The sequence below is a fragment of the Diceros bicornis genome, chromosome 34 (assembly GCF_020826845.1).
Source record: "Diceros bicornis minor isolate mBicDic1 chromosome 34, mDicBic1.mat.cur, whole genome shotgun sequence".
Lineage (NCBI taxonomy): Eukaryota > Metazoa > Chordata > Mammalia > Perissodactyla > Rhinocerotidae > Diceros > Diceros bicornis.
The window spans coordinates 32,291,824-32,363,912 of NC_080773.1; the positions used below are offsets into that span (position 1 = coordinate 32,291,824).

The 72,089-nt window shown below is 41.8% G+C and overlaps 1 long non-coding RNA gene and 2 pseudogenes across 1 annotated transcript; all 3 read left to right on the forward strand.

Moving 5' to 3' along the window:
• The first annotated feature begins 24,814 nt into the window (after positions 1-24,814).
• LOC131397419 (uncharacterized) lies at positions 24,815-37,020 on the forward strand. The gene is made up of 3 exons (XR_009216763.1): positions 24,815-25,405; positions 27,288-27,336; positions 36,560-37,020. It is a non-coding gene; the product is annotated as an uncharacterized LOC131397419 (long non-coding RNA).
• A 1,013-nt stretch (positions 37,021-38,033) lies between these two features.
• Positions 38,034-45,634, forward strand: LOC131397414 (leukocyte immunoglobulin-like receptor subfamily A member 5; annotated as a pseudogene).
• A 19,167-nt stretch (positions 45,635-64,801) lies between these two features.
• On the forward strand, positions 64,802-69,867 carry LOC131397415 (leukocyte immunoglobulin-like receptor subfamily B member 4; annotated as a pseudogene).
• Positions 69,868-72,089: the final 2,222 nt, after the last annotated feature.

Genomic DNA, 72,089 nt, shown 5'->3' on the forward strand with positions numbered 1-72,089 from the left:
TACTGCAATAAACAAATAAATAAATAAATAATTCAAAAAAAAAAAAGAAAGGATCTCAACAGAAGAAAAGCTCCACTGACAGTCCCAGAAATAACTGAAACCCCACAAATAGTAGGTCCTTCTCTTACACAATACTCCTGGAAAAGAGAAGAAAGTGAAGCCCCTTGGGGAGAGACTCCCATTTCCTACAGGGCTCTGCCTGGACCAAGATCCCAGATTTTCCAGCCTTGTTTCCACAGCAATGAGCATGTGGCCATCCATGCCTGGAGAAAGAGGACACTCTGAGCTCCAGGATAACCAAGCATATTGAGATCCTAGAACAAGACAGCAGCCCCCTATCACTGCATGTGCACAATGACTGCAGGCTTTGCAAATGCTCCCAATAGAAAGTGCCTCTTGAGGTAGTGGTGACAGGGCAGGGGCCTCCATAGCCCAATCCTTCACCCTCTGCTTCTGTTCTCAGGCTGGACACAGTGTGCGTCCCCACGGATCCTATCTGTACCCAGCCCCCTCAGTACTGTAAGGACAGATATGGATCACAGTGTTGCTAATCTCATGGTATCTCCATAGAAATAGCTCTATAATGATGTTCAAAACCTTCAGATAACAAGGTGACTTGCAGTTTTGTTATGTTTTCAGTGTAACAAATAATTTGATCCTCATATAAACGTCATGAGGAAATTACTAATCTCCTTTACATTTACATGATGAGACAGCTGAGGTTCAGAGACCCTGCAGCACGTTCAGAGTCACAGAACCAAAGAAGGGAAGATCCAGGAATGAGGCTGGGATGCCGGATATCAGAGCTCAGTCTTGTAAACACTCTGCATTTGCACCTTTTATTAGTTTCCTTGAACTATGATAACATTACCACAAACCAGACGGATGAAAACAGACTAATTCTCGAGACTAGAAATCCATAATCAAGGTGTCAGCAAGGCCATGCTTGCTATGCAAGCTCTATGGAAAACTCCTTCCTTGCCTCTAAGCTCTTGCTGGCCACAGGCACTCCTAGACTTGCAGCAGCCTGACTCCAATCTCTGCCTCCATCTTCACACAGCTGACATCTCCTCATGTATCCCTGTCGTCAATGACTTTCTCCTTATGTCCCTATTCTCTGCTTTTGATAAGGACAACAGAAACCCTGGATTAGGGCCCTTTCTAATCATTAGGGTCTTAACTTAACCTGATTACATCTGCAAAGGCCCTGTTTCCAAAAATGTCACATTCACAGGTAGTGGCCATGAGGACTTCAATATATCATTTCAGGCGGCACAATTCAACTCATATGAGCATCCAAAGGAAAATATACATAGGAATGAATTTATCAAAGAAAGTACAACACTTATACGCTATATTTCTTTTAATATGCTAAGAAAATTTGAAAAGATCTAAATCGATGGAAAGACATTCCAAGATCATGGCTTGGAAGATTTAACGTTGTAAAGATGACAATACTCTCCAAGGCAATCTATCAAATCAATTCAATCCCTTTGGAAGTCGGAAGGGCCATTTCTGCAGAAATGAAAAAGCCTTTTCTGTAATTCAAGGTAATTGCTAAAGACCCAAAATAGCCAAAAAATCTTAAAAAGGAAGAACGTAGTTGGATAACTCACACTTTCTGATTTCAAATTTACTACAAAGCCCCAGTAAGCAAAACAGTGTGATGTGGGTATGAAGACAGACACATAGCTGCATGAAATAAAATTGGAGGGCAAGGTATAAAATCATACATATGAGCTGTTGACTTTTGACAAAGGTGGCAAGACAACTCAATGGGGAAAGAATCATCTCTTCAACAAATTGTGTGGGAAAAACTGGATATCCACATGCAAAAGAAGGAAGCTAGGAGGAAGTCAAGATGGCAGCATAGGCAGACTCTGAACTCGCCTCCTCCTGTGGACACAGCCAATTTACAACTACTCGCAGAAAAATTACCCCTGAGACAGAACTGAAAACTGAATAAGAGGAACTCCTGCAACAACGGACAATCCTAATTGAGGTGGAAGAGGCAGAAATTCCCTTCTGGAGAGGAAAAACACCGCCTTCACAAGCTGCAGTGCCTCACGGCCGCCCAGGAGCAGCCCACAGGCATGCAGCCCTCCCTGGAGGCGTGGGGTCCTGAGCTGGGGAGCACCCCCGCTGTGGGCATTTTGTGTACCCAGCACAATCGAGACGAGTGGCAGAATATCTGACTTCACCTGATACTAAAACATTGGGGAGTACCCCAAGAAAAGCTGGTTCACAAAGAAATTAAAACTGGCTCTTAAAGGGCCCACACGCAAACTCACCCGGTTCAGAAAGCAAGTGAAAATCACCAGAAAGAAAGGTGCACAGTGCTTTGGTGAAAAGAGACTCACCTAACAGGCTCTGAGTGCATTTCGGTGAGGGGTGAGACCTCTCCAGGGACTGGGACATTGGCAGCGGCCATTGTTGTGGCCTGGTGTGGGTGTGCTGACACAGACGCCATTGGAGATCTCCCTGAGGCCAGCTAGCCCAGGTCTGCCCCACCCACTAGAGCAGCGATTTAATCCAGCTCAGCCAGGGCAGGCAGCCCACCCTAGAGACTGTTGGGCCCCACCCAACAACAAGCCCTCAGGCAACGTGTGGGCCTGCCTAGATTGGTGACTGGATTCTCTGCAGCCTGGCAACTGAGCTGACTTCAGCATGGCAGGGGGCAGGGCATGCACAAGGAGAGGGTGGAGAGTGTGGGGCAGTGGTGGAGTGTGTGGAGCTCCCACCGTGGAGAGATTGGGTGCGCTTCGGGAGGTCGGGGCATGGACAAGGGGCAGGACTGTGTTGACTGTGTGTGTGGACCTGTGGGCAGCGGGGCTTGTAGCTGCAGAAGACTTGTGCTTCTCAAAGACCCACATAGGGGGTTTGCCCCACCTTCCAAAGCCTGAAACAATTGGGTGCTCCTGTGCCTGAGGCCAGCCCCACCCAGCTGCAATCCTCAGAGAGCTGACAAGAGACCTAAAGGCTGGAGGCTTATAGCAACTGTAAGGCCCTGAGCATAACAACCTGCCACGCTGGGGGCCTACTCACTTAAAAGAAATACTGCAACACAAATGTGGTATTAGAACTTGCAGCCAACTGTGCTGGGGCTCCCCATACCTGATAAAGAGACTGAAGGGCCCACAACAACTACAAGCAGCTGAGCATTATAACAGCTGTCCAGGAGCATAACTCAGCCTCCCTGAGCGCCTACAGGGAGAGCAAACAGGCCACAACAGAAGGACACACGTAGCCCACATAGGGGTCACCCCTGGAACATTGAGAACTGAGGGAAGCACACTGCAGGCCTCCTAAGCCATCACTTACAAAAGGTCACCTATCCAAGAGCAGGAGATGTAGCTGACCTACCTAATACGCAGACACAAGCACAGGGAAAGAGGCAAAATGAGGAGGCAAAAGAATGCATTCCAAGTAAGGGAACAAGACAAAACCCCAGAAAAGGAACTAAGTGAAACAGAGAGCAACCTACCCGACAGAGTTCAAACAAAGAGTGTTAAGGATGCTCACTGATCTGGGGAGAAGAATAGATGAACTCAGTGAGAATGTCAACAAAGAAATGGAAGATATAAAAAAGAACCAATCAGAAATGAAGAATACAATACTGGAAATTAAAAATTCACTAGAGGGACTCAAAAGCAGAGTAGAGGATACAGAAGAACGGATCTGCGAGCCAGATGAAAGACTAGAAGAAATTACCCAAGCTGAACAGGTAAAAGAGAAAAGAATTAAAAAGAATGAAGACAGTCTAAGGGACCTGTGGGAGAACATCAAGTGCGGTAACATCCATGTTATAGGTGTCCCAGAAGGAGAAGAGTGAGACAAAGGGGCAGAGAATCTATTTCAAGAAATAATAGATGAAAACTTCCCTAACCTAAGGAAGGAAACAGACATCCAGGTACAGGAAGCACAGAGAACCCCAGACAAGATAAACCCAAAGAGGCCCACACCAAGACACATCATAATCAAAATGTCCAGAATTAAAGATAAAGAGAGAATCCTAAAAGCTGCAAGAGAAAGTCAACTTACATACAAAGGAAACCCCATAAGGCTATCAGCTGACTTCTCAGCAGAAACCTTACAGGCTAGAAGAGAGTGGCACGATGTATTTAAAGTGCTAAAAGGAAAAAACTTACAGCCAAGAATACTCTACCCAGCAAGGTTATCATTCAAAATGGAAGGAGAGATCAAAAATTTCCCAGACAAGCAAAAATTAAAGGTGTTCATCAACAAGAAACCAGTGCTACAAGAAATGTTAAAGGGACTGATTTAAGGGAAAAAGAGAAGACCACAAATAGGAAAAATTAACGTGTCCATGATAGGAATGTAATGGATACAAATGTACAAAAAAGAAGTTAGATATGATATCAAAAACATAAAAGGAGGGATGAGGGCAGTAAAAGAGTAGAGTTTTCAGACAGAGGTAAAACTAAAGAGACCATCAATTCTGTATAGAAGAAGAAAGGAACAGAGAAGAACTACTAAAACACTGAGGAAAAAAAAAGTTAAAAAATGGCAGTAAGTACATACTTATCAATAGCTACATTAAAGGTCAATGGACTAAATGCTCCAATTAAAAGGCATAGGGTGGCTGATTGGATAAAAAAACAAGACCCATATATATGCTGCATACAAGAGACACACATCAGACCTAAAGACACTCACAAACTGAAAGTGAACGGATGGAAAAAGATACTCCACGCAAACGGCAATGAAAAGAAAGCCGGGGTAGCAGTAGTCATATCAGACAAAATAGACATTTTTATTTATTTATTTATTTATTTATTTATTTATTTATTTGTTTATTTTTTTGTGAGGAGATCAGCCCTGAGCTAACATCCGCCAATCCTCCTCTTTTTTTGCTGAGGAAGACGGCCCTGGGCTAACATCTGTGCCCATCTTCCTCCACTTTATATGGGACGCCGCCACAGCATGGCTTGCCAAGCAGTGCGTCGGTGCGCGCCCGGGATCCGAACCAGCGAACCCCGGGCTGCCGCAGCGGAGCGCGCGCATTTAACCGCTTGCGCCACCAGGCCGGCCCCACAAAATAGACTTTAAAACAAAAACTGTAAAAAGTGACAAAGAAGGGCATTACATAGTGATCAAGGGAACTATCCAACAAGAGGACATAACACTTGTAAATATCTACACAGCCAGTGTAGGTGCATCTAAATATATAAAGCAATTATTAACAGACACAAAAACAGAAATAGACAGTAACACAATAATAGTAGGGGACTTTAGCACTCCACTTACACCAACGGATAGATCATCCAAACACAAGATCAATAAGGAAACATTGGCCTTAAACGACACACTAGAACAGAGGGACCTAGTAGATATATACAGAGCATTCCATCCAAAAACCGAAGAATACATGTTCTTTTCAAATGCACATTGAACGTTCTCCAAGATTGATCACCTATTAGGCCACAAAACAAGTCTCCATAAACTTAAGAAGATTGAAATTATACCAAGTATCTTTTTTGACCACAACGATATGAAACTAGAAATCAACTATAGGAAGAAAATCAGAAAAGCCACAAATACGTGGAGATTAAACAAAATGCTACTGAACAATGACTGGGTCAACGAAGAAATCAAAGAAGAAATAAAAAAATACCTGGAGACAAATGAAAATGAAAATACGACATGTCAGAATTTATGGGATACGGCAAAAGCAGTTCTAAGAGGGAAGTTTACAGCAATACAGGCCTATCTCAACAAACAAGAAAAACCTCAAATAAACAATCTAACAATGCACCTAAAGGAACTGGAAAAAGAAGAACAAACCAAGCCCAAAATCAGTAGAAGAAGGAAAATCCTAAAAATCAGAGTAGAAATAAATGAAATAGAGAACAAAAAAAAAAAAAGAAAACAACAGAAAAAATTAATAAAACCAAGAGCTGGTTCTTTGAAAAGATCAACAAAATTGACAAACCTTTAGCTAGACTCACCAAGAAAAAAAGAGAGAAGGCACAAATAAGTAAAATCAGAAATGAAAGAGGAGAAATTACAACAGACATCGCAGAAATACAAAAGATTATAAAGAATACTGTGAAAAGCTATATGCCAACCAATTCGACAATCTGGAAGAAATGGATAAATTCTTAGAATCATACAACCTTCCAAAACTGGATCAAAAAGAGGTAGAGAATTTGAATAGACCAATCACCAGTAAGGAGATCGAAACAGTAATCACAAACCTCCCCAAAAATAAAAGTCCAGGACCAGACGGCTTCCCTGGTGAATTCTACCAAACATTCAAAGAAGACTTAATACCTATCCTTCTCAAACTTTTCCAAAAATTTGAGGAGGGGGGAAAGCTCCCTAACTCATTCTATGAAGCGAACATTACCCTGATACCAAAACCAGACAAGGACAACACAAAAAAAGAAAATTACAGGCCAATATCACTGATGAGCATCGATGCAAAAATCCTCAACAAAATACTAGCAAATGGCATACAACAATACGTTAAAAAGATTATACACCATGATCAAGTGGGATTTATTCCAGGGATGCAGGGATGGTTTAAAATTCGCAAATCAATCAACGTGATACACCACATTAATAAAATGAAGAATAAAAATCACATGATCATCTCAACAGATGCAGAGAAAGCATTTGACAAGATACAGCATCCATTTATGATAAAAACTATGAATAAAATGGGTATAGAAGGAAAGTACCTCAAGATAATAAAGACCATATGTGAGAAACCCACAGCTAATATCATCCTCAATGGTGAAAAACTGAAAGCTATGCCTCTAAGGACAGGAATCAGACAAGGATGCCCACTGTCACCACTCCTATTTAACATAGTACTGGAAGTCCTAGCCAGAGCAATCAGGCAAGAGAAAGAAATAAAAGGGATCAAAATTGGAAAGGAAGAAGTGAAACTCTCACTATTTGCAGATGACATGATATTATATATAGAAAACCCTAAAGAGTCCACCAGAAAACTTTTAGAGGTCATAAACGAATATGGTAAAGTTGCAGGATACAAAATCAACATACAAAAATCAGTTGCATTTCTATACACTAACAACGAAGTAGCAGAAAGAGAAATTAAGAATACCATCCCATTTACAATTGCAACAAAAAGAATAAAATACCTAGGATTAAACTTAACCAAAGAGGTGAAATATCTGTACACCAAAAACTATAAAACATTGCTGAAAAAAATTGAAGAAGACACAAAGAAATGGAAAGATATTCCATGCTCTTGGATTGGAAGAATTAACATAGTTAAGATGTCCATAGTTCCTAAAGCAATCTATAGATTCAATGCAATCCCTATCAAAGTTCCAACAACATTTTTGACAGAAATAGAACAAAGAATCCTAAAATTTATATGGAACAACAAAAGACCCCAAATAGCTAAGGGAATCCTGAAACAAAAGAACAAAGCTGGAGGTATCACACTCCCTGATATCAAAGTATACTACAAAGCTATAGTAACCAAAACAGCATGTTACTGGCACAAAAACAGACACACAGATCAATGGAATAGAGTCGAAAGCCCAGAAAGAAACCCACACATCTATGGACAGCTAATCTTTGATAAAGGAGCCAAAAACATACAATGGAGAAAAGAAAGTCTCTTCAACAAATGGTGTTGGGAAAACTGGATAGCCACATGCAAAAAAATGAAAATAGTCCCATACCTTAAACCATACACAAAAATTAACTCCAAATGGATTAAAGACTTGAATGTAATACCTGAAACTATGAAACTTCTAGAAGCAAACATAGGCAGTACGTTCTTCGACATCGGTCTTAGCAACATATTTTCATGTCTGACCGGGCAAGAGAAACAATAGAAAAAATAAACAAATGGGACTACATCAAACTAAGAATTTCTGCACAGCAAAGGAAACCATCAACAAAATGAACAGACAACCTAACAATTGGGAGAAGATATTTGCAAGCCATACGTCTGATAAGGGGTTAATCTCCAAAATATATAAAGAACCCATGCATCTCAACAACAAAAAAACTACCAAACCAATTAAAAAATGGGCAAAAGACATGAACAGATATTTCTCCAAAGAAAATATACAGATGGACAACAGACACATGAAAAGATGTTCAAAATCATTAACTATTAGGGAAATGCAAATCAAATCTACAATGAGATATCACCTCACACCCATCAGAATGGCTATGATTAACAAGACAGGAAACAACATGTGTTGGAGAGGATGTGGAGAGAAGGTAACTCTCATACACTGCTGGTGGGAGTGCAAACTGGTGCAGCCACTATGGAAAATAGTATGGAGATTCCTCAAAAAATCAAGGATAGAACTACCATATGATCCAGCTATTCCACTGCTGGGTATTTATCCAAAGAACTTGAAGACACCATTGCATAAAGATACATGCACCCCTGTGTTCACTGCAGCGTTATTCACAATAGCCAAGAATTGGAAGCAACCTAAGTGCCCATCAAGGGACGAATGGATAAAGAAGCTGTGGTATATATACACAATGGAATACTACTCAGCCATAAGAAACGATGAAATCCAGGCATTTGTGACAACATGGATGGGCATTTTGGGTATTATGCAAAGCGAAATAAGTCAGAGGGAGAAAGTCAAATACCGTATGATTTCCTTCATTAAGTAGTACCTAATAACAACAATAAACAAACACATAGAGGCAGAGATTTGATTGGTGGTTACCAGAGGGGAAGGGGGGAGGGGGGAAGGTGAAAGGGGTAATTCGGCACATGTGAGTGGTGATGGGTTGTAATTAGTATTTGAGTGGTGAACATGATGTAATCTATGCAGAAATAGAAGTATAATGATGTACACCTGAAATTTATACAATGTTATAAACCAATGTTACTGCAATAAACAAAAAATTAAAAAAAAGGAAGCTAGACCGTTATACACATTTTATGTGAAAATTATATCAAAATTGATCAATATAAGAGCTAAAATTATAAAACCCTTAGAGAAAAACATACAATCAATCTTAATAATCCTGGACTTCACAATAGTTTTTTAGATATAACATTAAAGGACAAATAGCAAATAAAAGAATAGATTAACTGAACATCATCAAATTTTAACACATATATATCAAATGTAAAACACAACCTACAAAACTGGAAAAGATATTTTCAATCATACATCTAATAAGGTTCTAGTATCCACAATATATAAAGAAAACCTTTAACATAACAACCAAAAAAATGACCCAATTAAAAAACAGTTCAAAGGCTTAAATACATATTTCTACAAAGAAGATATACAAATGCACAGCAAACATATGAAAGATGGTCAACTCATTAGTAACTAGAGAAATGCAAATAAAACCACTATGAGTTGCCACTTCACACCCACTAGATTGAACATAATTTAAAAAAATATAACAAGTTTTGATGAGGATGTGGAGAAATCTGAATCCACATACATTGTTGGTAGGATTGTAAAATGGTTTACCCATTGTGGAAATCAGTATGGCAGTTCCTTAAAAAGTTAAACCTGGAACTACCATATGACCTAGAAACTCCCCTTCTAGATCTAAGGTTCAGTTATTCAAGGTTAATAAGTTGTAGACATCTGCTGTACAACTATGTGCCTATTGTTAAGAATACTGTACTGTGTATGAAAATTTGTAAAGAGTGTAGATATCATGTTAATTGCTCTTACCACAATAAATAAAAGAAAACAAATAAGAATTACAAACATGTATTTGAACAAACACTTATGCAAGTGTGTTGATAGAAGGACTATTCACAATAGACAAAATGTGACACAGGCCAAATATCCATCAACTGATGAATAGAAAAACAACAAAAACAAACCTGTGAATTCTCTCCAACTAGTTCTTTTGCTCAAAGCACAGAGATAGAGTTCTCAGTATCAGATGAAGAGTTATTGTCCTTGGTACAAGAGGTGGTGAGGGAACAGAAGTGACTGAGGGGTTTTGGTGGAGGATGATGAAGAGAATGCACTGTTGCTTATAGAAACAAGGAAGTCAGAGACAGGAAGTGTTTGTGAGACACAAAACCACAGACCCAGGCCAGGAGGGAGGTGGTGGTTCCCTCAGTGAGGCAGCTGACAGTATTATAAACATCTCCACAGGCCTCCTTTTCATCTTGGGCTCATTCATCCTGTGATGGCCCCATTGGTACCTTTAGTTAACCAAGGCCAGAGTGGAAGAGCCGTCAATTCTTCACTCTCTTCTACTTCATATACAGTAAGCAAATCCACAGTTCTCTCCCTGAGCCCTTCTTTCCTTGACCCTGGTCCATCACCACAGACTAGTTCAGTTGAAGACTCCAAGTGTCCTGTTGGTACCATCCCATCAGCTTCCCTCCTGCCACCTACTCCAGACCCTCACTCCCTGATGAAGTGTTTTATTCTCATGGCCCCAAACTTGTCTTTCACTGACCCTACTCTGCACAAAACCACTCCACAGGTTTCCTCCTTCCTTCTAGTAACTTCCAATTATCTCTACCTAACAGTCAATGAACTTGATGATCAGGCTGAGGTGAACCCTCCAGCCCCAGCAAAACTGGCTCCTCCCTACAAAACAAATTCATCCCAGGTGATCACCTCTCCTCCCCAGACACACACACAACCTGAGAAATTACTACATTTGTCTCTTCTCATGGGCGGCTCCCTGAACCAATTTGAACATTATAGACTCCTTTCCAATTCTTCTAATGTGTTTTTTTTAAATCTATATTTTTATTGCAGTGACATTGGTTTGCAACATTGTATAAATTTCAGTCATATGTCATTGTACTTCTATTTCTGCATTGAATACATCATGTTCGCCACCCAAATACTAACTACAGTCCATCACCACACACATGCGCCTAATCATCCCTCTCACCCTCTTTCCTGCCCTCCTCTGTCTGGTAACCACTAATCCAACCTCTGTCTCTATGTGTTTGTTTGTTGTTGTTTTTATCTTCTACTTATGAGTGAGATCATGCGGTATTTGACCTTCTCCCTCTGACTTTTCACTTTGCATAATACCTTGAAGGTCCATCCATGTTGTCACAAATGGCTGGATTTCATCATTTCTTATGGCTGAGTAGTATTCCATTGTGTATATATACCACATCTTCTTTATCCATTCGTCCCTTGATGGGCACTTAGGCTGCTTCCAAGTCTTGGCTATAGTGAATAATGCTGCAACGAACACAGGGGTGCCTGTATCTTTATGCATTTGGTGTTTTAATTTTCTTTGGATAAATAGCCAGCCGTGGAATAGCTGGATCATCTGGTAGATCTATCTCTAATTTTTTGAGGAATCTCCATACTGTTTTCCGTAGTGGCTGTACCAGTTTACACTCCCACCAGCAGTGTGTGAGAGTTCCCTTCTCTCTATGTCCTCTCCAACACTTGTTGTTTCCTGTCTTGTTAATTATAGCCGTTCTGACGGGCATGAGGTGATATCTCGTTGTAGGTTAGATTTACATTTCCCTGATAGTTAATGATGTTGAACATCTTTTCATGTGCCTGTTGTCCATCTGTATATCTTCTTTGGAGAAATGTCTGTTCAGGTCTTTTGCCCATTTTTTAATTTTCTTAGTTTTTTTGTTGTTGAGATCTATAATTTCTTTATATATTTTTTAGATTAACCCCTTATCAAATATATGGTTTGCAAATATCTTCTCCCAATTGTTAGGTTGTCTTTTCCTTTTGTTGATTGTTTCCTTCACTGTGCATAAGGTTTTCAGTGTTTTTTTTTTTTTGTGAAGAGACTTCAATAACAGCTTGCATTTGTTTAAACTTTTTTTATTGATGTTTTAATAGTTTTTAACATTGTGAAATTTTGGGTTGTACATTTTTGTTTGTCCATCACCATATATATGTCTCTCTTCACCCCTTGTGCCCACCTCCCACACCCATAGCCCCTGGTAACCACAATACAGTTTTCTCTGTCCATGTGTTTGTTTATATTCCACATATGAGTGAGATCATACAGTGTTTGTCTTTCTCCTTCTGGCTTACTACCTAACATAATACCCTCCAGGCCCATCCATGTTGTTGCAAATGGGACAATTTTGTCTTTTTTTATGGCTGAGTAGTATTCCATTGTGTATATATACCACATCTTCTTGATCCAATCGTCAGTCGAGGGACACTTAAGTTGCTTCCACTTCTTGGCTATGGTGAATAATGCTGCAGTGAACATAGAGGTGCCTAATTTGGATTGTTGATTTCAGGTTCATTGGATAGATTCCCAGTAGTGGGATGGCTGGGTTATAGGGCATCTCTATTTTTAATTCTTTGAGGAATCTCCATACTGTTTTCCATAGAGGCTGCACCAGTTTGCATTCCCACCAGCTGTGTATGAGGGTTCCTGTTTCTCCACATCCTCTCCAACATTTGTTGTTTTTTGTCTTCGTGATTATAGCCATTCTAACGGGCATGAGGTGAAATCTTAGTGTTGTTTGGATTTGTACTTCCCTGATGATTAGTGATGTTGAGCATCTTTTCATGTGCCTATTGGCCATCTGTATATCTTCTTTGGAGAAGTGTCTGTTCATTTCCTGTGCCCATTTTTTGATCGGGTTGTTTGTTTTTTTGTTGTTCAGTTGTGTGAGTTCTTTATATATTATGGAGATCAACCCCTTGTCAGATGTATGTTTTGAAAATATTCTCTCCCAGCTGGTGTGTTGTCTGTTCATCTTCATTCTGGTTTTGTTTGTCTTGTAGAAGCTCTTTAATCTGATAAAGTCCCACTTGCTTATTTTTTCTTTAGTTTCTCTACTCTGGGTAGGCATGTCATCCAAAAAGATTCCTTTATGACCAATGTCAGATAGTATGTTGCCTATATTTTCTTCTATGAGTTTTATAGTTTCAGGTCTCATCTTCAGGTCTTTGATCCATTTTGAGTTAATTTTTGTGAATGGTGATGGCAGATGGTCTACTTTCATTCTTTTGCATGTGGCTGTCCAGTTTTCCCAACACCATTTATTGAAGAGACTTTCCTTTCTCCATTGTATGTTCTTAGCTCCTTTATCGAAAATTTGCTGTCCGTATATGTGTGGTTTTATTTCTGGGCTTTCAATTCTGTTCCATTGATCTGTGTGTCTGTTTTTGTTCCAGTACCATGCTGTTTTGATTACTATTGCTTTGTAGTATGTTTTGAAGTCAGGGATTGTGATGTCTCCTGCTTTGTTCTTTTTTCTTAGGATTGCTTTAGCTATTCGGGGTCTTTTGTTGCCCCATATGAATTTTAGTGTTCTTTTTTCTATTTCCGGGAAGAATGTCATTGGGATTCTGATTGGGATTGCATTGAATCTGTAGATTGCTCTAGGTAATATATATATTTTAACTATGTTTATTTTTCCAATCCACATGCATGGGATATCTTTCCATTTCTTTATGTCATCATGGATTTCTTTCAATGATGTCTTGTAGTTCTCATTGTATAGGTCCCTCACCTTCTAGGTAAGATTTATTCCTAGGTATTTTATCCTTTTTGATGCAATTGTAAATGGTATTATCTTTCTGAGCTCTCTTTCTGTTGGTTCATTGTTAGCATACAGAAATGCAACTGATTTTTGTAGATTGATTTTGTACCCTGCAACTTTGCTGTAGTTGTTGATTATTTCTAATAGTTTTCCAACAGATTCTTTAGGGCTTTCTGTATATAAAATCATGCCATCTGCAAATAGTGAGAGTTTCACTTCTTTGTTACCTATTTGAATTCTTTTTATTCCTTTTTCTTGCCTAATTGCTCTGGCCAAAACCTCCAGTACTATGTTGAACAGAAGTGGTGAGAGTGGGCAGCCCTGCCTTGTTTTTGTTCTCAGAGGAATGGCTTTCAATCTTTCCCCGTTGAGTATGATGTTGGCTGTGGGTTTGTCATAAATAGCCTTTATTATGTTGAGGTACTTTCCTTCTATTCCCATTTTGTTGAGAGTTTTTATCATAAATGGATGTTGTATCTTGTCAAATGCCTTCTCTGCATCTATTGAGATGACCATGTGTTTTTTATTCTTTGTTTTGTTGATGTGATGTATCACGTTGATTGGTTTGTGGATGTTGAACCATCCCTGCATCCCTGGTATAAATCCCACTTGATCATGGTGTATGATCTTTTTATTGTATTGCTGTATTCAGTTTGCCAAAATTTTGTTGAGGATTTTTGCATCTGTGTTCATCAGCGATATTGGCCTGTAATTTCTTTCTTTGTATTGTCTTTGTCTGGCTTTGGTATCAGGGGGATTTTGGCCTCATAGAATGATTTAGGAAGTGTTTCATCTTCCTCTATTTTTTGGAATAGTTTGAGAAGGATGGGTAGTAAATATTCCTTGAATGTTTGGTAAAATTCACCGGAGAAACCATCTGGTCATGGACTTTTATTTTTTGGGAGGTTTTTGATTACTATTTCAATCTCTCTACTTGTGATTGGTCTATTCAGATTCTCTATTTCTTCTTGGTTCAGTTTTGGAAGGTTGTATGAGTCTAAGAATTTATCCATTTCTTCTAGATTATCCAATTTGTTGGCATATAATTTCTTATAGTATTCTCTTATAATCTTCTGTATTTCCATGGTATCCATTGTAATTTCTCCTCTTTCATTTCTAAGTTTATTTCCTTGAGTCTTTTCTCTCTTTTTTTAGTAAGCCTGGTTAAGGGTTTGTCGATTTTGTTTATCTTCCCAAAGAACCAACTCTTTGTTTCATTAATCCTTTCTACTGTTTTTTTGGTCTCAATTTCATTTATTTCTGCTCTGATTTTTATTATTTCTCTCCTTCTGATGACTTTGGGCTTTATTTGTTCTTTTTCTAGTTCTGTTAGGTGTAATTTAAAGTTGCTTATTTGGGCTTTTTCTTGTTTGTTAAGGTGGGCTTGTATTGCTATGAGTTTCCCTCTCAGGACCGCTTTTGCTTCATCCCATATGGTTTGGTATGGCATATTTTCATTTTAGTTTGTTTCCAGATAGTTTTTGATTTCTCCTTTAATTTCATCAACTATCCATTGGTTGTTCAGTAACATGTTGTTTAATCTCCACATTTTTGTCACATTCCCAGTTTTTTTCCATGGTTAATTTCCAGTTTCCTAACATTATGGTCTGAAAAGATGCTTGTTATGATTTCAATCTTCTTAAATTTATTGAGGCTTGCTTTGTTTCCCAACATATGGTCTATCCTTGAGAATGTTCCATGTGTGCTTGAGAAAAATGTGTAGTCAGCTGTTTTTGGATGGGGTGCTCTGTATATGTCTGTTAGGTCCATCTCGTCCAGTTTTTCATTTAAGGCTACTATTTATTTATTGACTTTTTGTCTGGATGATCTATCCATTGATGTAGGTGGGGTATTAAGATCCCTTACTATTATTGTGTTGCTGTTAATGTCTCCTTTTAGATTTGTTAATAGTTGTCTTATGTACATTGCTGCTCCTATGTTGGGTGCATATATATTTAAAAGTGATATGTCTTCTTGGTGGAGTGTCCCTTTTATCATTATTTATTTCCCTTCTTGGTCTTTCTTCACCTGTTTTATCTTGAAGTCTACTTTGTCTGATATGAGTATGGCAACACCTGCTTTCTTTTGTTTGCCATTAGCTTGGAGTATTGTCTTCCATCCTTTCACTCTGAGCCTGTGCTTGTCTTTAGAGCTGAGATGTGTTTCCTGGAGGCAGTATATTTTTGGGTCCTGCTTTTTAATCCACCCTGCCACTCTGTATCTTTTGATTTGAGAGTTCAATCCATTTACATTTAGGGTAATTATTGATATATGAGGGCTTAATGTTGCTGTTTTGTCACTTATTTTCTGGTTCTTTTGCGTTTCCATTGTTTCTTTTCCCATTTGTTTCAGACTGCCAATTCAGTTTGGTTATTCTCTCTTACTTATTCTGACTCTTCTAGTTTTCTCTTTGTTTATCATATGTGGTTTTGTTTTGATTATTTGTTTAGTGGTTACCTTGCTGTTTGTGTAAACAATCTTGTGTATGAGATAGTCCATTATCTGATGGCCTCCTATTTCCTTATACTAAGTCAATTCAATCACTTTCCTCTTCCCCTTCGAAGTCGTTCTTGTTATACCTTATTCTATCTTGTGTTGTGGCTGTCTGTTTACAGTGATGAGGTTAAATTTGTTTTTGGTGAATTCCTTCCTTTATCTTTGATTTTGGTATTTAAGTGGTTGTTAACCTATTCCGGTAAAGATCTACTATTTTTCTGAGTTTATCTACCTATTTTTCTCCTTGCTACGAGCTTTGTATTCCCTTTCTCTTCTTTTTTTCAGGCCCGAGGGCCTTCTTGAGTATTTCTTGTAGTGGGGGTCTCGTGGCCATGAACTCTCTTAGCTTTTGATTATCTGGGAGAGTTACTATTTCTCCATCATATTTGAAGGATATTTTTGCTGGATAGAGTATTCTTGGCTGAAAATTTTTGTCTTTCAGTATTTTGAATATATCATTGCAGTCTCTCCTAGCCTGTAAAGTTTTTGTTGAGAAATCCATTGAGAGCCTGATGGGAGTTCCTTTGTACGTTATGTTTTGTTTTTGTCTAGCTTCCCTTAATATTGTTTCTTTGTCATTGACTTTGGCTAGCCTTACCGCTAGGTGTCGTCATGTGGGCCTTTGTCTGTGGACATGTTTAGGTGACCTGTTGGCTTCGCTCACTGGTTATTTCCTGCTCCTTCCCCAGATTTGGGAAATTCTCAGCTATTGTTTCCTTGAATAGGCTCTCTGTTCCTCTTTTCCTCTCTTCTCCCTCAGGAATATCTATGATTCTTATGTTACATTTCCTAATAGAGTCAGCTATTTCTCGGAGACTTTCTTCATTTCTTTTTAGTCTTAGCTCTCTCTCCTCTTCTATCTGGAGCATATCTGTATTCCTATCCTCTAAAATGCTAATTCTTTCCTCCATATTGTCAGCTCTGTTCTTTAAAGATTCTAGATTCTCCTTTATCTCCTCCATTGTGTTCTTCATCTCCATCAGCACTGATTGGCTTTTCTTTTTGATTTCAATCTCTTTTGCGAAGAAACTCCTAATCTCATTGAATTGTTTGTCTGTGTTGTCTCGTATTTTGTTGAGTGTTTTTATGATAGCTATTTTGAAATCTCTGTCATTTAGGTTATGGATTTCTGTGTCTTCAGGGTTGGTTTCTGGGTGCTTGTCATTTTCCTTCTGGTTTGGTGATTTCACGTATCTTTGCATTGTGGTTCCTGTGTTGGCTTTGTTTTTCCTCATCCTGGAAATCTCTGGTTGTAATTTCCACCTGCCGCCACTGTGTGGGGGTAAAGGGCTGTGTAATCTGAGCCCCCTGCGCTCTGCCCTGGCTGTTCGCTGGGATCCGCAGGTCGCTTGGTCTGGTCTGGTCTGGTTGGCTGAGCTGCAGGGTCTGGTTTGCGGGGAGGGGAGGGCTCTCTCTTTTGCCCACTGGATCCCTGGCATTGGGGGCTTCTCATTCGTCCCTCATTATCTGCTCTCTGGGGTGCTCAGATGTTGATGGTACCCTGCAGCAATTCTGAGTCCTCTATGTGGGAGTTCCCCACTGGCTGAGAGAGCCCGAAGAGCTACGGTTTCCCCACAGAGGGCCACCCCTCCCCTGCTCTGGGAGCACGGACCAGGATCCCTGATCTGATAGGGAGGGAGAGGAGTTCTTACCTCTCCCCACTTCCTCCCAGGGCCCAGCACATTCCATTCTCAGATGTGTGGCAGTGTGGATCTTTCCAATCCTGCTTTTCACTCTCTAGGATTCCGTTGTTGGTCTGTGGCTGTTCCTTTTGTTGTATCTTATCGGAGGATGAGTTTACAGGAAAGCTCACTCTGCCATGACCCTGACATCATCTAAGGTTTTCAGTTTTATGTAGTCCCATTTGTTTATTTTTTCTATTGTTTCTCTCTCCTGGTCTGACATGGTGCTTGGAAATATGTTGTTGACACCAATGTCAAAGAACGTACTTCCTATGTTTTCTTCTAGACGTTTCATGGTTTCAGGTCTTACATTCAAATCTTTAATCCATTTCGAGTTAATTTTTGTGTATGGTGTAAGATTATGGTCTACTTTCATTTTTTTGCGTGTAGTTGTCCAGTTTTCCCAACACCATTTGTTGAAGAGACTCTCCTTTCTCCATTGTATGTTCTTGGCTCCTTTGTCAAAGATTAGCTGTCGATAGATGTGTGGGTTTATTTCTGGGGTCTAAATTCTGTTCCATTGATCTGTGTGTCTGTTTTTGTGCCAGTACCATGATGTTTTGGTTACTATAGCTTTGTACTATACTATATTTTGAAATCAGGGAGTGTGATACCTCCAGCTTTGTTCTTTTTTTTCAGGATTCCTTTGGCTATTCGGGGTCTTTTGTTGTTCCCTATATATGTTAGGATTCTTTGCTCTATTTCTGTGAAAAGTGTTGTTGGAACTTTGATAGGGATTGCATTGAATCTATAGATTGCTTTAGGAAGCACAAACATCTTAACTATGTTAATTCTTCCAATCCAAGAGCATGGAATATCTTTCCATTTCTTTGTGTCTTCTTCAATTCCTTTCAGCAATGTTTTATAGTTTTCAGTGTACTGATCTTTCACCTCTTTGGTTAAGTTTAATCCTAGGTATTTTATTCTTTTTGTTGCAATTGTAAATGGGATTGTATTCTTAATTTCTCATTCTGCCTCTTCGTTCTTAGTGTACAGAAATGCAACTGATTTTTGTATGTTGATTTTGTGTCCTGCAACTTTACCATATTCATTTATTAATCCTAAAAGTTTTTTTGGTGGATTCTTTATGATTTTCTTTTTTTTTTTATAATTTTATTTATGTATTTATTTATTTTTCCCCAAAGCCCCTGTAGATAGTTGTATGTTGTAGTTGCACATCCTTCTAGTTGCTGTATGTGGGACATGGCCTCAGCATGGCCGGAGAAGTGGTGCGTTGGTGCACGTCTGGGATCCCAACCCGGGCCACCAGGAGCGGAGCGTGCGCACTTAACTGCTAAGCCACAGGGCCGGCCCGTAGTATTTTCTATATATAAAATGATGTCATCTGCAAATAACGACTGTTTCTCTTCTTCCTTTCCAATTTGGATCCCTTTTATTTCTTTTTCTTGCATGATTGCTCTGGCTAGGACTTCCAACACTATGTTAAACAGGCGTGGTCAGAGTGGGCACCCTTGTCTGGTTCCTGTTCTTAGAGGGATAGCTCTCAATTTTTCACCATTGAGGACGATATTAACTGTGGGTTTGTCATATATGGCCTTTATTATGTTGCGGTACTTTCCTTCTATACTCATTTTATTCAGAGTTGTTATCATAAATGGATGCGTATCTTGTCAAATGCTTTCTCTGCATCTATTGAGATGATGAAGTGATTTTTATTCTTCATTTTATTAATGTGGTGTATCACATTGATTGATTTGCAGATATTGAACCATCCCTGCATCCCTGGAATAAATCACACCTGTTCATGGTGTATAATTTTTTTCATGTATTGTTGTATGTGATTTGCTAGTATTTGGTTGAGGATTTTTGCATCTATGTTCATCAGTGATATTGGCCTGTATTTTTCTTTTTTTGTGTTGTACTTGTCTGGTTTTGGTATCAGGGTAATGTCGGCTTCGTAGAATGAGTTAGGGAGCTTCCCTACCTTTTCAATTTTTTGGAGGAGTTTGAGAAAGATACCTATTAAGTCTTCTTTGGATGTTTGGTAGAATTCACCAGGGAAGCCATCTGGTCCTGGACTTTAATTTTTGGGGAGGTTTTCGATTACTGTTTCAATTTCCTTATTAGTGATTGGTCTATTCAAATTCTCTCTTTCTTCTTGATTCAGTTTCAGAAGGTTGCATGATTCTAAGCATTTGTCCATTTCTTCTAGGTTATCGAATTTGTTGGCATATAGCTTTTCATAGTATTTTCTAATAATCTTTTGTATTTCTGAGGTGTCCGTTGGAATTTCTCCTCTTTCATTTCTGATTTTACTTATTTAAGCCTTCTCTCTTTTTTTTCTTGGTGAGTCTAGCTAAAGGTTTGTCAATTTTGTCTATCTTCACAAAGAACCAGCTCTCGGTTTTATTAATTTTTCTATTATTTTTTAGCCTCTATTTCATTTATTTCTGCTCACTGGTTATTTCCTGCTCCTTCCCCAGATTTGGGAAATTCTCAGCTATTATTTCCTTGAATAGGCTCTCTGTTCCTCTTTTCCTCTCTTCTCCCTCAGGAATACCTATAATTCTTATGTTACATTTCCTAATAGAGTCAGATATTTCTCGGAGACTTTCTTCATTTCTTTTTAGTCTTAGCTCTCTCTCCTCTTCTATCTGGAGCATATCTATATTCCTATCCTCTAAAATGCTGATTCTTTCCTCCATATTGTCAGCTTTGTTCTTTAAAGATTCCAGATTCTCCTTTATCTCCTCCATTGTGTTCTTCATCTCCATCAGCACTGATTGGTTTTTCTTTATGATTTCAATCTCTTTTGTGAAGAAACTCCTAATCTCCTACAGTTCTGTAGGAGACAATGTTTATTATTTAGAGAGGCAAATTTAAGTTTAATTCTATAAATAAATGAAGGAAAAGAATTCCATAAGAATTCCATAATGGTGGTAAACTACCAGTCAATTTGGAAGGTTTTGTTCAAGATGGAAGCCACCATCTGGAATACTGACAATGTTCTTCTTGACTTTCATTTGTTGACTTGTAAGTCCATTTGTTATTACCGGTAAATAACACATTTCTATTCATAACCTATTCTTAACTTAAATACAATCTAGTGAGGTGGAATTGAAGTAGGACGGAGAAAGCTGTAGGCTTCATTTCACACTGAATATCAATCAAAGTTGCTATTGATCAGTTACAGCAAATACTTTACATGTTGGCATTGAGGTTCCCTCAAAATATAGTCACCATGTGCGTGTTCATCCTAATTTGAGTCAAATCAATGAGCTACTTCCAAGGTAAGAAACTGGTGACTGAACAAACACTTTGCCCAATATCACGGGATATGGAATTAGTGGTTTAGATTAGGTTCATGTGAGTTTTAGAACCCTTCATGTCCCCTGAATCTGAATTGAGATGGAGGCCACCAGTGCAGGCATGGGGGTGATTTCAGAGACATAAGACATTAGTGTGGAGATCACACAAGGTCTTGGTTCCAGGTTGAACCATAATTAGGAATCCCGGTCTCACCTTGGTCCCCAATGAGGGGGAATTGGAGAAAGTGCACAAGGGAAAAGTGGCTCCTTTTTTCCTGTGTAGTTTCTACGTCAGAAGTTCTCATAGATGACATTCTGTGAATCTGCTCTCTCTGACCCTGTTATCCTCTCATGTGAGTAAGAAAGGAACAAAAAACTACAAAACAGTCAGAAAACAACTAATAAAATGACAGTAGTAAGTCCTTACACATCAATAATCACTTTCAATGTAAATGGATTATCAGAAGACATAGAGTGGCTGAAAGGCTTCTTCTATTGCATAACCCATCTTCTTGCCTCAAAAATTCAATTTCCTCCTTTAATTTTCAGATATGTAAAGACATGCTTAATTTAAAACGAGTCTCATATATGCATACCATTCTGTTTCCATGGATATGATAATCCACATTAATGAGTCTACAGATTGTCTTTGAAGCAGTGTCCATCATTATTAGGATTCCTCTTTGCTGCCCACACTTGTTGGAAGGCTTTACACACACCTGATTTTCCATAGAGATTTTCTCCCAGGGCTGTGCTGGGAGTCAGGCATGGTGAGAGGTATTACTGCAGTGGCTTCTGCCCCATGGCACCCTCTTTCCCAAACTCAGGGTAGGGTTGTGTCTGGCAGGGATGGGTCTACTGCAAGCCTCACACTCACACGTGGGACAGATGCCCATGTCTGCCTACACTGCAGTGAATCTGCTTCATGCACACACAGGGGAGGTGGCTCAGTGCTGACCATGGGCTGAAGTCAGTGGGCAGAGATATCCAAGTCCCCACATACAAACACTGGGAAGGGGGTAGCACATCTTCCAAACTCACTACAGGGCCCTGATCACTTCTCTGCGTGGGAGGATCCTGGGCTTCCTGTCCTGTGTCCACACAGAGGTGGAAAATCCCTTTTGACCCCTTGCTAGTCCTAGGCACCAATGGCCACTCAGCTTTGGTATCATTTGTCTGTTGTGGTTCCCTCTCAATGTTGGGAACCCTAGTTTCTCCTTTTCTGCATTTGGCTATGACTACATATTTCAGAAATATTATAAATAACATTTCTCAGTGTTTTGGAGCTGACTGGGGCTCTTGAATTTTCACACGAATCATCCACCTTGACTGTAGACTCCAACATCATGATCCCCTCACACACCAACTCCTATATATCTTATTCCGGTTTGGAAATTAACATTGATTGAGCCCCACCTATGAACCAGGCAACACTGACCCCAACACCCACTCTGAGAAATGAGGTTCATGATAAATTGCTCCAAATGAGAGGAACCAAGGCTCAAAGATTGGACGTTACTCCCCAAAGTCAAGCAGGCAGTGGATGATGGGTGAATATTTAAATAAAGGTCAGCTTTCCCTTAAAATTCGGAGGCTTAACCCAACTCACTGACTCCTAGAGCTGAAAGACAGGACCACAGGTGAAGAGGAGATATCTGAGAAAGGAAACAAGAGTCACTGGGAGACAGAAATGACTCAGACGTTTGTTTCCAGGAAGATGGAATGGTTGGTGTTGCAAGGTTCAAAGGGAAATCCATGAAGGGGAATGTTTGGTAGAAAGAAAACCCACCATCCAGGATCAACAGAAGAGTCATGTTTTCCCCCATATTTCACTGTTTTTCTCCTCAGTGCTCATTGTCACAGTGAAGAAGAACTTGACCTGTACAGTTAGATGTTAAAGATGTGTCTCCTGAACTGAGCTGTGCAGTGCGTGCAACACAGCACACGTGTTACTTCATTTTTCTCCTGGTGGGAGGAACAAGTGAAGACGCAGACATGCACAACTTAGAATCAACATTCCTTTCCTTAAGTATATCTTGGTAAAGGGTATTTTTTAAGGTAAAATAGTTTCTGCTATACAGATATAAAATAAACACAAGCTAACATTTTTATTTAACTCATTATTAATGAGGGAACTAGAAAGATGCTACAACCAATTTACAGGAGAATCCAAAGAGCAGACACATTTAGAGATCAGGACTATTGAATGGAATTCTCAAATGCAGTGCAAAGTTTCTTTCCATATAATATTGCCTCCTCCTGGAATTCTCCATCACTCTCCCATCCACCTGAGGTAGGAAGTCCCTCTCAAACTTCAGCTCTGTCCTCATATGTGATCTTATCAAACCAAGGTTTTCTGTCATATCCCAGATAAGTTATGATCTCCTGTCATCTGTCCTAGCTCCATGGGGTGTACTTCTAACACATAACTTAATATGTAATTTTACACTTGTTAATTAGTAGGTTACTATATGGATAATCCCCAAGACTCATCATTTCTACAGGGAAAGATCTGTACCATTTTATCACATATTTTTGATTTTTAAAAATTACTTTATTGTGTTAAGAACACAACATGAGATCTAACCTCTTAACAAAATGCTAAGTGCACAATACAGAATGGGTAACTATGCACACAGTGTTGCACTGAAGAACAAGATCTACAAAATTAATACAGAAGAGGTGAACGTGAGATACAGAATAGTGGTTATTTCATATTATGGGAAGTGCAGGGATGGATGACAGACCACACATGAGTTGACATTATTATTGTGAATATACTGCTTTCAAGTTCAGTGTTAATTTTACGCTTTTTTCCTTGAAATAATTTATTTTATTCTGAGAATATTATGGGGTTTTTTGAAAGTACTTTCAGCATTATATTTACATACATCTATGTATGTATTCTTATTTCACATATGCATGTGTGTATACAGTCATGCACTGCATCATGACGTTTCAGTCAATGAAGGACCACGTACACATTGGTGGTCCCATAAGATTAGTACCATAGACCCAAGGTGTGTAGTAGGCTGTACCATCTAGGTTTGTGTAAGTACACTCTATAATGTTCACACAAGGATGAAATCACCTAAGGACACATTTCTCAGAACATATCCCCTTCGTTAAGTGACATATGGCTGTACATATATTATTTGGGTTGTGTGGAAGTGAGAGAGGGATTTCTGATTTTGACTCATAAGTCAAGAGGAATTTTAAATAGAATTTCAACAGCCAGAATTTGCATGTTTTGTTCTGTGCTAATAGCGCAGAATCAAGCTTGCTTGATGCTTTGTGGGAAAATTTTAAAATTTGCAAATATTTCTTAATTTGCAATTAATACAGTTTTGAAAGTAATAGAATAAGTACTTTATTTTTATCTAAAAATATTCTACAACATTAACTATATATATATATATATGTTAATTTAGCAGAAGAATGTAGCATATTATAAATCAAATCATGCATATATCTCCAAAAAGGCAGTAGGCTGTGTTAAATAACTATGTGATTTTGGAGGTAGGAAAATTAAATTTGAAATTTGGGTATGAGGAGTTGGTAAATGATGAGGTTTACGTCATGCCTTCATTAGGGGCTCTGTTGAACCATGATCATTGTCTGTAATTTTTCCATAACACCTCCCATATTTAGGGTGAGAAGAAGCTCATCATCTTCCTGTGTAGTGGGTCATCCGTAAACTCTGTAAACTGTGAAGTTGAGGTCATGGCAATGACATCCTGTTCATTTCCCACTTTTGCTCAGCTCCTGCACCCTGTCCAACAGAAGTAGTTCCATGTCCCCCAAATTCATCAGCCTCTTGTGTCTCTGTAATTCCTGAAGGGAAGGTGGAGGAGGGTCATGCTGGAAAACCCTGTCACCCATGTGAGCTCTTCACAGCCTAGGGCTGGAGGCCTGTGGGAAGCTGAGTTCATCTGCTGTCTGAGCCCAGACTGACCTGCCAAGGCTAATATCCAAGACAAGTCACTGTTCCTAGGAGAGTGGGATTCATATGGGACAAATCATCTCTGATGTGGTTTCCTTCCAGGATCCTGTGTGATCCAGAGGATCTGGGCACCAATGGATGAGTCTTTCCCCATACCAGGTATCTGTGTTGTTGGATACAAATGGTTGTCCCAGGTGGGAGGGGTGGGGCACAGAAGTGGGTGATGCAGATGACTTGGGAAGGCTGGACAGGGATCACCTGAAAGCACAAGAAGTGGGGCTATCTGGTACACCCAGGCTCTGATTTTGTCCTAGAGAGCCTTCCTGGACACCTTCTGTGGACTGAGCCAATCTCCTGAGGGAGGCTGTGATCTTCAGAATCTGAAGTCTCTGGAGATGTGTTGGAATAACCTCCATGAGGAGGGAAGGACCAAATGCTGGGGTACATGGAACCCTCTGAGGACCAAGAAATAACTTAGATTCTCCAGCCCATCCATGATGCTGAGATAAAGGGCGTCTCTGCTGCCAGAGTCTGAGAAGGGACTGTTCAGCAGGTAGTGTCTTCAGGGACCTTGTGCCACATCCTGGTGAAGGAAAATATTTTTCAGTGATTTTCATATTTTTTTCTTATGTTGCTTGAATCTTTCAGATTTTGCCCTTCTCTTGCATGCATATTTTTTGCTATTATAGAGAAATTTTAAGAAAACCTTTGTTCAACATTTTATCAACCCTCCAAGCCTGGGAAGACCTGTCATGCCCATGTGTCCCTGACACCACAACAATTCTCCCTGGGTATCATGGACTCCAGTTTTGGGCAGAAGACTTAGAAGAATGTAAAGGAGGAAAAGCGAGAAGAGGGGGAAGCTCTCCATTTTCCTCTCTAAGTCTGTGCTTCCTTCTCTCCCAGGTGGACATAACAATCCCTCCCCATCAGCTTGACTGAGCCCTGTGGAGGTTGAGGACCTCTGGTCAAGAGAAACAGAAAAGCAGATGGAGATGAGACAGTGAGATACAGGCTATAAAATCAAGAGCCAGAGGATGGAGAAGGAGGCTCAGAGAAAATGTAGTCAGAAAGGCATAGGAAGGAACTGAGACAGCTTTTGGCTTGGGGAGGTAGAAATCACTCTGAAAATATCATAAGGGTGAGTAGGGTGCACATGGAGACTCACACTCTCTTTCTTCTCAGTTGTGCTCACAAAGTCCACCATGTAGGCCCACCCAGTCCCCCTTGTGCATACAGGAGAGAGTGTGGCCCTGAGCCGTCACTCAGAACTGCCGTTTGACACACTTATCCTTCTCAAGGAGGAAGAGAAACAGCATTCTCAGCAATTTGTAGAGGAGCTTCCTGATGGGCACACCCAAGCTCATTTCTCCGTGGGTCCTATGACGTCTGTCCATGTGGGACCTACAGATGCTACAGCTCTCTCAGTCACTCCCCCCATGAGTGGTCGGCCCCCAGTGACCATGAGGATGTAATCACCCAGTCATCGTGATTACAGGAGAGTGTGGCTGGCCCAGCATCTGTTCTGTTTGTGCCCGGAGCTTCAGGGGGGATGTAGTGTCGAGTACAATGTCAGTACGGGGTGGGGGGGAACAGACATACAGAGGTACAAGCAAACTCAGGAGAGCCAGCTGATTGGGGGGGGCAGGAGAAGAAACAGAGAACTTTTGTTGTAATCCAAAGAGAAAACAAATTAGACAGTGACAGTGTGACAGACAGAGGATGAGAAAGATGGACTGAGAAAGACTCCTGAGCACAGGGATGAGGGGTGTCCCCAGCTCAGGCACAGAATGACAGTGGGAGTTGGTTCCCACTTTAACTCCACAGTCCCTTCCTCTGCTGTGAGGACACAGGGACTCACCAGACAGCCCTACAGCCAGGCCCTGAGTGATCTGAATAGAGTTTGGGATCCTGAGCTGTTGATCAGCAACGTGGTTTAACATGTACTCCTGCATAAGAGGGAGGAGTGGTCACTTTCAACCTTCACCACCTAGTGGTCACTCCCCACAGCTTGGGGTGTAGGGCCACACTGGGCACTCCCTGCATAATTAGGTTCTTGAAGATCCTGTGGACGTTTTGGCACTTTTCACTCCATAATCTCTTTGTTTTGTGTCAGGGAGCCTAAGGCCAACAGTATGTTTTTTGAGGGTCCCCAAAGTGACTAGTTGGTTGCATTATTTGAGACAACCTCTCATCTCTTATGGCTTCTCAGAGCCATAATACATGGAGATAGAGTCAGAAAGCAATAGAGAATCGGGGTCCTAAGAGGATACACACATGCAATCACTCAGCACTGCAGAGATAAAGGTGTGATTGAGAGGCAATAGAAGACACACAGAGTGGGCATCCCAGAATGGGGACAGAAAATTCTTTGTCATGACCAAGGACAGGGTGATAAGACTTGTGCTCTCAACAAACGTCTCTTTTTCTCCTAGATACACAAGAAACCTCTCTCTGCCCAGGTGGGCCCCATGGTGATGTCAGGTGAGAACCTGGCCTTGTTCTGTGAGTCTGATAGCTTGTTTGACAAGGACCATCTATCCAGGGAGGGGGAGGCCGAGGAACACTGGCTCACTGGAAGGCAGAGCCACAACGGTGCATTCCAGGCGGTCTACCCTCTGGGCTCTGTGACCCAGCGCATCCATCCCATGGCAGGATGTATGGGTGCTATGGCTCTTTCAATCACTCTCCCTGGGAGTGGTCAGCTCGAGTGATGCACTGCACTTTTCTGTCACAGATGAAGAACCTCATCCTGTCCCATGTCTTACAATACACTAAATCATGGAGCTATAGCTGAAGGGCATCCTGTACTTGATAGGGGAATCTTAGACATTCTGGAGAAATGGAAGCAATGAGAAATGCAGAGAGGAAAAGAGACGATGGTAGTCAGGGCACCTGCAAAACCTCCTCCACCTCCTGCGTGGATGCCCATATTGGGGTCCTATGTATCCAGGAGAATGAAGAAATGGGTTAGGGCAGATCCCAGAGGAGGAGAGGCTGAACGCAGTTTAGGAAGATCAGAAGTTGCATCAGCCCCTCACCTTATTTGTTTCACAGAATCCCCTCTGACATATAGGTAATTTCCCAGTTGAGGAACACACATATTTATCACCAGAGGGGACGTAATGTATTCTGATCATAGCTATCTTTCATCACCTGGCATATCATAATACCTCTTTCCACTATGACATTGCAGGGAGCAAGGATCTGCTCATGGTAATCAGGCAGAGGGACTAGAAGGCCCCATCAGTTCTTAGGGGATGACAGAGTGAGGGGTAGACAGAGGATCAACATTCCATCAGGAATGGTCCTACTTTATTGGGTGAGGAAGGACACTGGCTCACCCTTCACTGTCCTTTTTCTTAGGAATTCCTACAATTACTTGCCCATCACCAAAAAAAAAAAAAATAAATAAGCACCACAAAAGGTGAGCAAGGGAGTCTGTTAATTTAATCTATGAATCTTTGGGGGCCAGAGGGCTCCTGTGTGAGTGTTGTCTCTGCCACCTCCCAGCTCTGTGACCTTGAGTTAGTCAGCTTCCCCCTCTGATCCCCAAATTCTCCATCAGCATTTGAGGCTGTGATCAGCATGGGAATCAGAAGGGGGATTTAGGCTCCTATGCTCTGGGACTGAGGCCTTTTCTAATAGAGATAAAGGGGTCACAGGGTCCCTGACCCCATGCCCAAAAGACGTGCTTATCCTCCCTCCATCAGAATCTGTGAGGATGGGGATGATAGAGGATTGGAAGGATTTAAGGGAACTCTTTAAATATGACTGTCCATCTCTTAATATTCTATTAGCTGAATATCTAACAGTTAAGGAAAAAGATCCTGTCTTCATGAGGATCATATTCCAGATGCATGTAAAGGGAAGAGAAAAAGTATGATGAGTAAATGAATGAAAATTCATTAAGATTCATTAATTCATACATCTTGAGATAGAGTCATGTCATAGAGAAAGCTTAAGTGTATAATTTAGAGGTAGTTGTAGGGAAGACCTACTGAGAGTGACATTTCAAATGTGATCTAATGACAAGGAAAGTCAGTTCTGAGAAGATTAGTCTAAGGATATTCCCAACAGGTGGAACCATGAGTGCCATAAATCCAATGTGGCAATGAGCTGGTGGGTTCAAACCACCAGTGAGCCTGACATGTGCTGGGTGAGGTGGAGTTGAGAGAGGTAGACTGGAGTCAAACTAGGTAAAGGTGGATAAGCCATGACGAGGAGCTTGGATTTTATTCAGTCTGAAATGGGATGCCATTAACATATGTGTATCAGAGAATTATGTTCAAGATATTTTAGAAGGAGCAAATTGGCAGGTGTGGACAAAATTTATTTAAAGGGAGTGAGTGGAAGCCATGAGCCTGGTGGGAGGCTATGACAGTCCTTGTGGACAAAAATCATGGCGACTTAGCCGCGAAGGCCTGGGGAAGATGTTTGGAGGGTGGTTTCATAATGTACTCAGATGTAGACTCATTAAGACAGAGATTTCTGAACAGTTCTTATATTTCTCAGCTGAACCACCTTCAGCATCCTCATTATCTTAAGTTGTAAAATTTCTTGGCCTAAGCTTATTTGTAGTACTTTTTATTATCCTTTTAATGTCTGTAGGATTGGTAGTGATGCCCCTCTTATTCTTTTTTTTTTTTAATTGATGTTGTAATGGTTTCTAACATTGTGAAATTTGGGGTTGTACATTTTTGTTTGTCCATCACCATATATATGACTCCCTTCACCCCTTGTGCCCACCCCCCACCCCCACTGCCCCTGGTAACCACAGTCCAGTTTTCTCTGTCCATGTGTTGGTTTATATTCCACATATGAGTGAGATCATACAGTGTTTGTCTTTCTCTTTCTGGCTTATTTCACTTAACATAATACGCTCCAGACCCATCCATGTTGTTGCAAATGGGACGATTTTGTCTTTTTTTATGGCTGAGTAGTATTCCATTGTATATATATACCACATTTTCTTAATCCAATCGTCAGTCGAGGGACACTTAGTTGGAGAGGATGTGGAGAAACAGGAACCCTCATACACAGCTGGTGGGAACGCAAATTGGTGCAGCCTCTATGGAAAATGGTATGGAGATTCCTCAAAGAATTAAAAATAGAGATGCCCTATGATCCAGCCATCCCACTACTGGGACTCTATCCAACGCACCTGAAATCAACAAGCCCCTCTTATTCTTGATATTGGTAATTTATGTTCTCTCTTTTTTCCTCTCTTACTCTTTTTCTCTACATCCTAAAAGCTTTGATATGTTGTAATTTCATTGACCCTTTTTCATTAATATTTGGTAAATTCAATTTTCTGTGATTCTATAAACAATAAATACTTGACATTTTTTTTTGTTTCCAAAGTATTGTGTTTTTTTTCTTAATGTTTTCTTATTGTTGATGTTCATTTAATTTCACTCTAATCAGGAAACATGATACGTATGACAATAGTTTGGAGAGACATAGATCCTTTGTTGCCTAGTAAGAAATTAATACTTTCTGTTCAATATGTGCTTTAAATAATGAGCATTCCCACTTTGTAGTAATAGGTATGTCACAGAAATATTTCTGTAAAATTATGCATACTATATACACAATCAAAAACTTCATCATGTGTGCAAATCAGATTGAACATTTAATTGTGATTCAACTCTTATGTAAATTTTTTGCCTGCTTAATCGATCAGATATTATATATTACTCTGATAAATGTTTGTTCAAATCCTCCTTATGCATCAATTTATGTTTTATGTATTTCAAGGATATGTGATTTGTTGAGTGAAACTACATAACTGTTATTTCTTCATAGTAGATAGTTGATTTCAAAATATAAAGCATCAATTGCTGATCTTTTAAAAGTATTTTAATGTTTGTATTAGTTTCCTATTGCTGCCATAACAAGTTACCACAAATTTAGAAGCTTAACAGAAATTTATCATCTTACAGTTCTGTAGGTCAGATTTGTGAATGGGTCTCACCAGGCTAAAATCAAGGTTCTGATGTGGATGAATTCCTTTCTGGAGGCTCTAGAGAGGAGAATCCATTTCCTTTCTCATTCAAATTATTGTCAGAATTATATACACTTGCAAATATGCGTAGATCTAATGCTTATTAATACTTCTATGTACTGTCAATATCTTTTGTTCTCAGTACCATCTCCATTTGGGTTCATTTTCTCCATTTTGGGTTCATTATTTTTCTAACTTATTTACATCGTTTCGTATTGCTTTTGGAGAGGGTGTAGACACAAAAATATCTACATCCTTCTATCTCTAAAAAGGCCTGATCCATATTAATATTCTCTCTCTCTATCACAGTACTTGGTACAGGAGAAGCTTTACCTTGTTAGAGTAAAAAACATCTGGTATTAAGAGACCTTTTCTCCCATGCCTTCATTATCCCTCATAAAGATGCAGCCTGACGTGGTGGGTTTAACATGCGAAACACGAGTCCCAATGTGTCAGATATTCCTTGACTCTCTATGTGTTTAAGGATTTGTCCACTGACGATAGTTCGGCTTTGCCCATTTATAATAACTAGGCTCAGTGTAGAATTCTGTACTCACGATCAATACCTTCAAGGTATTGCTCCAGTATTTTCTGTCTCCTGTTTTTGCTCCTGGGAAGTCCAGTCCCAATGAACTCGTCATTCATTTAAGTGTCACTTGCACTTTCTCCAGTAGTTTTTGAATTATTTTTTGACTTACTCTCAATGTTCTTTACCAGGGTCAACATATGGTCCGAATTTTTAAATTCATGAACTTTAAATCCATGTTCTTTTTTCATTTCTGTAAAAATTTCAACCCCTCTCTCTTCAAGTTTGCCTAACACCATTCTCGCTTCTTTCATCCTGAAACTGTGATAGATGTCTGCTTACTCTTCTCATTTTATTTCCTCTCTATGTTCATTACCTTTCATTACTTTTTCCATTTCTGGTCTCCCTGTGATGCATTCTAGAAACTTTAATCAGTATTTTATTCCAGTGACGTCAGCAGGATGGCAGAATAGGAAGTCCCAGCCCTTGTCTCCCCACAGAAACATTGACAAAACAATGATATTTGGGACAAAATACCTTTATGAGACCTACAGAATCCAGTTATTAACTAAGTTGCAAGACCTCAGACCAGCATAAAACCAAAAAAAAAAAAAAGTTTTAGAATTGGATAAAAAGAACAGTTTCACTTTACCGGTATGATCCTTCCCCCACAAAATGCTGAGAGATCAGCTCAGCCCAGGATTTCTCCTTCGGAGAGAAGAGTGGGTGAAGCTGCATCTGAGGGTGCTATCCCGGAGACCTACTGGTGTCCCACCTCACTCAGAGCGCTAGGCTGCAGGTGTAAGAACAGAGGAAAGGGGCTCTCAGTTCAGGCACAGCCCTGAGACTGCTCCCCAAGGAGGGTGGGAGAGAATCGGACCTTGCATATCCACAGAAAATATTTGACAGGCTCCCAAAAGTTCTAATAGGGCTGATTGGCAGCTGTCCCTGCCAGAACCAGGCAGTAAAGACTGAAGAGGTTGCTGCTTCTTCCAGTGTACAGATACCATAGCAAAGCTACAAGAAACATGGAGATTCAGGGACATATGACAAGATCTAAGTTAAAAAATAAATCTTCATTAACTGACTTTTAGAAATGATCTATAAGTTGCCCGAAAAATTATTCAAAATAATTATCTTACATCCAAGGTCTCCTGGGCCCTATTGATCCAAGATACTACATACTAAAAGTTTCTTCATCCTGAACAAACGGAAGACAAGCCCAACTTTGTGAAGAAGTTTGCATGTTGAATGGCTGCTGAAGACAGAGGGTAGTTGCCAGAAGAATCTTCAACAATCAAAAATTGGGAGAGTACAGATAAGAAGATTTCTCTGAGGTGACCTAGAATTGCTTAATGTCCCTAATGGAGAAAAAATAAGACTATATATTTGCATTTGCTTGTATTTGCATGAAGAAAGTCTAGAACAAAGGTTGGCAAACTACTGCCAGTGCAAAATTAGCCTGTTTTACTACAACTCACAAGCTAAGGATGTTTTCTTCTTTTTTTAATGGCTGAAAAAAATCAAAAGAAGAATATTTCATGACACAGAAATTTTTTTTTAATTCAAATTTCAGTGTCCACAAATAAATTTTTATTGGCACACAACAAAAATACAAAATAATTATCTTAGTTATTTTAGCTGAACTAATCTCCCACAAGGGTATCAAGAACACACAACCGAGAAAGGATAGTCTCTTCAATAAATGGTGTTGGGAAAACTAGACATCCACATGCAGAGGAATGAAATTGGTCTCTCAGCTCACACCATGTATAAAAATCAACTCAGAATGGATTAAAGACTTAAATGTAAGACCTAAAACAGTAAAACTACTAGAAGAAAGCAAAGGTGAAAAGCTTCTTACAACTGTTTAGGCAATGATTTTTTTTTGGATAAGACACCAAAAGCACAGGCAACAAAAGCGATAAATAGACAAGTGGGATTGCATCAACTTAAAAAGCTTCTGCACAGCAAAGGGAATAATCAACTGAATGAAAAGGCAAATTACAGAATGGAGAAAATACTGCAAACCATATATCTGATAAGGGGTTAATTTTCAAAACAAGTAAGTGGGGAGGTTAATAAAAGAAACCTTAACTAAATTGGAGTTGGGAAGGCCTGTAGGGGGAGCTCTCACGCCCTATCACGCATCATCAATTACACCAAACAGGAAGAGACATACTCTTGCATCTTCCACAGGAAGTACAACAACTTTACTACTGAAAGAAGACTTCTCTCCCAACCAGGGAAAACCCCCGCCTGAGAAATGCCACAGCTCAGCCAATGAGAAGCCATTGTCGCCCTGAACTGTTGCTTTCCCCAATGGATATTTCGTTTAGAACAGCCACTCCCTAATACCCATTTTTCTCTATAAAAGCAGCTCCCCTTCCTTGTTTGCTGGGTTTGCCTATGGTTTGCCATAGCATGAATTGTACATCTTTGGATATTCTTGAATAAACTCATTTGGAGATAAAACAACAGGCAAATTTGCTTTTTAAGTTGGCATAAGGAACTTGTACAACTGAATTAAAAAATAATAACAATAACCCAATTAAAAAATGGGCAAATGACCTGAATGGGCATTTCTCAAAAGAAGACATCCAAAATGGCCAATCAGTATATGAAAATGTGTTCAACCTCACTAATCATCGGGGAAATGCAAAGCAAAACCACAATGAGATATTACCCCATGGCTGTTAGAAAGGCTATCATCAAGAAGGCAAGAGATAACTAGTGTTGGCAAAAATGTGGAGAAAAGGAAATCATTGTGCACTGTTGGTGGTGTAAATTGGAATAACCAATATGGAAAACAGTATGGAGGTTCTTAAAAAATTAAAAATAGAACTACCATATGATCGAGCAACCCTACCTCTGGGTATATTTCCAAAGTAAATAAAATTAGGTTATCAGAGAGATATCTGCACTCCTATGTTCATTGCAGCATTATTCAACATAGCCAAAATATGGAAACAAACTAAATGTACATCAACAAAAGTATGGATAAAGAAGATGTGGTATATATACATATATATATGCTATAAATCAATAACCAATCTATAAGTAAGAAAGATAGAGTGATATTTATTGAGCAAATACTGAGCACTAGCCTAGAAGTGTATCTCCACCAGGGAAAAAGGCACTTTATAGAAATGTGGTTTATAGCATGTTTATATACTGTTTCAGGACAAAGAACATACACCAAGGATGACAGGAATACAATTTTTTTCTCAAAGACACAAGGATATGTTTTGCTGAAGTTTAGCACATACATAGCAGGTCAACTTGACCTTGGTTCTCTGGGAAGAAAAGCTTATGATCAAAGAAGTATTGGTATTGGTATCAGAGAAAGGGAGACATTCATCCCTATCTTTAAAGACTGCTTTCCTTGCTTTTGGAAAATGTTTGAGGCAGATTTTCAATGCATGTTTGATGGGCAATAAGTGAGACTGATGTGGGAAAAACAAGTTTTAGGCTAAATCCAGGTTAAACCACAATGGCTTCTCCATACACTTTAATATGTGAAAACTTCTTATCATTCTTATTATTTTCATCAAATGGAATATCATTCATCTTTTAAAAAGAAGGAAATCCTGCCATTTGTGACAACATGGATGAACTTGGAGGACATCATGCTAAGTGAAATAAGAAAGACGAAGACAAATGCAAAATAATTTCACTTGCATGTGGAGTCCAAAATAGTCAAAATCATAGACACAGAGCAGAAAGGTGGTTGCCAGGGGCTGGGGAAATGGGGAGATGGGGAGGTGTTGGTCAAGGGTGCAAAGTTAGAGTTATACAGATGAAGGAGTTCTGGAGATCTAAGGTACAGTCATGTGACTACAGTTAATAAGACTGTGCCGAGTACTTGAAATTTGCTTAGTGGGTAGATCTCAAGTGTTCTCACCACACACACAAAATGTTAACTACGCCAATGATGGGTGTGGTAATTACCTCGATTATACTGATTATTTCACAATGTATACATATATAAAAACATCAAGTTACACACCTTAAATATATACATTTTTTTAAAATATATACAATTTTTGTTTGTCATTTATACCTAAACAAAGCTGAAAAAGTTTGTTTCAGCTAATTACACGAAGATCTTTGGAAGTTTTTCCGTTTCTAATTTTAAGAAGTTAATCTCATTTTTAATGTATGTATTTACATTTTTATTTCTATGCAAGTATTCATTATCCTTTTCCTTTAGAGAAGACAGGGTTCTAGCTACACTATACCTGAATTCTGAGTACTCATATGTATAAATGTGTGTGTGTGTGTGTGTGTGTGCATCTCTGTGTCAATGAGCACGAATGTGTGCATGTTGTGTGCAAGTGTGTATGTTTGTATAATTTTCCGATGGGTATTTTTTGGCCATTTTTTTCCCTCACTGTTCCATCTCACTGTCTCCATTTTGAGTTCCTTGTTCTCCTAACTGAATTACATCACTTAATATTCCTTTCACTGGATCTGAAAACAGTAAAGTATCTAAGAACTTGCAGCCCTGGAAATGCTTTCTTTCACCCTCATTCTCTTTATCAAGTTACTAGGAAACATTTTCTCATTTCAAATAAAGAGTAGGATTCAACTACTAGGAGAGGAAAATCCATATGGTGGTTAAGGATCCACCCCCTGAAGCTCTTATCTCTCGTGAAGATGCAGCCCAATGTGCTGGGTTTAATGTGAGAGATTCAGGTCAGAGTCTCCTCCTGATTAGGGGTTTGCCCCTGCTGACCCTTTCTCCTTTGTCCCTTAAAAATCATTTGGCTCAGAATAAAATTCTTCACAAACAGTTAATTCCTGGAAAGCATTTCTCCAATCTCTTCTGGCATCTCTTTTTGCTGTGGGGCAGTCTGGTCCCAGAGCCTGTCATTCTATTGATGGTGCTTTGCATTTTCTCTAGGAAATAATTTTAGGACTTTTATAGGGCCCCAGGCCAGTTCTCCTAGATTTTTTTTAGTTGAAATTCACATGAAATAAAATTGACCTTTTTAAAGTGTACAATTCAGTGTAAGATACATATTTTTCACTTATCCTTCATTTTCCTCATTTATCATGAAGGGTCAAGAAACAAAGGTCATTTTTTTTTTTTTTTGGTGAAGAAGTTTAGTCCTGAGCTAATAAACATGCCAATCTTCCTCTATTTTTTTGTATGTGGAACGCCGCCTCAGCATGACTTGAGGAGCCCTGTGTATGTCCTCACCCGGAATCCTAACTGGCGAACCCTGGGCCACTGAAGCGGAGCACGTGAACGTAACCACTACACCATGGGGCTGACCCACAGATGTTGTTTTAATTATATGTCTCCCAGCACTTAGTCTTTCCTCATCTCTGTAAAAGTTAATTCTTTGTCTCTTGATCTGTTGCTGGACGTCATTCTCTTTCTTTCCTCTGACACTTACAATGGATGTGACGTTGGTCCTCCTCATTCTATTACCCAAGTATTTTAAATTTCCATTTCTGGTCTCCCTATGCTGCATTCTGGAAAATTCCATCATTACTGTGTTCTGCTTTCATAATTCAGCTCTCTTGTCCTTGAGGGGATGAATTTTTTCAATGTTTTAATTCTACTGGAGTTTTCATATCTAAAATTTCTAACTCATTTCAATACTTGCCTATTCAATAAAAACAATCCATATTTTTGCATTAAGAATTCCATTTCTTCCTTTAAGTTTCGGATATTTAAACACCCTTAATTTAAAATTACTCTCTTATTTTCCTGGTGACTCTATTCCTTGCATATGATAACCCCATTCATCAGTAGCTTGTTGTCCATAGCATGTTCATCATGATTAAGACAACTCTTGACTGTCCATTCCTGTTGGAAGACTCTGCTGCCACACACTTGATCTCCCAGAGAGAGTTTCCCAGGGCTGACCTGGGAGTCAAGCTGACAAGGAGGGACTGTTCGAGCTGTTCCTTCCCCGTGGCATCCACTCTCTCAAACGCAGCATCTGCCTGGGTTGTGTCCTGCAGGGGTGATCCAACGAGTGCCTCACATTCTCAGGTGGGGCAGACGCCCATGGCTGACAATAATGGATTCAATCTGTTTCAGGCCACACAGGGGAGGTTGCTCAGTGCTGACCGTGGGCTCAGGGCAGCGGGCAGATATTCCACTGCCCACCCAGAAACACGGGGGAGGGGAAACCATAGTTTCCCAACTTCGCCTGGAGCCCCAAGCCCTCCCTTCTTGTGAAGACCTGGGGGTCCTCTCTGTTTCCACACAGGTGACCTCCTCCTTAGGACCCCTTGATAGTCCTGGGCACTGGAGGCCACTCAGCTTTATCTCTAGCTTTTGCTGTGGTTTCCTCTCCACTATGGGAACTTCCATTTCTTTTTTTCTATGGGAACTTTCATTTCTCAAAGAGAAATGAAATTAAATGTTGCAAGTAGCATTTCCCTGTGTTAAGGGCAAATGAGAGCTCTTGGGTGGGCACATCAACTATCCACTTGACTCTGGAGTCAGACCCCATGATCCTTTCATGTCCCAAACCACTCCTGTGTTAACCTGGCCTGGAAATTGATTGATCCCTCCCAGCACCACTGACCCACAGCCACTCTGAGGAGTGGGGTTCATGAGAACATGCTGCAGATGAGGAAACAGGCTCAGAGATTGTACGTTAATGCTCAGGGTTACACGGTCAGTGTATGATGGAGTACTATTTAAATAAAAATCAGCTTTATCCCACAATTCGGAGAACTAACCCAGTCATTGACCCCTAAAGCTGAAGACAGAGCCCCAGGAAGAGGAAGAGAGCTCTGCCTGAGGGAACAAGGGGCTCTGAGGAAGCAGAAATGACTCAGAGGTTTGTTCCCAGAGAGATGGGAATGGATGCTGTTGCAAGAAAAAAGAGAAATCCATGAAAGTGGCTGTGAGAGCAAAAAGCTGACACTCTGGGGCCAGGAGAGGAGTGGTGTTTCCTTCCCTGATTTGACTGTATTTCTCCTTTGTGCTCATTGTCACAACGACCTCAACCAGAACTGTGCGGTGAGATGTTGAGTGTGTGCCTCTGCTGATCTGAGCTCTGCAGGGCAGCAGGAACCTACATCTTCCCTGAAGCATCTCCAGGGCCTGGATGACCACTGTCCATGGTGAGGACCCCACAGGGATGAGCTGATGGACGGGCTGAGGATGAAGGAGACCCCATGGGGGAGGCTTTGAGAGGGAAGGACATACCCTGAGTCACCCTAAACTAGAAGTGGCATCTCAGGAAGGCACCACCTCTATTTGCTGCTTTGACCTGGAAACTAGAACCAGGCTCTTGGGAACGGGTATTTCCCCTTCCTATGGGGCTGCTGACATGACAACCCCGTGGTGGGGAGGACCAGACTCCGAGCAGACACATCTTGTGCATCTCTCTGTCCTGCCAGACACTGTAGTCTCCTCCATCTTCACAGCAGAGCCACAGGGAGGAGATGCCATGACCCCCACTCTCATGGCCCTGCTCTGCCTTGGTGAGGTTTGAGGAGGGAAAGGGAAAGCCCTACTCTGGGAGGGACCCCACCCCACAGCCAGGCACTGGTCTTTCAGGAGACCTCAGCACTCAGGAAGCTCGCAGGGAGGTGGGGTTCTGCTCAGACTTCAAGGACAAATCTCACAGGGAACTCTCTTCCAGGGCTGAGCGTGATCCTAAGGAACCCAGTGCAGGCAGATGAGTCTGTTCCCAGGCGTCCCAGGTACCACATTCTCATTGAGGACAAGGGGACATGCCTGAGCAGCTGGGAATGGAGAACAGCAGCTCTGGGCTGATGGGTGGGAGACATCTGGGAGGGTTCTGGGGCTGAGAGCTGGGGAACAGAGGTCATATATGTCTTGTGACCCAGAGTTTGATATCCTTCCAGGGAGCCTCCCCAAACCTGCCATCTGGGCTGAACCAGGCTCTGTGATCCCCTGGTGGGAGCCCATGAACAGCTGGTGTCAGGGGACCCTGGAGGCCCTGGAGTACCAACTGGATAAAGAGGGAAGCCCTTTTCCTGGGATGAACAGTCCCCACTGGAGCCCAGGGAAAAAGCCAATTTATCCATCTCACACATGACAGGGCAATATGCAGGGAGACGTCACTGTTACTATCTCAGGCCCACTGGCTTGTCAGAGCACAGTGACACCCTGGAGCTGGTGGTGACAGGTGAGAGGACACTCAGGGGTCCCAGCCTCAGGTCTGCCCTCAGGAAGGGGGTCTGCTCTCAGGGGTGTGTCCCCTCTCACAGCCCAGCCCTGGGGGATATGAGGGAGGTGTCAGCCCCATTTAACATGCTGCCTCTTCCTCTCCTAGGAATTTATAGCAAATCCACCCTCTCAGCACTGTCGAGCCCAGTGGTGACCTCAGGAAGGAATGTGACCCTCCAGTGTAGCTCATGGCTGGGATTTGACAGGTTCATTCTGACTAAGGAAGGAGAACATAAGCCCTCCTTGATCCTGGACTCACAGAGACACCCTAATGGGCAGTCCCATGCTCTGTTCCTTGTGGGCCTTATGACCCCCATTCACAGGTGGATGTTCAGATGCTATGGCTGTTACAGGATCAAACCCCAGGTGTGTTCAGACCTGAGTGACCCCCTGGAGCTCATGGTCTCAGATAAGGTACCTCAGCACTCCCCTCTGCCTCTACAATCTATTCAGTGCCCTGTCCTCAAGATACATCTGGGCTGGAATGGGAGGGGGGGGCTCTGAGAGACAGTCTTCAAGAAGGAAATCTGCCCCTCAGAGGCCCTCCCGCCACTGCCCACTCCCCTCCCTCACATCTAGTGTCTAGAAGGAGGCAGGTGGGCAGAAGGGGGCTCTTGGGAGGCACATGAGAGATGTAGGCAAAGAGTCAGAATGAGGTAGGGACTCCACAGTCAGCCCCAGACCCTCATCCCTTTCCTGTCCTCATTTCCAAGACCCTATGGGGACCCCCAAGCCCCCACTGACAGGTCTCATCTCTACAACTGGTGAGTCACTGAGGCCCCTTTGCTCAGAGGGAGCACAGACCACCCAGGGCAGATCTGAGAGTCTCTGTGAGGATCTAATGCCCCTCAGATACTCAAGGACAGGCTTGCGTCCCATCAGGGCTGGGAGTCAGGCAGAAATGCCAGGGAGACCACAGGGCTACACAGGCCCTGAGGTAGGATGGATGATGGGTGGCACAGTCATGGCACAGGGAGATGTTGGGGCCCAGCCTTGGGGAGGAATAGCTGTGCTGACATGAGAAGAATGACAGCCTCTCTCACATCCCCCATTCTTGTTTTATGATATACGGCGTGGAATCCACTGGGGGAGTCTCAGTGCTCCCTGAGAAGGTGAGTTTGGACAGGTCCCTGGTCCCAGGGCTCCTAATCTCAGGTGAGGAGACTCTGTTTCTGGGGTCTCAGAGCTCAAAAGGTCATCTCTGGGCTTTGCCCACTGGAAAGTAGGAGACATGGTGGAAATAATGGGACCATAGGGGAGGTTCCACAGACAAAGGTCCAGCCCACGAGAGGGTGGAAACAGATTGGAACCTCCCACCCCTGGGACACCCCACCCCTGCAGCTTAGACAGGGCTGAGGCAGGGAGAGGGGTGGGATGAGTCTCAGTGAACTAAGAGGAAATGAGATTAGACACAAATTACAAGACCCAATGACTTCCTGGTGTCTCCCTCTCAGAACCACAGCATCACTACTCACCAGGAGCCAGGAGAAGACAGAGATCCCACAGAGGTGTTCCTCTAGGAGTCAGGGTGGGAGGGACACCTAGGAGGTGGGGCTGAGAGTGTGTGGGCTCAGCTTTCCTGGGTGGTTTAACTTCTGAGAACGCCTTTCTCTGTCTGAATAAGGGGGAGCTGCCTGGCCGTGACCTCCAGAGGCCCTTTCATTTCTGACCTTCTGGGGCATCTGGGAAGTGGCTCATCATAGACCTGCTCCTGGTCCTGCCCTCTCTGGGCCTGTCCTGCTGCTCCCGGTAACTCTGACCTTGTCAGGATTGAAAAAACTGAGGGAGACAGGAGGTGAGTTCACGTGATTTTTGTCCATCAGGCCTGGAGTCTCAGCTTAGCAAGAGGAAGCCACAGGATTGTGAAGACTGCAAAGATTTGGAATCCCCATTGATTTAGTATCTCAACCCTCCTCCTCTCATACAAAAACTGTGGGATTTTTCTCTCCCTTGTCAGATCACCTGGCTCCCAAGCCCCTAACCAGTTTTGGAGGATGTGTGGAGAAGAAGGAGAGGGGCGAATTTGAGCATTTGGGGTCCAGGCCTGACTTGGAATCCAGGGAAGATGCTGGGCTGATAGAAGAGGACAGGCTGGGAGAGACGGAGAGAGGACAGACAGACACTCCCCTGGAAGCTCCTGTTTCTCATTTCCAAGAAAAATGAGAAAGAGACCCTTAGATGTAGCCCCTCACTCACATATGTGGGGGGTCCCCGAGCCCTCTCAGACCAGGACAGGAGGCTGCTTGGGCAAGGTGGGATCTGATGTGGGTGCAGGTGGAGACCACCTCAGACACATTCCTATAGAAAGGAGCATCATCGCCCCTATGTACTGCTCTGCACAGCCCTCCTATGCTCACTGGAGGCCTCCAGCCACTCAGTGCACACCTGAGACTAAGGAGGGACCATGCACGGCTCCCTGTGGTCACTTATGGGATCACTGCACAGAACGTCTGTGTGCAGCTCACGTCTACTCTGCATTTGCTGTGCACACTTCTCTGTTATTTCTCTCTCTTTCTCTGAGAATTTTACAGCAATACTTGCATATATAAATTTAAAAATTTACTTTATAAATGTTTCTGACTTAAAAGTAGGTCATTCTACTGCTGTTTTCATTGGGATTAGATTAAATTTATAAATTCATTATGGAGAATAACTTTTAAGTAATGTGAAGTTTTCTTATAAAAGTTGCTTAAAATGGAGTTTTATTAATGACTTCAGATACATTTTGAAGTTGCATTCATAAAATTGTCTAAACTCATAGCTTAAATATTATTCAACAACTTTATTAATTCATAAGATCTCTGATTACTTTATATTTTCTAAATAATTGTTAAGTATAGATAATGATACTAGTTTGCCTCTATTAATTTCATCTCTAATTAGCTTATTATACATTCTCCACCTTTCAATTGTTTTTCAACTGATCTCCTCTGATTTCTGGATAATAATTATATTAACCTCAAGAAAATTGAAATTTCACTTTATTTCCAGATGTGTACCCATTTTATTTGCATCAAATACCGTATGATAGTGATGACAAAGTAACAGGCTAAGATATACCTGAGTGTCACTTTAAAATTATTTTAGGGTAAACATCAAAAATCTATATTTTATACATATATAACACTATTGACCTATCCATGTTGGTCCATATTTCTCTTTCATTCAGGTTTTATTAGGAAAAGAAAATATTATTTACTTATAGAATTCAGGAAGTTTTTTTCTGGACTTTTTTGTATCTCCTGATTTTTTTTTTCTTTAATTTAACCATGGTGAGATACATTTAAAAGACTTCTTAATATCAGTCATTTGGATATTAATCCCATTGAATGACGTCTAATATTCATTCATAATTTCTGACTTGTATAAACTTATTTAGAATTTTTACATTGAGATGTATAATTAGAATTGATCTACAATTTGTTTTTATGTCTTTTTTATGTTAAAAGTGGCTAAAATAGATCTGCAGGGTTACTTATGCTTTTGTGCTCACCCAATTTTATAACAGCACTGATTTCCTCTGTTCCTTAAAGCTTCAAAGACCAGAACTGAGGAGTTTCCTGGTTTTGGATATTTGATATGGAGAGGGTAGAGGTTACCCTTTTTTTTTTTTTTTCTGAGGGAGATTCACCTTCAGCTAACGTCTGTTGCCAATCTTCCTCTTTTTACTTGAGGAAGATTCACCCCTGAGCTAACGTCTATGCCAATCTTCCTCTATTTTTTATGTGGGTCACAGCCACAGCATAGCCACTGACAAGTGATATAGGTCCTCACCCTGGATCTGAACGTGGGCCACTGAAGTGAAGCATGCCAAACTTAACCACTAGGCCATGGGGCCCGCCTCGAGGCTATCTTTTTTTTTCTTTCATTTATTGTTTTTTTTGAATGCCGTTAACCATTACAGGATTTTAATATCAAAGAAGCTGAGAATTTCACACATTTTTGCAATCTACTTTCCTACCTGGAATTTTAGCATGAAAAAGTTCAAATATAAAATTAAATGACTAGTCTTCTCTTCTTGAAATCATATACCTGTTTCCAGAGTTCTTCCAAAGAGAGAGATGATGATGATGCTGATGATGGTGATGATAATGATGACGGTAATGATGGTGATGGAGCCTCCCTCATCTGTCCTGTCCTTTCTGACCTGTCTCGAGTGCACCAAGCCCCCAAATCTCACCTCCCCTTTCTCCTCTGGATCCTCCTTACCTCCCACAGACATGACTTTATTCCTTATTGAGGAACAGTCTGAGATCTTTGTGGGGACCTGCTCCTCCTGCAGCCTGTGATGTGCGTGGTCTGGGTCTTCACCTGGCTCCTCTCAGGCTCCATCTCCTACTCAGACATCAGCTTGAATGTCATCTCCAAGTGTGACCTTCATTGTGACACTGTTCAGAACAGACCAGCCTCCTTCTAACCTAACTTATTTCATCTAATTAATCCAACCATACTGTGTGGTGTGAATCTTCTCTCTTTCTCATATATATATATGATAAATATATATATTTAATACATTTCATATATACACACACACAAATGTCCAACCCCTCATCCATGGATGCTTGGTCCTCAGGTGTTGAATAAATAGAAACTCTCATATCTAGAAGAGTTATCTTACATGGTCCATATCCCAGAATGAACAGGGAGCATATAAGAACTCCATTATTTCTGTATTAGGAGACCATTTTTCTCATCAATCCCGAGCTCTTGGGGCACATTGAAATTCTGTTCAAAAGTGACTCAGAAGCAATGTCTAAATTCAAAACATAAAGGGCAACTGAAAGAATCCAATGAGAATAGAGGGAATCCTTCTACAGCAGAGAAAGCGTCCATGAAAGGACTGAATAACAGTGATGTCATGAGAAACAGAGGGAATTATAAGAACACAGGGCCCAGGGGAAAGGCTTGAGTTGCATCAACTCTTCATCCAACTTCAATTTTCTTTGTTTGTTTCTCAAGAGTAGCTGAGGGGCTGGCCTGGTGGCACAAGCAGTTAAGTGTGCGTGCTCCGCTGCAGGGGCCCAGGGTGCGCCAGTTCGGATCCTGGGTGCACACCAACGCGCTGCTTCTCAGGCTATGCTGTGGAGGCGTCCCATATAAAGTGGAGAAAGATGGGCACGGATGTTAGCCCAGGGCCAGTCTTCCTCAGCAAAAAGAGGAGGATTGGCAGATGTTAGCTCAGGGCTGATCTTCCTCACAATAAATAAATAAATAAATAAATTAATTAATTAATTAAAAAAGAGCAGCTGACATCTTCAGCCCATCACAAAACAAGTCATACTCCAAGAGTGGTGAGTAGGAGAAATTCTTAGTTATGGGTCTGGTGCAGATGGTCATGAATTGTCAAGGGGAGGCAGGTGCCCTGGGTGGACATACAGGGATCTTAGGGTGATTTTCCTCTGCTCTGACCTCTGTGACCTCCTTATCCACAATTCCTAGCCTCACGTCCCCAAGACTACACAGTGGAGAATCTCATCCGGATGGCGGTGGCTGGTTTGATACTGGTTGTCCTTGGGGTTCTGCTATTTCAGGCTCAGCACAGCCAGAGAAGGACCCAAGATGCAGCTAGGAGGTAAACACAAGAGGGAACAATGCACTGTTCTGAGTGGTAGAGCCTTGGCAATAAACCTTGTACGCCCAGGAGGTTCTGGAAGAGCATCTGAGGGCTGTGCTTTGTGAACTGCCTGCAGGTCATTGGGAGGAGAAGGAATCATTGTTCATGTGCAGGGACAATGCCTGGACTCTTCTCCAAATAAAGCTTGGGAATTTCCCTCATGACCGCCGTTGAGTTATCTTGACTGGCTCCTATCTTTCCCCATTTCTGTGAAATCAGCGTGTATCCCACATGGCAGATTTGGGTCCACACTACCTCAGGCTTTCATGCTCTGGTACACTTCCATGTAAAATATTTTTCTTTATTTCTAGTTACCACATACGTTGTTGTGTATTAAGGAATCTCCATCTCTTCATTCAGAGCATGCAATCTGTTTTAATAAATCAATAAATTGTCATAACAAAGATACGGCTTGAAAGTGATAAATATAAAATGATGAATTAAAATATTCTCTGTAATTCACAAGCCCTTCACTTTTCATCAGATGCTACTTGTGTAGTTTCTTCAGAAATATCATTCCTTGGATTGAAAATATTGCCCTTGGAAATGATAGCTAGTTCTTTACTGCCCCAGAACCCCATTGTTAAAAATAGTGACTCAAGACATTTTCTAGTTTCTCTCGTGTATATACTCCCTTCCTGGCCAACTCCAAGGTGGCAATGTGAGGTCCCAGGTGCAGAGTTGGGAAGTGAAGTGCAGAAGTGACTTTCACAAAACAGCCCAGCCAGTAGAACACCTTGACTTCCACTCTGATAGCCCCAAAGTGCTCCTAGGTTTCCTTGTATTTTACGTGTAATAATAATTCCCACTTCCATATTGTGGCACAGTTTCAGTGAAATTGAGAGACCAAAATCCGCATTCAGGTGAGATGCAAAGTGAAAAATGTTAATGTCAATTGTGGGAGATAATAATGAGCACATAGGATTCTAATTCATTACTTGTAGGAGTGCAATGTACAGCCATCAATTTAGAGAGTAGATTATACTTGTCTTGTTAAAGTAAAAGACACACAGCTATGATCTTTAAGTACATACCCTAGAGAAAATGTGTACAAATACACTATGGCCCATTCACGTGGACATTGACAAGAAGTAATCCACATTAGCCAAAATCATTTTAAACTACATGCACCAAACAGGAAAAGAGAAAATTTGGCGTTCTTTGTAGAAAATGAAATATTATATGTCAGTGAAAACAGACAAACTAAAATTCCAAATGGTCATGTGTATCCTTCTTCAAACATGATAGTGAATAAATGTAAGAAGATTATAAAAACTATGTGTTTAGGATTATTCCATTTACTCAAACTCAAAAATGAGACATCATGTATTTATCATAGGTTTATCTAAGGTAAACCCTATGAATAAAGGAAGGAAAAAAATTCCATGAAATCTACGATGGTGGTTACAAATAAGGCGATGCCGGATGGTTGTGTGGAAGATGGAAACCATAGAATCTTATGGAATAGTGGCAACATTCTTCTAGACTTTCATTTGATGGCCCATGAGTCTACTTGTCATTACTGGTAGATAGTGCATTTCTGCTTTATAACCATCAGTATTTTCTGCACGCTTTGGTGAGGTAGAGTTGACGTAGGTGGTGAGAGCCACATCCTAGACGAATGACTAATTCCTAAAGAAGTGAGTGTTGATCTGTTATAGCCAACACTTCATATGTTGGCATTGTGTTTTCCTCAAAACGTGATCTCTCCTGCCTCATCAGCCTCACCTGAGTTCAATCAGACAATGAGCAGCTTTCCAAGTGAGAACCTGAGTCTCTGAACAAATATTTTGGCCAATAGCAGAAGATATGTAAGTTAGAATTTAAACTAGGTTTATGTGAGTTCATGAACACATAATGGCCCACAAATCTGTATTGGGATGAAGCCCACAAATATGTACCTGGGGTTATTTCAGAAATGGGGTTTAACCCCATTAGGTGGTGGTTTGGGTCACATCCCGGGGGTCAGTTCCAGACTGAACTACACTGAGGATGTCTGGTCTTTTCTTGGACCCCACTGAGGGGGAATCATATAGAGGTCATAGGAGGGAAGTATTTCCCATTTGCTGCAGAAAACCCATGTCAGAGGTTTTCATGTGATGTGTTCTGTGCATCTGTTCTGTCTGATTCTGTCTGCATCCCTCATCTGCACTGAACCAGACAAGCTGGACCGGGGCAGTGCCTGGTCCTCACGTGCCCACCCTATATTTCCTGGACTGGAAGTGGTGTGGACTGCAGGGAAATCAGCCCCGATATCATTCTAGGAAAACAGGGTCTACATGGCTCAGTAGCCATGATACTTTTCAAATTGGGAACTTTATCTCCACATTTTCTTCCTCATGGAATTCTCAACACTCCCATCCACTTCAGGTAAGATTCCTCCACATCTCTCAGCTCTATACTCCCTCTTTGCCACCTTGAGGTTGAAATTCCATGATTCTCAGACTACTTATGATCCTCTATTATCTAATCACCAATCTCCAAGGATTTATTCCCCACATCACATGTCATGGTGTATAGTAACTTATAGTCTGTAATTAATTATTTGATGTCTGTCACATCCCAAGACTAGTAGGGATCAGAGAATAGGACATACTTTAGTTTTCATGCTTGGTGCCTTGTGTGAAGCATAGTTGATATTTGTAGATATACTTTGACAGAATGGATTGATACATTGATGGATGAATGGATTGTAAATGAAATACAGGGGAAAATTTTTTTATTTATTTCACACATACACAGACACAAACACACCTGCAGTAATTCAAACCAGCGTCCACGCCTGCTCTCATTTCATTTCTGTAAATTTGGACTGTGTCTCAGTTCCCTGATCCAAGGATTCCTCTTTTTCCACTCCTTTCAGCTGAGACGTAACAACAAGTTAACTACTAAAATGAACTAATCAAATAAAATACAAAATTATAGAGATGGAGTTCGTTACATAATTTGTGGAACACAGTGCAAAATGAAAAGGCAAGTCCCTTTGTAAAAATTTCAAAATGGCCACAGCAGACCATTAACTCACCTTAGAGCCCTCTCTGACCACACAGCTCACTACCTATGAAGCCAGCACTGCATGGAGCAAGCAATAATCCAGTTATTGCACACTGTGGTACTGACCAGCATTTTCTAAATGCCTCCTAGGTCCAGGACCTGGGCTGGGTGCTGCACACACCCCGTCTCGAATCTCCATCACATCACTATTAAGTGGGGTCATCTCCTCCTTCATAAAGATGTACTCAGGCTGATGATCTAATTTGCCTTAAATACACTGGATTATGGCAACCGTTTATTTATGAAAGATCCGACTCCAACCTTCTGCCCATTCCAGATCACAGCCTACAAAGTCAGTCGCACCCAAGCATTCTCCTGAGTAGTTGGCAAGACCCTTCACTCCCACCTTCCTTCCTAGTGACAGTCTTACTCTCTTTTTCTTTAATTTAGAGGCAGACAGCTGTGTGCAGTTGGTGCCGGCCTCTGGGCCCAGGGAGATCTTGATTCCATTCCCAGAGGGAAAGTTACTGGATATTTGACCTTGAATAAAGACACAGTGTCCCTAATATCCCCTGAAATAATGACACCCCACAAATAGTAGTTCGTTCCCTTAGACTTTCCCTCTGGACAAGAAAAGAGAGTGGGGCTCCTTGAAAAAAGGCTCCCATTGCCTCCAGTGCTCTCCTGCACCAAGATCCCAAATTTACCAGCCTTGTTCTCACGTGAATGAGCATGTGACCATCTAGGCCTAGAGAAGAGGGATGCTCAGAGCTCCAGGATAACCAGAAACATTGAGATCCGAGAATAAGGCAGCAGTCCACAATCAGTACTTGTGCGTAATGACTGCAGGCTTTGCAAATACCCCCAATAGAAAGAGTCCCTGGAGGTGGAGCTGACAGGTCAGGGGCCTCCATAACCCACTCCCCCTCTCTCTGCTTCTGTCCTCAGGCTGGACACAGGCCTGTGTTCCCACATGGAGCCTATAAATATCCAGCCCCCTCACAGCACTATAAGGGCCAGACCTAGGTCACGGTGCTGCTGAGTCTCACGGTATCCCCATAGAAATATCTCTAAATAATGTTATATATCTTTTAGATAACCAGGCAACATGTAGTTTTGTAAAGTTTTAAGTGGAATAAATAATTCCAGCTTTCATAAACCTTAGGAGGATGTTACTAATATCATCCACATTTTCAAATTGAGGAAGTTGAAGTTCAGAGAATGTACAGAAGTTTAGAGTGACAGAGACGAAGAGTGGAAGATCCAAGAACAAGCCCAGGCTTTCAGACACTAGGGCCCAGTCTTACAAACACTATGTATTTCTACCTTGTATTGGATTCCTAGGACTGTCATAACAAATTGCCACAAACTGTGTGGTTTTAAAACAACAGAAATTTACTCTCTTACAATTCTAGAGATTAGAACTCAATCAAGTTGTCAGTAAGCCCATGCTCACTATGCAGCCTCTAGGGAAATAGCCTTCTTTGTTTCTTTTTAGGTCTTCTTGTCCCCAGACACTTCTAGACTTGTAACAGCATGACTCCAATCTCTGCCTCCATCATCACATGGGTGACATCTCCTCATGTATCTCTGTCTTCACATGACTTTCTCCTTATATGCCTATTCTTTTCTCCCGAAAAGGACAACAGAAATGTTGGAGTAGGGACCATCCTAATACAATACAATTTTACCTTAACTTGATTACATCTGCAAAGACCCTATTTCCTAAAAAGTCACGTTCACAGGTACTCGTACTGAGGACTTCAACCTATCATTTTAGGTGACATAATTCAACTGATAATAGCATCCATAAGAAAATATATATATGAGTGAATTTATCAAAGGAGATGCAACACTTATACACTATAGGTTTTTTTAATCTGCTGGAGAAAATTTAAAAAGACTTAAATCAATGGAATGACATTCCAGGATCATGGCTCAGAAGATTTAATGTTGAAAGTGTGCCAATACATTCCAAGGCAATCTACAGAATCAATGCAATCCTAACCAAAATCCCAATGGCCTTTTTTTGCAGAAATGAAAGAGCCAATCCTCAAATTCATGCAGAATTGCACAAGACTCAGAACAGCCAAAAAATCTTGCTTAAGAATAAAGTTGGAGACCTCAAGTGTCCTAATTTCAAAACTTACTACAAAGCTGTAGTAAACAAAGCAGTGTGGTGTTTGCATAAGGTCAGACATATGGCTTCATGGACTAGAACTGAAGGGCAAGAAACAAACCCATACTAGGATCAGCTGATTTTCAACAAAGGTGCTAAGATCACTCATTGGGGAAAGAACAGTCTCTTTGACAAATGGTGCTGGGAAAACTGGATATTCACATGCCAAAGAAGGACGTTGGATCCTTATACATACCATATAAAAGATTAGCTCAAAATGGATCAAACTAAGAGCCAAAGTTATCAAACTCTTAGAGGAAAACATAGGATAGATCTTCAAGACTGTGGGCGTGACAATAATTCCTTTGATATGATATCAAAAGGACAAGCAGCAAAAGATAAAATAAATAAATTGAACTTCCTCAAATTTTAAAATTAATGTACATCAAAGGACACTATGAAGAGAGCAAAAGCCTAACCTACAGAACTGGAAAAGTATTTGCAAATCATATATCTAGTAAGGGTCAAGAATCTACAGTATAGAAAGGATACCTTTAACTCAACAACGAAAGACAAACAACCCAGGTAAAAAGTGGTCAAATGGCTTGAATAGATATTTCTAGGACGGAGATACACAAATGCACTGAAAGCATATGAAAGATTTTCAAACCATTAGTCATTAGGCAAATGCAAATAAAATTACAATGAGGCACCACTTCATAGTCACTAGGTAGGCCATAATTTGAAAAAAAAGAAAACACAAATGTTAAGGAGGATGTGGAGAAATCAGAACCCACACACATTGCTGTTGGAACTGTGAAATGGTTCAGTCACTGCGGAAAGCAGTTTGGCAGTTCCTTAAAATGTTAACCTAGAATTGCCATATGACCTAGAAATTCCATAACATATACCTAGAAATTCCTCTTCTAAGTATAAATTTCAGTTATGCAAGATTAGTAAGTTCTAGAGTTCTGCTGTACAACAATGTACCTATAGTTAATGATACTGTATTGTGCTTGTAAAAATTTGTGACAAGCATAGATCTCATGTTAAGTATTCTCACGACAATAAAAGAAAGAAAGGAAAAGAAAAAGAATGAATACAGGTTTTTAAACAAACACTTGTGCATGGGTGTTCATAGAAGCACCATTCACAATAGAAAAAAGTGACAACAACCCCAATGTCCATCAGCTGAAGAATGGACTAAAGTAAGGTGGTTTCTCTATAACATTGGAATTTTATTGAGCCATAAAAATGAATAAAGTACTGATACTTGCTACAATCTGGGTGAACATCAAAAATATGAAGCTAAATGAAAGAAGCCAGACACAAAAGGTAACACACTCTATGATTCCATTCATGTGAAACATACGGAAGAAGGAAACCCATAGGGATAGCAAGTAGATTTATGATTGTCAGGGGATGAGCAGGAGTAGGGAATGGAGACAGACTGCTTAATAGGTAGAGGGTTTCCTTTCAGGGTGAGGAAAATCTCTTAGAACTAGAGGGAAGTGGTGATTGCAACATTGTGAAATTGTTAATTGCCAGTGAATTGTATACTTCAAAAGGGTCAATGCTGTGTTATGCGGATTTTATGTCGGTAAAAAGAAATGCAAGTGAAAAGGACCTGGTCCCCTATAGATCCCTTAGACCTTAAGAAGTTGCCTCACATCCCTGTGGAGTTTTATCTGTGGGAGGAATCTCGACAGAACAGAGCTGCCCTAAGTGCCATAGGGCTTAGGGATGAACACACTGATGAAATTTTCACCTCCACTCTTGAATTTGGCAGAGTATAGAATCCAGGATGAGCACCATCATTCCTGCATCCTTTAAGTCTGTTGTTATCTGCCATTTGACCAAGGATGTGGTATGGCTTCTGATTTATATTGTTAGCTTGTTAGGAGTGCAGATTTGGGCACTTCCAAGTAGCCCTTCCTACCATAAGTCTCTTACAGCACATGTCTTAATCAGGTGATAGAAACGACACCAGACTGTGACCCTTCCATTACTCAGGCACTACTGATCCTATAACAACCCTGAGAGGTGAAGTTGTGATTATTTTCCTACTTTGAGGAAAATGGTACTGGTCATGTTACATACTCAAAGAAGACAATCAATAAATGTCACCCCAAGTCTTAAGTTAAAAACTGTGAATTGTCTTCAACTAATGCATTTGCCCAAAGCATGGAGACAGAATCCACAGTATCAGATGAAGAGTCATTGTCTGGGGGACAAGAGGTGGTGAGGAGGCAGCAATTAGTCAGAGGTTTTGATGGAGAGTGATGAAGAGAAGGTGCTGCTGCTTGTGAAAACAAGGAAGTCAGCGAGAGGAAGTGTTTGGGAGAAACAAAACCACAGACCCACGCCAGGAGGGAGGTGGTGGTTCCTCTGCGAGTCAGTTGACAGTATTATAAATCTCTCCTCAAGCCTCCTTCTTCTCTTGGAGTCATCCATCCTGTGACAGCCCCATTGGCTCCTCTAGTCAAGCAAGGCAGAGAGTAGAAGAGCCCTCGGTTCTTCACTCTCTTTCACCTCACATACAACGAACAAATCCACAGTTCTGCCCTTGAGCCCTTCTCTTCACGACACTGGTCCATTATCACAGTCAAATTCAGCTGAAGATTCAAAATGTGTTGTTGTTGTCATCCAATCAGCCTCATTCCTGTCCCTGACCCCAGGCCCTCACTCCCTGATGAAGTGTTTTATTCTCGTTGCCCCAAACTTATCTTTCACTGACCCTACTCTGCGCAAAACCCTTCCAAAGGTCTCCTCTTTCTTTCAACCAAATTCCAACTGTCTCCACCTGATAGTCCATGAGGTTGATGATCTGGCTCAGCCAAACTCTCCAGCTCCAGCAAAGGCAGCTCCTCTGTACAAACCAAACTCATCCCAGCTGACCACCTCCCCTCCCCAGACACACACAATCTGAGTAATTACCTTAGTTGTACCTTCTCACTGGCAGCTCCCTCAGCCAATCTGAACATAGTAGACTTTTTTCCAAACCTCCTAGACCATGATAATGACAAATAACTCTTCCTACCTCATCCCACTCCACTGGGAATATTTATTTGTTGTAGGATTTGTATAAGCATTACACGAAAATCCTCATAAACCACCTAGATGACTGATTGACTCATTATCTTGGAGTTTGACTAATGTTGGATTTTATTGCTGTGTATGTCAATACAGTCTTCCTCCAGAACAGTCCCTACAGAATGTGGTCTTCTCAGAACAGCTATCTGTTCATACGTTCTGTTACCGAAAATTTTCCAGTTGCTGAAAGATAAAATCCAGCAATACTCACACATTGCACAATGTCCTGTGTGCCCAGGGTGCAGCGTTTCCTGATTCCTCACAGTTCTTAGACTAGTTCACCCTCTTCCTGGTGGAGATGCCATCCCCTCACCACACTTGTGATAACCCTGTCTTGTCTTGTTCTTTCCTTCTCCAGAAGGTCCCCACACTCTCATGACAATGAAATTGTGATGTTCAAATCCCAGTACATCCCTAATAGAGACCAAAAAAAACAACAAAACAACAAAAAACAACAAAAAGAAAACGGCAAAATCATTTGTGGGAGAAAATATTGAAAACTGGGAATCGCAATATATTACTAGGAGGAGTGCCAATTCCTTCAGTCAATTTGAGGAGTAGACAAAAAATTATCAGTTAATGGAAGAAACACACACAGCTGATAATTTAACTGAGAATTGTGTGTATATTTATATATACATATATATGTATTAAAACGTGTGCATGTAAACAATGATATGTTTATGAGCATATTTACAGGTTTGTCATTCACTGTGGAAATGAATCTCACAAATAATAAATATTTGTGTTATACATATGCAATGGTTTATTATGTGGCAATAAAATGCAGAGAGTAAAACTACAAACAGGAAATATAATGTTATATGTCAATCATACATTAATAAAAGAATAAAATAAAATAAAATGTCTTAATGCAGATGCTACCTGTGTAGGGCAGACCCAGGAGGAGGAGAAGCTTGATGCAGAGGTCACATCAAGTCCTCACCTTTATTTGTTTCCAAAAAGCCCCTCTGACATGAAAGTGACTTCCCAGTTGAGGAGCACAGATATTTATCCCCCAAGGGGACACGATGTCTCCTGATCACAGCTGTCTTTCATAACCAGACATATCCTAGTGCCTCTGTACACCATCACATCTCAGGGAGGTAATCATTGCTCAGTCATTCAGGTGGAGAGACCAGAAGTCTCCATCAGTTCTTAGGGTGATGACAGACTGAGGGGTGCACAGAGGACTAACCTTCCAGAGGAACAGTCCTACTTCAGCAAGTGAGGAAGGACACTGGATCACCCTTCTCCGTCTTTTTTCATAGAAATACCTACTAGTCCTCGCCCATCACTCACAGAACTAAGAACTGCAAAAGGTGAAGAAGGAGGTCTCTTAATTTAATCTATGAATCCTGGGAAGGCAGAGGACTCCTGTGTGGGTGTGGGCTCTGCCACCCCCCAGGTCTGTGAACTTGGGTTAGTCAGCTTCCCGATCTGATCCCCAAATTCTCCATCAGCATTTGAGACTGTGGTCAGTATAGAAATCAGAGGGGGTATGTAGGTTCTCACGGTCTGGGACTGAGGCATCTTCCAAAGGGGATGAAGGGTTCATAGGGACCCTGACCCCATGCCCAGGAGACATGTTTATCCTCCTTCCATCAGGGTCTGTGAGGATGGTGATGATGGGAGGTGGGAAGGATTTAAGGGAACACATCAAATATGTACTGTCCATCTGTTAAAATTGTATTAGCTGAATATTCAACTGTTAACAAAGAAAAGGATTGTCTTCATGAGGATCATATGCCAGACACATAGAGGGAGGAGAAAAAGTGTGATGTAAATGAATGAAAATTAAGATTCATTAATTTATATATGTTTAAATAGGTTCATGTGATAGAGAAAGCTGAAGTGGATAATTTAGAGTGGGTTGTAGGGAAGACTCTATTGAGTGTGACATTTCAGGAGTGATCTGGTGACAAGGAAAGCCAGTCTTGAGAAGATTAGTGGAAGGATATTCCCAACAGGTGGAACCATGAGTGCCATAAATCCAACGTGGCAATGAGCTTGGTCAGTTCAAAGCACCAGTGATCCTGACGTGTGCTGGGGGAGGTGGAGTTGAGAGAGGTGGACTGGAGCCAAATTAGGTAAAGGTGGATAAGCCGTGACGAGGATCTTGGATTTTATTCTGTCTCAAATGGGAAGCCATTAAAATATGTATATCAGAAAAGAGGCATTATGTGCATGATATTTTAGAAGGAACAAATTGGCATGTGTGAACAGAATTTATTTAAGGAAACATGAGTGGAAGCCATGAGCCTGGTGGGAGGCTATGAAAGCCCTTGTGTAGAAAATTGTGGTGACTTAGCCAGGAAAGTGCTGGGAAAGAAATTTAGTGGGTGGATTAGTGAGATACTCAGAGGTAGACTCATTAGGAAAGAGATTTCAGAACATAGTTCTTGTATTTCTCCACTGAGTGACCTTGGGCATATTGATTTCTCTCACATTCTCTGCTGCACTGGGTGGAAAGTCATACTTGGGCTGTCAGAGAAAGGGACAGCTGGGCAGGGATCTTAGTGTAGAAGCAGGGTATAGTTCTTGAAAGATAAAAGTGTAGAGTCAGGCTCTTGGGCTCTACTGATAGCTCTTCCAGTTTTAGTGACTAAACTATATTTTCTCAACTAGAATGTTAGGTTAATGATGCCTCCCTCCATGGCTTGTGCTGAGGAAAAGACACACACTCACAAATGTGAAAGTCCCCTTATCACCAGAAGGGTCCCAGCCACAGGGAAGGTGCTCAATGTATGATATAGCACTTGGTGACTCCTTCTCCCTCTCCTGAATACCTCCACCCACCCCACATCTAGACATTATGGGAGGGTGCATCAATATTTTTCAGAGCAAGTTATAATCTCAAGACTGTGAACTAGAGGCATCCTTGAAACTCTGGCCACCTCCATCTCAACTCTCAGAATGGACTGCTGTGGTGGAGTGAGAAGGGACAGGAGGTAAAGATGTTCAGCTGTGGTTGATGCAGGGAGTTCCTTTGTATTTAAAAACCTAATGCCTTTTCTCATGGGCATCAGAGAAAATCTCATTGAAGTCTGGTAGACCCAGGTTTTAACCTCTGCTTGTCTCTCACTGCTTCTTTGATTTGGAATACTGTCATCATGTCTCTTGGATTTTTTTTGCAGGTGTGAAAAAATTGAGAAAGTAATTGTTCAAGTTTAGGGATATTGGGAGAGTTTCAGACAAGATATATAATGAGTCCAGTACGTACTGGTACAAATAGGCAACCTATAAATGGAGCGTCTATCATTTTATTATTGATAGCAGCACATCCTCCTCAAGGACACTCCAGCAAACCGTACATTCGCATTGGACTCTAGGTAACCTTCATCTCCTTTGGCATTTTCCTCTCTTCTATTGTTTGTCACTGATATACTATAAAAATCCCTGAGTCTGAAGGAGGAGAGGACAGCATCATCTGGACAGAGTGGGGGAAGTAACTGGGGCACAGAGATGCATGTTAACTTCCTGTGAGCTGATCTGTCTTTTTGATGTTGAGATCCTTGATGAAAGATCTTCCAGAGACACAGGGGAACCCTGCTCTTTCCCTCAACTCACTAACCACCCCTAAGTCTTAGCTCTTGGAATCTTGGAACTAGCAAGTTGTACTAAAGGCATCACAAACAAGAAGAGGGTCTAAGTTGGACAAAATGTCCAGAATTTAACAATTTGTACATCTAGCCAGAGATTCCTGTTGATATTCACAGGGCTGTTTCCTTCTTGTCTTCAGGTCTCAGCTCCTCTGTCACCTCCCCCAAAACCTTCCATGGTTGCCTCAAGATAAACCTGTCCTCTCCTCCACTGACCCTCTCTTATGTAACTTTTGTATTTCCTTCCTTATACTTAATTGTGTTGTTTCTTAACTTCAGGTCTGTCCCCTCTGCCTCCTGGTGACTGTGAGCTCCACGGGGCAAGGACTTTCTTTTTTTCTTTGCTCTGTCTGACCCTTACTAAGCTTTATAGTAAGTTTTGTTCACTAAGAGAATGAATCAGTGCTCCGTGATCCCTCGGCTCTCCATTCATTTACTCCTTCACTCAGCCCTACAGTTGACACCTGCTCACCCTGGGGCTGCTAAATGCCTGACTCTATTTTGGTGCTAGAGGTGTGACAGTCTTTGTCCTCAGTGACCCCACGTTCCCCCAGGGGAGACAAGGATGACACAGACACAGGAACACGTACACAAAATCAGACAGGGCCAAGTGTTATGAATGAATAATAAACTAAGTGAGAGGGTGGAGTGTGTGTTAGTGAGAACAGGATGGTTCAACAGAACAGTCAAGATGGGATTCTCTGAGAAAGTAACACTTAAGCAGAGACTTAAATGTAGTGGAGAGAAAATGATATATTAATATTGAACAGAACAGCATTCTTGATGGAGGGAACAGTGGGTGTAAGGGTTAGAGGTGGGAACAAGCTTACTTTGTTCTAGGAACAGCATGATGTACAGTGTGGCTGGAGATGGAAGGACAAAGAAGAAGTGTTGGACATGAGGGAGGAGAGCTTGGTGGGGAGTTGATCATGCAGGTCCCTAAGGCTGTGACAGAGCTGTGAAAGTCCCTGGAAGGCTTTGTGCAGGGAGTGACATGGTCTGATTGACAGTTTACAGTGGACCCTCAGGTTTCGATGTGGGAAATGTAATGATGTATGCAAGAGTGGAATCAACCTGCCCTCACTGTCCCTCTCCAGCAGACACCTGATGATGACAGCCCCCAAGGAATGATACATCGCCAAGGGAACCACTTAGGACTCAGACAGGGAGTATTCACCCCTCCTTCCCCCCTGTCAGTGGTATTGCTGGACATGAAGGACAGACAAGTAGAAGAGGACAGACAGATGGACAATCAGGTGGGTTCCATCCCCTTTTGGCCGCCAGGCTTTCCCCACCCCGACCACATACCTATCCCCCACTCTTCCTCTGCTCCAGGCTGCTGCATCTGAAGCCCCCCAGGATGTGACCTACGCCCAGCTGAACAGCTTGACCCTCAGGCGGGAGTCAACACCCCCTTCCTCCTAGTCAGAGGAGCCCCCAGCAGAGTCCAGCATGTACGCTGCTCTGGCCATCCAGTAATCCAGGAAGGACCCAGACCCCACCTTTGAGGGAGGGAGGCTGCAGGGACCCCAAAGCACACCTCCTAATGACCCCCAGCCAGCCTGGACTCCTAACGTGGACCACCAGGAGCTTCTGGTACACTTAGGAAGTCACCTGATTCTGCAATCAAAGATAACTAATTTCCCCATATTTTGGAAATAGAGCAGCAGACTTCTCAGTAATCCATGAGTGAAATGAGAAATCCAAAACAAAAGTGAGAGAATGTTTTAAATTGAATGATGATGTAAATATTACACATAAAATCTACAAAATGGGAAAATTAAGAACCATGAATGAATATCTTAGAAAAGAAAAGCTTAAAAGAATCAATGACCTAAGCTCTTATACCAAGAATTTAGAAAAAGTATATCAAATTATTCCAAATAAAGATAGAAAGAGGGAAATAATAGTGTGAAGAGTAGCTAATTTTCTCTATGAAAAATAGAGAAAAGCCAAAAAAAAATAATCCTTGAATACATTAATCACACTTATAAATCCTAGTCATGATGCTGAAGGAAAAAAAAAGAGAAGGCACGTATTACATTATCAGGACAGCATCACAGATCCTACAGACTGTAAACAGATAATAGACCATTATGAGCAATTTTATGCCAATACCTTAGAAAATGTAGGTGAAATGGACAAATTTCTCAAAATACAACTTACCAGAATGATATACATAAAAATAAATAGGAAATCTAAATTGTCATATATATTAAATATGTTGAATCTGTAATTAAAAATTTTCCCCAAAAGTGAACTCTGAGTCTGGAAAGATTCACTGGTGAATGCTTCTGAGCATTTAAGCACTTATGAAATACACACATACACACACTGTACACACAGACACATGGACACACAGACACACACATAGATACACAGATGTGCACACACACACATGGACACGCAAACACATATGCACACACATAGATACACACACACGTGGAGACACACACACATACACACACATGTACTGAACTTAAATAGGCTTCCTCTGAAAATAAAGAAGGAAGGAATATTCCTCCTGACATATTGTATCAGGCCACAAATAAATTGATGCTAAAACCTGACACTGAAGCTACAAAATGGGAAAATCACAGAAACCTTTCTCACAGGATCATATGTGTAGATTCCTAAACAAAATATTCCCACACAGGAGTCTGTGATATATAAAATGGATAATATATCATGACCATGCTGGTATGTACTTTTCAGGAATGCATGGTTGGTTTCATGTTCAAAAACCACTCAATACAATTCAAACATAAAAGAAGAAATAGAAAAAAATGATCATTTTGACAGATTCAAAGGTTCTGGTAAAATAAATCACCATTTATAATGAAAAAATCCTTGTCAGAAAGAAGAGAATTTCCAATAATTTATCAAAGGATTTTTAAACATCTACAATAAAAATATTTTTTTTAATTTCAATTCATTTTTTTATATTTATTTATTTATTTATTTATTTATTTATTTATTTATTTTCCCCCCAAAGCCCCAGTAGATAGTTGTACGTCATAGTTGCACAACCTTCTAGTTGCTGTAAGTGGGACGTGGCCTCAGCATGGCCGGAGAAGCGGTGCGTTTGTGCACGCCCGGGATCCGAACCCAGGCCACCAGCAGCAGAGCGTGAGCACTTAACCGCTAAGCCATGGGGCCGGCCCAGTAGAAATAATTTTTAACGGTAAAAATTTGAAAACTTTCTGCCTGTGACTGTGAATGAGACAAAAATGTTCACTGTGACCTCTTCTATTCAGCAGGGCACTGGAAGAACCAACCAATTAAATAAAAAGGGAAAATGTGCTAAGCACTGACTAGATGCAATGAAACTGTATTAATCACAGATCACAAAATTGTGTGCATGGAAAACCCCAAATGATATAAAGATCTATTATTCTAATTTGAAAAGCATTGATTTAATGTCACTGGATACCGCATAAATATATAAAAATCAGTTGCATTTCAGACTTCCAGTTTTGGACCAAGAGGAAGTAGAGGTTTGTCTCCCTAACACCCATAAGGCACAGTTAACTCCTGGATGTTGTATATACAGTAAACATGAGAATACTCTGAAAAGTGCAGAGAAGGCAGCTGACGGGCTAAGACTGTTAGGACTGCAGGAGTGACACAGTGGGTGTCAAAGGAGCCACATGGGGACCTGGACTGCACCCTCCTCCTGGCAGTAATGAGTCAGTACCACAGCCATGTGTCAGGAAACGCCTTTTGTGACGGAAGATTTAAATAAGATCCAGACTCTCACACCATGATATCCATAATGTCCAGGGGTCTATTTACAAAAACACTCACCATAACAGGAACCAGGAAAATCTCACCTTGAGTGAGAAAAAATCATTGACAACAGGTGCTAACACTGAGGTGACACAGAGGTTGGAATTAACTGACAAGGATTGTAAAGCAGCCATAATAAAAATGCTTGCATGAGCAATTACACATGCTTAAAACAAATCTAAAAAAAAAGAAAGTCTCAGCAAAGAAATAGAAGATACAAAGAAGAAGGTGATGGACATTTTAGATCTGAAAAATACAATCATCAAAATAGAAGGTTCCATGGATGGGATCAACAGCAGAATTGAGAGAACAGAGGAAATAATGAGCATGAAGACAGAACAATAGAAATGACTCAATCTGAACAAGGCGGAGAAAATGAACTGGAAAAGAACATGAACAGAGCCTCAGGACCTGCGGGATTCTAACAAAAGATCTCACATCCATGTGATCCCAGTCCTAGAAGCAGAGAAGAAAGAGGATGAGACAGAAAAACTATTCAAGAAATTCTGACTACAATTTCCCCACATTTGGCAAAAGTCATAAACCAACATATTCATGACACTCAGTGAACCCCAAACAGGATAAGCCCAAAGAAAGCCATGCCAAGACCCATAATGACCCAACTAGGGAAAATAAAAGACAAGCGCCTTGAATGCAGTGAGACAGAAATGCCACCTGACCATAGAGGGAAACCATTCAGATGACAACGGGCTTCCCATCAGAAACCGTGAAGGCAGGAAGCAAGTGGAACGACATTTCAGGTGCAGAAAGAAAAGAACTGTCGATTCCAAATTCTACAGAAGGTGAAATTATCCTTCAGGAAGGAAGAAGAAATAAAAACACTGTCGGGTGAAGGAAGATAAGAGGATTTGTCACAAGCAGGCCTCCCCTAAATGAATGGAAAAGGAACTTCCTGACCCAGAAAGGAACTGATAAAGGGAGGAATCTTGGCACATGAGGAAGGAAGACAGAAGAATGGGAAGAAAACGTGGAGTCTGGGACAGTGCAGAGGACGGAGAGTCAGAACTGCCCAGTTACCTTTCCTCCATGAGCACTCATGTCACCTTACTTTCAAATTTTGAGGCAGCAAAAACAAACATACAGGCATTTATGCAACGATTATTGCTGTTTTACCATGGTTATTCTGGCTAGTGGTTTGTCAGTTTTACCGGTCTTCTTAAAGAGTCAGCTTTGTGTTTCATTAATTTTTCTTCCTGTGTTTCTGTTTTCAGTTCCATTGATTTCTGCCCTTTATTATTATTACATTATGCTTACTTTGGGGTGAGTTTGCTCTTCTTTTTCTTGTGTCTTAAGATGGAACCTTGGGTTAGTGATAAGAAACAATTCTTTGTTTAATATCATCACTTGCTCCTCTTCCCTTTCTTCAAAACTCTGCTTTGGCTGTACCCCACAATGATTAGTATGCTGTATTTTCAGTTTGTTCAAACTATTTTCTCATTTTCCATACACATTTTAAAGAACTTAAGAGGATAAAAATATGCTGTCACATTTACCTAGATATTTACTATTTTTTGCTCTTCTTTTATTCTTCAATGTCCAAGTTTCCCTCTAGAATAATTACCTTTCAGCCTGAAGAACTTACTTTATTTCTTTTAGAGCAAGTCTGCTGGCAACAAATTCTCTGAGTGTTCCTTCTCCTAAGAAAGACTTTATTTTGCTTTCATTCCAGAAGAATATATCCAGAAGAATTGCAGGTTGGCTCTTCTTCGCCTGCAGAACTTTAAAATCTCCTCACCTTGATGGATTCTGATGTGGAATATGTAGTCATTCAAGTCATTTTTCCTCTGTGTGTTTCACAGCATTTTTCACTGGATGCTTTCAAATTTTTTCTTTGGTTTTCACTAGTTTGATTATAGGTTATGATGTGATTGGGCATGGTTTTTAAAGTGTATCCTACTGTGTATTTGCTGAGCTCTTGGACGTGTAAATTTATGACTTTCAACAAATCTGAGAAATAGTCAGCTATTTATTTCTTCAAATGTTTTTTTCTTCATAATATCAATCTCCTTTTGCTGGGAGATCGATGATATAAACTGTCTCACAGATCCCTGAGTCTTTGTTCATTCTTTAAAATCTATTTTTGCCTCCAATCCGTGCTCAAACCCATTGCCTGGAGAAAGAATTCACTGTATGAGATGAAAAGGTCTGCCCGGAGGAGGAAGGGGCTCTGAGGACACAGAAATGACTCAGAGGTTTTAAAGGAAGATGATGAAGAAAAAGATGGTGCTGACTTACTGAAACAAGAAAGTCAGTGAAGGGAAGTGTTTGGGGGGAAGAAAATCCACAATCCCAGGTCGAGAGGGAGGGCCGTACTTCCTTCTAAGAAATGGTGATCAGTCTTCTAAGCATATCCCCAAGGCTCCTTCTCCCCAGGGTCCTCCTCACTGTGATGGTCTCATTGGCTCTTCCAGGCACCAAGGCAGAGACTGGAACAGCCTTCAGTTCCTCACTCTCTTGTACTTCACATCCAATCATCAAATCCACATCACTATGCCCCTTGAGTCCTTCTTAACAATATCCTGATCCATCATAAGACTCAGGACATCTCATCTGTGTCATCATATCAGCCTCCTTTCTGGTCCTTGAATCCAAGCCTCAACTCCTTTCTCCAGTTCATTCCTCTCACCGCCTCCAAAGACTCTTCTAACAACCCTATCTGGTCTGATCCCACTCTGCTCAAAACCGTTCCAACAGTTTCCACCTTCAAAACACATCCAAGGTGCACCACCTGATGTTCAGGGCTGTGAATGATCAGGTCTGAGCTAAACTCACAGCCCCAGCAAACACCACTCTCCTCCTCAACCAAAATCATCACAGTTAACCACACACACCCTGCCAAACAGACACACAAGCTGAGCTACTTAACAATTCTGTGCCTTCCTCCGGCTGCTCCCTCAGCCAGTCTGAACCTGGTTGACTCCTTTCCAACCTGAGGGACCAAGAAGCCGTCCTGTCTCATTCTACTCAATTGTAATGTAGTTTGTGTTATAGGTTTGTGCAAGGGTTATAGGAGAAACCACATAAACAACTTAAAATACTGATCAACACACCATCCAGGGACCAGATGAGTGTTGGAGTTTTATTATTAATAGAGTTAATTATCAATAGAGGCTTCCTGCATTACATTCTCTGCATGGTGGTAATCTGTTTAAAACAGAAATATGTTCATACTGTCTGCTGCTTAAAATCTTCCCATTCCCTTGATGATAAAATCCAATTACTTGCATGGTGCTCAAGATCATGTGTGACATGCCCATCCTTCTGATTGCTCTCATTTCTGAGAACAGCTCATATCTTTCTGGGTGAGTATGCCCCCGCCACCACTTCTGGGTTGACCCCTGCTCAAGCCTGGGGTCATTCCTTCCCCTAGAAGGAACCTTCACAACCAGGACCCACATTGCTGGTTGTCCACCATTTATTGAATCTCGTTGTCTCCTGTTTTCTTTTTTCTTCCAACTTGTATTAAAACAAGACTATAATGGAATTGTTTGCCACCTAAGTATTTGTGATGTCTGTCTTCATTCATCTGAGCCCCATGAGTCCTGGGAAAGAATTTGTCAGCTTCGCCAATGACTCTCCAGCTCTTGGCACCATGACTGGACATGGTAACTGCTCAGTAAATATTGAGGGGGATTGCATGGCTGATGAAGTAAAGGAAGAAAATTTGCATTTACAGAAAGCTTAGCAAAGGTTAGTGAGTTGCCCCAGGTCACAAAGCCTCTATAAGAGGGAGAGTCAGAGTTGGAACAGAAATTGGGCTGGCTAGTCTTCTGCCCTCTCCAAGCCTCATGTTCTGTCACAAGTGTCACTCTCTGGATTTGGGTTTAGCATGAAGAGGAGGCAGAGTGTATGGGGTCTGGTGAGACTCAGATCATCTGGAATGTCATACCCTGCAGTCTCTTCGGTCCCATCCTGCAGAGAGAACAGAGTGAGGCCCTGGAAGGGAGGTTCCTCTTCCTGTGGGGCCACAGATGAGGAAGTCGTGGTGAGTCACGCAGAGCCTGGATATTGTCACATTTCCAGCGTCTGTCTGTCTTGCAGGGCTCTGTGGACTTTATCAATCGTCTGCACCACTGGGCACCATGAAAGGCAGCATTAGAATCCCAATCCTCACTGTTCTTCTCTGCCTCGGTGAGTTTTGGGGGAAAAGGTGGGGTGTGGTCACCTCCCCTCCCAGGTCCTGGTCCCTGAGAGACCCCAAGACTCAGGCTCAGAGGGCATAGAACTACTTGGAGGAGGAGAGTGTGCTCAGCCCCAGATCTGACTCCGGTGCTCAGGGGCCCAGACCAGGCCTGGAGCTTCTATGTGCGGGTGCGGGGACATGATCTCACAGGGAACTCTCTTCTAGGGCTGTGTCGGGGCCTGTGGGATTGGGTACATGCAGGTGAGTCCTGCCCCACACCTCCTGGTTCAGACCAACAAGACCGCTGGGCAGCTGGGAGGAGCACAGAGGGTTTGCCTGAAAGTGACCAGCCTGGGGGGGAAGGGGCCTGGAGCGACAGCTGGGGAAGCTGAGGGGAGAAGGGCCCCCCTGACACTTCAGGTGGGATTCCTTTCTAGGAGCACCCCCCAAACCTTCCATCTGGGCTGACCCAGGCCCCACAGTCATCAGTGGGAGCCATGTGACCATCAGGTGTCAGGGGTCTCTGCAGGCTGATGTCTACCGTCTGTATAAAGAGAGGGTCCCTAAACCCTTGGACATAGAGGACCCACAAGACTCCAGCAACAAGATCAGTTTCTCCATCGAATCTATGAGATCACACACTGCAGGGCTGTATCAGTGTGCATATCACACTAGCAGGAATGGCTGGTGAAGCACAGTGACCCCCAGCCCCTGGTGGTAACAGGTAAGTGGGAGGAGCTGAGTCCCCTCTCACTGTGGGGTGCTCCTCACAGGCAGAAGGGAACAGAGTGTGGGCTCAGAGGATCTCAGCCCTCACAATCCACACCTGGGGTGTGTGGGCTGATGGTCCCCCCCTTCAACACAGCTCCCTTCTTGTCCCGTAGGAGTGTATGGTAGACCCTCCATCTCAGCCCAACCAGACCCTGTAGTGGCATCGGGAGAGAACGTGTCCCTCTCCTGTAGCTCAAAGTTCACATTGGACACTTTCCATCTGCTGAAGGAGGGAGGAGCTGACCCGACCAGACACATGGAATTGAGGATCCGTCCCGGAAGGAGGCAGGCTGTCTTCCCTGTGGGCCCTGTGAACACCTTCCATGGGGAGACCTACAGATGCTATCATTCTCCCAGCTCCTACTCCTACGTGTGGTCACACCCCAGCGACCCTCTGCATCTCCAGGTCACAGGTGAGGGCCCCCCTGATGCATTGATTTCCTGGGACCCCAAACTGACTGACCTCAGCTTTGTGCCCTGTGGGTGATAGGAGTTTGTGACATGGCCTCCTGGGGCCTGAACCACCGAGCAGGATCCTTCGGGAGGGACGAGTGAGTACTCTCACTGCAGGCGCCAATGGGCTATCTCGGGTGTGAATCTCCTTCGATGCCACTGTCCCCTTTTCTCCAGGCATGTACAGGGATCCCTCCCTCTGAGCCCAGCCAAACTTGCTGGTGCTATTTGGAGGCAATCTGACCCTCTAGCGTCACTCAGAGGCCTGGCCATGTTTAGAGCTCTGGAAGGACTGGACCCTCACTCCTGGCCTTCCCAGACACACATGCCATGTCCACACAGGCCCCATGTGGAGGTGCCAGGCCTCTGCAGAGCCGAAGATGGACCTGGGCTGGGATGTGGGCTGAAGGGGTGTGTATTTTGTTTGATGGACAGGTCTCTGCACTGGAGTTCTGCCTGGAGGGTGAGGGGACAGAATAAAAAATAATAATAATAAAAAACCCAAAGGAACCCATGGTTCTGGGCTCTAGTCCCAGCTCTGCCACTTTAGACTGGGTGACACGGGGGTCATGATTTACCTCTCTGTGAGGTAAACCAGTTTCCTCATCTGTGAAATGGGTGGGTGGGGGTGGCAGTTCCCTGTTGCATGACTTGCTGTGAGTTAGAAAACATGAATGCACAGACCCCAGCACAGGCCTGGCACACAGTAGGCACTCAATTAAATAGTATCACTGGCTCATTCATGATGTCACTCATGCCCAAGATCTCAAAGGGTACTTGAAGTCTCTGATTGGGGTCTCGGTGGCCTTTGTCTTGGTGCTTTCCCGCCTCCTCTTCCTCCTCCTGATCCGACACTGGCGTCAGGGCAAACACAGGAAATCGGATTAGTAAGGAACAGGGTGACCCAGGTCAGAGGAAGAGGTGGGCTAGGGCACCAGCGAGAGGGAAACTAAATAGATGGGAAGGTCAACTAGAAAAAGACTTTCCAGAATCTCAAATCAGAAAATTCAAAAGAAAACACTTAGTACAGGATGTATGTTTACATCTAAAGTGTCTTTCAGCTTTTCAACCTCAAGAAATATTGAAACATAAACAAAAGTATGTGTTAAGGTTTCCTTCTTTTCTCTCAAATCGCCTCTGGAGGGCAGGTGGTCATGACACCCCAGGACTGAGACTCTGCCCATTGTGACCCAGCCCAGAGACAGGCTGATCTCCAACTTCCTGCAGGGGTGGAAGGGCCAGAGCCCAAGGACAGAGGCCTGCAGATCAGGTAATTCCTGTCCTGAAGACCCCAGACTCCCACCCCACCCTTGGTCCCCTCTCTGCCCCTAACACTCCCGTCTCCGCCCCCAGCTCCAGCCCAGCTGCTGACACTGAGGAAGAGACCCTCTGTGATAGGAGAGGAGGGGCCTCCTTAGGGGGTGGGCACAGAGATTTCAGGAGGTCATGGGGGCATAGGTTGGGAGGGTCTGGGGATTCAGGGTGAGAAGGACTGAAATCCCACCCTGAGTGACCTTGAGCACGTCTCCTCACGACCTGGACCTCAGTAGCCCATCTGGGATCAGAGGGGGGCCTGCAGCCCTGAGAGATCTCAGAGAATCCTGCCAAGAGACGCACCCTGTGTTCTGCCCCAGCAGATGCTCCAGGGAAGGACACACAGCCTGAGGAGGGGGTGGAGCTGGACCATCAGGTGAGACCCCTGCTCCTATCCAGGCCACCAAGCACCTTCCTGCTGTCAAACTTAATCCAATTGACACTTTGCTGTCCTCACATCACCCAGCTCTCAGCAGCATCCCACACTGACCTCTCCTCTCAGGCACCCTGGATGCTCCTGCTGTGATGTCACTCATCCTGGTTTCTGTGACCTCATGGCCCCTCCTACGTGGCCCCCTGTCCTGGTTACTCATCCTCTGTCGGACCTGGTTGTTGGGGTGAGCCCCCAGGTCTCAAAAGGATGCATGAATAAGTGAATCACCTGCAAGTCCCCTAGCCCCCTTTCATTCATTCACCCAACAATGTGCACAGGGAGCTCACAGTGTACCTGGCTCCATTCAGGTGCTGCAGGTACAGCAGTGAGAAAACTACCTCCACACTCCTTGAGCTCCCCTCCTGGGTGAGAGACAGCATGCAACTATGAGGGTACCATTCTAGAATGCAAAGTGCTGTTAAGGAAGATAAAGCAAGGAAAAGGGATAGAATGCATGCAGGGGGCAAAGGAAACAGCAGGTGTAAATGTCCTCAGGCAGCAACATGCTTTTTCAGGAAGACTGGCCACATGGCTGAAGACAAATGAGTGAGAGAGATAACATGTTAGGATAAGAACCAGAACCGTAGAAAGTATCCAGATGTCCAATGCTCAGGACGTCCCTGAAGATTCCATCAGAAAGTGACCTCACTCTGTAACAGTGTGGATGGTTGACTGGAGGAGGTCAGCACTGGGGTCAGGGAGACACTGTTTCTGTCCCTCTGTCTCCCTCCAGCAGGGGCTCCAAGATGAAGACCCCCAGAGAGTGATGTACTCTGAAGTGAACCACTCTAGATCAAGACCCAGGTGGCGAGTGGCCACCTCTCCTTCCCCCATGTCAGAGGAATCGCTGGGCATGAAGGACAGGCAAGCAGAAGAGGACAGACAGGTAGACAGTCAGGCAGGTCCCATCCTTTCCAGGCCCCCAAGCTGACCCTACCCCAAGCACATACCAATCCCGCCATTCTTCCCCTGCTCCAGGCTGCTGCATCTGAAGCCCCCGAAGACATGGCCTATGCCCAGCTGAACCATTTGGCCTTCCGAGGGGAGACAACACCCCCTTCCTCCCAGTCAGAGGACCCCCCATCAAAGTCAAGTGTGTATGCTGCTCTGGCCATCCACTAGACCAGGAAGGACCCCAACCCCACCCTCCAGGGAGGGAGACGGCAGGGACCCCAGAAGGCACATGATCTTCCCCCACTGGACACTCATCTAATGACCTCCTATCAGCCTGACTCATAACATAGACCACCAGGAGCTTCTGGGACTTTTTGGGAGTCACCCTGTTTGGCTATCATGATAACTAATATCCCCACATTTGGACATAAAGCAGCAGACTTCTCAATAAGCCAGAAGTGAAATGAGAAATCCAAAACAAAAGTGAGAAAATGTTTTAAATTGAAAGATAATGTAACTATGGCGCATCTAACCTATGAAATGGGAAAATTAAGAACCATGAATGAATATATTAGAAAAGGAAAGCATTGAAAAATCAGTGACCTAAGCTGTTTTACTAAGAATTTATAAATAGAATGGCAATTTATTCCAAATGAAGGTAGAAGGAGGGAAATAATAATGACAAAAGTAGCTACTAATGTGGACAAACAAAAAAATAGAGAAAAGTCAGTAAAGCCAGAAATCTCCTCCTTGAAAGCATTAAATCATACTTATAAATCCCAGCCACAAAGCTTAGGAAGAAAAAGAGAGAGAAGGCGCACGTTACATTATCATGATGGCATCACAGATCCTACAGACTTTAAGTTGATAATAGATGGGTTTAAAGACCTAATTTAAAGATTTAAAGATATTAAATAGATAATTGATCTATGATCAATTTTATGTCAGTATATTAGAAAATGTACATGAAATGGGCAAAATCCTCAAAAATACAATTTACCAAAATGATGGGCATAAAAATAAATAGGAGATGTGATGACCTTATATATTAAATATGTTGAATCTGTAATTAAAATTTTCCCCAAAAGTGAACTCTCTGTCTGGAAAACTTTACTGGTGAATGCTTCCAAACACATATGCAGGTAGGAAATACACACATACACACACCTGGACACACAGACACACACAGGGATACGTACAGGGACACATATACGTACATACACAAAGACATACACAAATGGCCACACACGCATATGTACACAGAAGGATACACATGCATAGATATACATACCAAACTTACATAACCTTCTCCTGAAAATAGAGAAGGAGGCAATATTCATCCCAACACATTTTATCAGGCCAGAAAAAAATTGATACCAAAACCTGACAAGGAAACTACAAAATGGGAAAATCACAGGAAGCTCTCTCAATGGAACTTACCTGTAGATGTCTACACAAAATATTCCCAAACAAGAGTCAGCGATATACAAAATGGGTAACGTATCATGACCATGCTGGTATGTCTTTTTTTTAGAAATGCATGATTGATTTCCTATTCAAAAATCAATCACTTCAAACATAAAAGAAGAAATAGACAAATGATCATATCAACACATTCAAGGCTTCTAATAAAATACATCACCATTTATAATGAAAAAAAAAAAAACTCCTCAGAGATGAAAGGGAATTTCCTATCATTTACTGAAGCATCTTTAAAAATCTACACTAGAAATAATTTTTACCAGTAAAATCTTGAAATCTTTCCGCCTGTGACTGAGAATGGGACAAGAATGTTCACTATGAACTTCTCTACTCAGCAGGGCTCTGGAACAACCAACCAAACAAATAAAGCAAAAAAAAAAAAGAATGCATGATAATCACTGAATAGATGGAATAAAACTATATTACTCACAGATTACAAAATTTTGTACATGGAAAATCCAAAATAATATAAACATCTATTATTCTAACTTGGAAAGAACTTATCCAAAGTCACTGGATACATAACCAATATATAAAGATCAGTTGCATTTTAGACTTCCAGTTTTGGACAAAGAGGAAGTAGAGGTTTGTCTCCCTAATCCCCATAAGGAACAGAAAACTCCTGGACCTTGTGTATACAACAAACATGAGAATGCTCCAGAAAGTGGAGAGAAGGAAGCAGGTGGGCTAAGACTGTTAGGACCCCAGGAGTGACACAGTTGGTGTCAAAGGAGCCATGTGGGGACCTGGACTGTACCCTCCACCTGACAATAAAGAGTCAGTAAGACGGAGACAAGAGGGTCAGAGTCAGTGGTAGGAAACGTGATGATGGAATCAAGAGGCTGCAGTGATGGAAGGAAGGGATCAGGACCCAGTGCTGCAGGCATCTCTGGGAGCTGGGAAAGGCCGGGAAACTGATTCTCACTGCAGAGCCACCAAAAGCAGCCACCTCTGCTGACACTTCGACATTAGCCCAGGGAGACTGATTTTATACCTCAGAACTTGGAAACTTAGGCAGCCACTTAAGCACTTTTAATTCATGTTTCCATGATATATTCATCCTTTTACTTTTCACCTGTCCACATCATTGTATTAAAGTGACCCTCTGGTAGACTGCATAGAGTTAGGTCATACTTGTATCTGTTAATCCAATCCTATGATCCCTGCCATTTGATTGTGCTTGCTATCATTATATTTAATGTAATTATTGAAGATTCTTTTCAGGTTCACCATTTATTGTTTGTTTTCTGCTTGTTCTCTCTGTTGTTTTTTCTTCTGTTTTCCCTTTCCTGACTTCTTTCGGCTTTTTGGGATACTTTTTGCATTTCATTTTAATTTATCTATTGGAGTTCTAACTGTAACTCTTTGCATGTTGTTTCTTAAGTGGCTGTTGCAGGTAGTATAATATATACACCCAGTTTCACAGGGTCCACGTAGAATTAACACTTTATCACTTCAGGAGAAATGTAGAAACCCTAACACCCTATAGATCCTTTCACCCCCATCCCTCTACGCTGTAGCTTTTCTGTGTGTTACATCTGCACATGTTAAAAACCCACCAGACAATGTTAACAGCTTTGCTTTCGACAGCCAAACACACTTTAAAGAACGTAAGAGGATAAAAATACACTTACATTTACCTAGATATTTACCATTTTTCACTCTTCCTTTATTCTTGAATTTCCAAATTTCCCTCTAGAATTATTTTCCTTTCTGCCGGAAGAACTTACCTTACTTCTTTTAGAGCAGGTCTATTGGCAACAAATTCTCTCAGTGTTCTTTCCTCTCAGAATCACTTTATTTCATTTCCATTACTGAAGAATATATCCAGA